Source organism: Mytilus edulis, chromosome 6 (genome assembly GCF_963676685.1).
Source record: "Mytilus edulis chromosome 6, xbMytEdul2.2, whole genome shotgun sequence".
Taxonomy (NCBI): Eukaryota; Metazoa; Mollusca; class Bivalvia; order Mytilida; family Mytilidae; genus Mytilus; species Mytilus edulis.
Genome location: NC_092349.1, coordinates 14,823,492 through 14,895,580, shown reverse-complemented (window position 1 = coordinate 14,895,580; position 72,089 = coordinate 14,823,492). Strand labels below are relative to the sequence as shown.

The 72,089-nt window shown below is 32.3% G+C and overlaps 1 protein-coding gene and 1 long non-coding RNA gene across 2 annotated transcripts; both read left to right on the top strand.

Annotated features, from left to right (window-relative positions):
- Positions 1-30,225: 30,225 nt before the first annotated feature.
- LOC139525991 (uncharacterized) lies at positions 30,226-32,969 on the top strand. Its single transcript, XM_071321177.1, has 2 exons — positions 30,226-31,132; positions 32,259-32,969. The coding sequence occupies exons 1-2, from the start codon at positions 30,250-30,252 to the stop codon at positions 32,645-32,647; spliced, it is 1,272 nt and encodes a 423-aa protein (XP_071177278.1). The 5' UTR covers positions 30,226-30,249; the 3' UTR covers positions 32,648-32,969.
- Positions 32,970-49,621: 16,652 nt separating this feature from the next.
- On the top strand, positions 49,622-55,358 carry LOC139527211 (uncharacterized). Its single transcript, XR_011665298.1, has 2 exons — positions 49,622-50,859; positions 54,845-55,358. It is a non-coding gene; the product is annotated as an uncharacterized lncRNA (long non-coding RNA).
- Positions 55,359-72,089: the final 16,731 nt, after the last annotated feature.

Here is a 72,089-nt window from a genome sequence, read left to right as displayed (position 1 = left end):
CCTGTTATGGCTAAAGTAGAAGCCGTTTCCAAATTTCCTCCTCCTACAAATAGAAAACAACTTATGAGATATTTAGGCATGATTGGATTTTACAGAAAATTTTGTTCAAATTTTGCTACTGTGGTTCAGCCATTGACTCATCTTTTACAAAAAGATTCTAAATTTATCTGGAGTGAAAATTGTCAAAACGCTTTTGAAAATAGCAAATCACTTTTAATTAATAGTCCAGTTCTGATTACTCCAGACTTTGAAAAACAATTTAAACTTGCCGTTGATGCAAGCGATGTAGGAATTGGAGCTATTTTATATCAAGAGACAGATGATAATGTTTTGAAACCTATATCATATTTTCCAAGAAATTAGATAAACATCAGAAAAATTATTCAACTATTGAAAAAGAGTGTTTTGCAATGTTGTCAGCACTTCGACATTTTGATGTATATTTGAATCCCACTGTATATCCTATTCTTGTTTGTACTGATCATAATCCTCTCACCTTCATACATAAAATGAGAAATAAGAATCAGAGATTGACTAGGTGGAGTTTATTGTTACAGGAATATGATGTAATTGTAAAACATATTAAGGGTAAAGATAATGTAATAGCAGATGCTTTATCTAGAGCTTATTAAAACACTTTGTATATACTATGTATTTTTGTTCATTTTATTCATGAAAAGTTTTTGTTACACTAAAACTTCTTTTAAGGGGGGAGGTGTTATGATGTTGTAATTATTGTATTTATTTATGTTGGCCTGATTTGTATTGTGTGGCCTGATAGTTGTTTACAGAATAATTTTAGAACTGTGCAGTTTAGAAATCTCTGGAACAATTACAGAATGATTGGAACTTTCCAGAATGATCCTAATAAAAGATAGTTTATATAAACTTCTACATTTTACTAGAAACTTCTGTTGTAACTTTCTAGGATGTTCCATTATAGACTGTTCTAGAATCTTCCATGAACACTATATATATATATATAGACACTAAAGTTAAACTCTTACTCTTGGACTTGAACTTAGACATCGATAGACATTAATATTCATAGCATTTGGATTGACACTTTTATTCTACAAACAACATCATACTGGAATGTGACCGTAATATTCAGATTGGATTCCGAAAGATAACTGGATACAGATAAAGATAAAAGATTGAACTCATATTTTGACAGTTAAGTTGACAGTTATATTTGTGATATACTTCTTGTAAACTTTTGTATAATAAATATTGTTAAATTTTATTATTGATTTGTGTCTTTTGTTGGCTACAATTTAAAGGTAATTTCTGGCCGTAACAATATCCGCTTCTGTAATGTCATTAAGCAGTGGTGCTCAATTCTATATGTATATGAATGGGAATATTATTTCAGATACATACATCGCCCAAAATAATAATAATAATGAAAAACATACTGGTGCAGTGACTATCACACGGGAGTTAAATCAGAATGATAAAGTCTGGTTGTTGCTACTAGCTCTTTCTATCTTTATGGTGGGTTGCAGTCAACATTAACGATAATTAAAATAAAATGACTACATATCAGCAAACACTGAAGACACTGCTGTCAAGTATTTTTAGAAATAAAGCTAACGACATTTTTCAAAATCGTATCTATAATAACTGAACAGATTATTTAAATTTCTGATAATTTTTACCGTATTTATTTCATTCTGCATACTGCACTGCATCTTTGCTGTTTCATTGCTTGTCTGCGACCGAGCAGTGCAACAATTGAACAATTTTCTAAAAACAGTTTCACATATCGGTGTTGTATGATTCCTTGTTAATACCGAGTATTTTATATAACAGTAGACAACTGTTACTGCTCATCTCATTCAATCGTGTTAAGGATATTTCATAATGTTTGTACTGACTTAATTGTTCAATAGTAAAGGTTCCGTGACAAATATTGCCAATATTTTCAAGACAGGATCATAAAAAAAATTGAAATGATCTGTAAAGTAGATCGACCGGAATGAAGAGCGAATTTTTTTAACTACAAAAGGACAAATAGAGAGGTCATACATGTAGGTCATACATCTAAGCGTAAAACAGGCAACATATCAGCTCATTAGATATTTTTCTGATATGCAGATAGCTATACATTCATTTTTATACGAAATATTTATTTCAACGGTCTTATTTCGTCTGAACATGGCTGTGTATTTATATAACCAACATAGATGAACCAAAGCTCAAGATTAGAAATTGCGGAAACCGGTAGGACTGCAAAGTAAATTATGCAGATTAGCAAAAGTGAGCACATCCTCTAATACATTCAGCAAAGTCAATAAACAAGCAAATTATAGGAATAAAAAAACGGTTTTAACAGCTATCGTTATGGAAACAGTATTTATAGTTGAATAATAAACTGAGTGTTTTTTTTTTTTTGCTTTTTTACGGTAATTTTGGTTCCAGAGTTGAAATCGGAAAGAAAAACGTATGTTTCAGGAAACTCTGCGATTAATAAAAATGGAAATATATTGTTGTGTTTCTTGTCACAATAGAGCCTGTGGTAAATGTCCAGTTATAAAGTCGAAGCTGAATGACATCATATTATTAATTTTACTGCAAGTAGCATAATTAAATAAGTCAATAGTAATAAGTGGGAATTTAAGTAAACTTTATATTTTTTTTATAAGTAAATAATCAGTTGTGTTGTGTGTCTGTTATGTATGTTTCCCTTTTCATTGGCTGCTCAATCCCAATTATTAGGAGAACGTCTCGACTTCGTCATAAACCATAATGTATTAGAATAGTATCCAATTAATTACTGAATATGACCTACCTTAGTTAAACATTTCACAAGAAAAAAAATATAGTACGTGCTTAACCTTATCAAATTGGAATTATGCAAGTAGTAAACTTTAATGTATTGAAAAACAAATTCCATATAAACAAAGATGCTCTCTAAATCAAATTATATCACACACATATTTTACGTTTATAACAAAGATAATATTTGTAAGTTGATGAGTATGCATCGATTAAACATGTTAAACATATTTAATTCGGTCGACATGTTGAACTTAGTACACAACCTTGACGAAATCATGTTATCTTGGTATCATGTGTACTGCATGTGACTTGCTGTTTATGTATTGTTGTTCTAAGCTTCTCACTTGTGTGAGAGTGCCTCTCTTCAAAATCCGTTATATTGATAATTGGCTTGTAAACATAACATTTATTTTCTAACTATATGCTTAGCGTGCATCCTGAAAATGATCAAATTGATTTATAATTATATAAGGAAAGCACTGTCTTAGGCATACATTTATTAACAGAAGGAGGGAACGAGTCAGGAGATTGACTGTTAATTATTCTGAACAGGATCAATTTTGTCAACATTATAATTATTTTCAAGTTTTTGATAGATGTCAATCAACTTCGTCTATTTATCTTTGCTTAATTTTATTTGTCGAACTTATTTCATTTATTTTTCAACCCGGACCAGTCGTTGCCATCTTCAATATTAGAAATGGATTAAAAGGGGGGCGATCCATGTCAACTCTTTTAAAGGATATGGGTAATGCAGACTTTTTATCTGTTCCACACTAAAGAACTTAGAAACACGAGCCCACCCAAAAACTGAAGGTGGTTTCCCTTTTTAAGAGAGCAACTGGTGCTCATACAAAGGCATACAAATTAAAACGTGAAAAGTCGTATTAGTCTTTATTCATATCAACCTATTAAGTATTTTAGGGGATTTAATCTTGTGACATAAAGTTAGATATTTAAATAAATATTGATAACTTGTTCAAACAATTATGTTAATAAATAGATACAACTTATCATTAAATCAATTAACGATGTGTTACAACTTACTTAGTTCTTTATCAAAACAAGTATGGCGATGAGGTTCTTTTCTTTGTTTGCTGTTTTCGTAGCTGGTCATGGCTTTCTCATGGACAAGTCACCAATTGTAAGTGGTCAATCAAAAACATCAGATCAATATGCTACGGCGGCGGTAATTTTTACGGAGACTAAGGCGAGACACCAGGGTGAAGATCAATTGAGTCAAAGTTAAAGTTAAATCCAAATGAACAAGTCTGGTTGTATGCTCCTGGGTCTTGGTATTTGTATTCTCGGCTGCTTTCAAAATTAACGATTTTCAAAATTAAGTTAATACACATCAGCAAACTCTGAAGACACTAGAAATAAATGTTATGACTTTGTGAAAATAAATATGTATAAAAGCTGAACAGATTATGTAATTTCTGAACCTTTGAAACCAGTTTTATACGTGCAATCTCATTTTATTCGGCATAATGTACTGAATCTTTGATTTTTCATTGTTATTCTGTAACCGAAAAGTGAAACATTTGGACGAATTGATTATAATAATATACAAATTTCTGTGTTTTGTGGTTCCATGGTAACACCGAGTATTTAATATAATAGAAGATAACTGTTACTTTTCATCTTACTCAATCATAATTAGGTAATCACGTAATGTTTATGGTGAATTAAGTGTGTAATGATAAAAGTTAAGCGGCAAAAAAATTCCGATATTTGCAGACAGGATTAAATAACAAATTGAAATAAGAAGACTTTTCTGGAAAGTAGTTCGCCTGGGATGAAGGGCGGAATATTTGATAAACAACGAAAAAAGGGTAGGTCATACATTTTAAGGTAGCACATGCAACTTATGGGTCCCTAACAGAAGAGGTCATAGGTCATACATTGGAAAGTAGAACATGCAACCTATGAGCCCCTTAGAGAGTAGGTCATAGGTCATACATTTAAAGGCAGAACATGCAAGATATGAGCCCTTAAAGTATGAAACGCCAAACATGTCTTGTTATGACCATTTTCATTATATGATGTCGTTTACCTTTAAATGATGTGCACCTGTCATTATATGATGTGCATTTACCTTTATATGATGTTCACTTGCAATTATATGATGTGCAAACACCTTAATATGACGTGCAAATATGCTTATATTATGTGCAAGTATCTTTATATGATGTCTAAACATCTTTATATGATGTGCAAATATACTTATATGATGTGCTTTCATATTTATATGATGTGCAAGCATACTTATATGATGTGCACATGTACTTATATGATGTGCAAACATACTTATAAGATGTGCACACATTCTTATATGATGTGCAAATATCCGTACATGATTTGTAAATATTCTTATATGATGTGCAAATGTACTTATATGATGTGCAAATGTACTTATATGATGTGCAAAGATCCTTATATTATGTGCATTTTACTTTATATTATGTGCAAACAACTTTATAATGATGCGGTATTGTCATTGTATTATGTTCATGTAATCTTATATCAGGTGGTGTGGTAAACTTCATTATTTGATGTCGAAACGTTATTATATTATGTGCTTTCATCGTCGTTATGGTCAATGAACATGATTACGATTAGTATGACAACTGCCTACGTCATAACTGATTCCGATCTGTTTCTGTCCAATTAATATAAACCTGGATCAAATCTGTAGCTATCATTTGGAAAATGGTTGTGGTTTAAAAAAAACCTTGACATGGTTGTTCCTCGATTTAAGATGAAGAAATCGCATCAGATATTTTTGGACAATTATCAAATTATCAATTTCAAAGTTTAGTTTTAATCGATTGGTCTTTAATAATGATCATACGGGGTCTTCAATAATTAGCATACAGATACAGTAATTTTATTAAAGAAATGATTCTGTTATGCCATAGCTCACTTAACTAGGCTGGTATTTGACAATATCTTTATACCTAGCGTTAGCGTTTTTTTTTCAAAGAAGTAAATACATGATTTTCAAGTTGTTTTTTTTTTGTAAAACTGATCATTTTAGCTTTGGTAGTTTCTCTTTATACACCACTTTTCCAAAAAAAGACACAAACATGGACAAAAATCGGACAGTGATAGGGTAATTACATATATAATGGACCGGTCATTTGAAACCTCAATAAAAAGTGGGTAGGAGAAAAAAAGGTAGCCTTTATTTTTGATTTTTTTTTATAGAATAGTGGCAGTTAATTGTTGAAAGTTATAGATTTGCCGCCATATAATGTTTTGGCGATGTGTTCTTTGTCCGTTAAAACTTTGTTGCCAGACAATCACGTTATACAAATAAGGGATTAAAACGAGACCAAAAACAATGCTTAGTGTTCTTTGAAATGCTCAGTCTAGCAATACGTTTAGATTTCGGATATTGGACAGTATAGTACCAGGTAATTGTCCAATTTCAATTTTTGAAAATTTTAGACCTCATTCATTTTGTGTCATAAACCTATGATTGATCCCCCACCCCCAATTATAAATGTAGGCAAATTGTTTTAGTTATTCTATCAAAAATCAAATTTTACAATGTGTAAAGAATTTGTGGCTAATTGTAGTTTGAATAATATTTATGAGGGAGAAATACTCACTCGTTTTACAGAATTTTTTTTTACATAAAGTACAAGATTTACGTTTATATATACATGTATATTATATATATAAATGTAATTATGCAACATCGTAACTTAGAAAAAATTCAAATCCTCAAATGTATTACCTACATCAGATATTAAGGGAATTTACATTTCTTATTTCCGTCAGCAAATTAATACACTATTCTGAACTCGAATTTAAGGTTCAAAACACTTTCAGGCAAACTTAACATTGTCGGGATAAAGCAATAATGGGTTAATTTCTGCAAAATGTATAAAAACATAAGTTCTCTCGATACTGAGGATTTTATAGAGAATTGTGTCGTAAACGTAGGAAGGATTAATTTGACAAATGTGTTATTCTACTTTCATTTAAGTCTCTGAGTAAAGCATGACATGTAGACATTTTAGATAAGCTCCGGATACACATCAATCTTTTAACTAAAATTATTGTAAAAAATCTAACAGGTAATACAATCTGACAGGACCCCTACATTGAATCGAACAAATAGCTTAGTGTAATTGATATATTTTAGGATATAGTTTGTACTATCAATAGAATGTGACTGTAAACGTAGCAACACACATATTTTTATCATATTGATAACCACTGATAAGTTATGCAAACACAGTTTAATTTTATACAATTATTTATCTTAATTTTGATCCATAATAGAGTCGTTTTACAGGCTATGTCACATGTTATTTTATTAACCAGTATGGCGACACAATTCTTTCCTTTATTTTTTGTGTTTCTCACTGTACATGGATTTCTCTTAGATAAGTCACAGAGCGCTAATGGCCAATTAGGAACATCGAATCAATACGTTACGGCATTAGAATTTCTTGACGAAACTAAATCGAGACATCAGGAGGATGAACAAATACGTCACTACGTCGACAAATCACTTGCCGTTCTTTCTTCTCAATTGGAACAAAAATTTCATACTCTTGAGCAGCAACTAATTAAGTGTGAAAATCAAACCGATTCAACCCTAAGTAACGAATCATTAGAGCAAAAGTATCTGGAACTGGAAAACAAATATAATCAGCTACAAACAGAGAACAAAGTTTTACAAACTGAACAGAATTTGATGACAAACGAACTTCGGTTATTACGCAACAGAACTGGAGAAATGAGCAGCGATTTCAAGATCTTGAAACAACTTGGAAACATTAAACCATTGCAGGAAATACAAACTCTGCAACAAGCCGTTCAAACGGTTTCTGCTCAAACACATTCTTTGTCTGTGAACGAGCGCGCACGAGGTCAGGATTTTCTAGCATTGTACAATATGACAATAGATTCAAAACGAGCGTTAAGCGAACTAACCACGAATACAAACAACCATTTAATGAATTTTGAAATGAAAACTAGTACCCAATTATCTAATCTTGAAGTTCGTCAAAATACTACAGCAGCTGATATGAGCAGTAAGTTTCAAGCAGTCATCGCATTGAATACGAACACAAGCAACCGGTTACAGAGTTTAGAAACTAAAACGAATAAACAATTATCAAGAATTGAGCAGAGTCAGAATTCGACAGCAGCTGCTATCATTACTAGGATGGAAGCAAAGGAAATCAGTGATAATTTGACAATGTCAATGGTACAGAAGCAGATAAACAACAATGCAGAAAGAGGTAAGACCAAATAGTGTTTTATTTTTCTTTAATACTAAACAAAACTGCGGTAAAGATACTTAAAGATACATAGATATAAGAAAAAGTGGTATGAGTGCCAATGAGACAACTCCCCATGAATATATATGGTAAAGCGATATGTTGGCCACATTTGATTGCTAGACAAGTTCCCAAATCAACCAGGTAAGAAGTGCGTCTGTAAATCATTGATATCTATAACTTTTTTCTGCGATATATTGAAATATATCGAGGTAAGTTATATTGGAGTATTAAGCAATTGTGGTTCTAATGTTCACTTCAGAGTTTAAAGGAGAGTAGAACATTGTGATACCGAATTTTATAGGACTATTTATTGAAACAAACACAAGTTTAAAGAAAATGTCAGTTGATATCTTATAGTGTGTGTTGACTTGTCGTTTGTGTTTCGTTCACTTAAATGTTTCCTTTGTTTCGTTATTTTCCTTTTAAAGTTGATTTGTTTCCCTTGGTTTTATTTTGTAACCCATATTTGTTTTTGTCTCAATGGATTCATGACTTAAGAACAGCGGTATACTACTGTTACTTTTATTTAAATGTTTTAGTTAATATATGCTAACATTTCCTTTTTTTAATAGATACAACTAAAAGTATAACTTTCCCTGTTTATTTCGATATCGGCCTATTATGTAACTAGAAATACTAATTTCATATGGTTCTTTAATACGAGTATGCCTTAACACATTTTTGAAAGTTCTATAGATTGACCCCTTGTAGTTTCTTCCCTCAACATTGTATCACACACATGTTAATGGCAATGCTCTGTAAATGCCAACTGTGTTACGGTACTCATATTCTTGAAATTATGAAAAATAATGACAATTTAATTCAAGTATTCAGTTTGATTTTTTTAAGGAAAGCAATTTTAATACTAAATCACCATATTTCGTCTTTTGTATCCAACTGTCTATTATACTTTACTTTCAAATTCTTAACTTTCAAATACTCCAACTCTCAAGTTTTAAAATGCTGTAACTTTCTTGATAATGCTTGAACATTTATAAAAGTGGTAGTTTTGGATAGCTAACAGATTATTCTTTCAGATTAATTCAATGTAGGTATTATGCAACAGTTATGTTAACTGTGTCTAAAATATTTATCACCAAATTTCCCCTTTCAAATGAAATTAGCTTCTGCATAGGTATCCCTAGATGATTGATTTTCTTATATGTTGTTCCTATGGCTATTATCTACAAAAGAGTTTCTCAGATTTCAGATAGAATGTATAGAACAAATTTTACACCTAATTAAACTTTATCTTATTTTATGTAGTTAGAATGTTTACACTAATTAGAGATTTATGAGAGAATGGAATACCATAGAGATCATCTGAGACACGCTCTTGAAGCCCATGATGTGTTGATAAAGATTTCGTTAAAATTTTCTGTATAGTTAAAGAGATGATAGAGCTAAATTCATTCAAGTGAACTTACCCAGATTTTGCAACTAATTACATAACAATTGATTACATAATGATTGCATAATAAAAATATTGCATTCATTTCAAAGATTATTCTTTTATCTATCTATATATACCTCTTTTATTATTTTCTATGCATTCATTAAAAAGTTACAGCATTTCAGAGGTAATTAGTGATTGGAAGTAAAAGAATCTTTGTATTGTGCTACCTTAATAACAGATAACATGTTCAATACTAATTGCAGTCATTTTCTGAATGATTTCAGTTGCCATGACTGCTCATCCATCAATTAGCGAAGGAGTAGCTAATACCATAATGAAATTCAACGATGTTAAGTTCAGTGTAGGGATAACTAACCTGGCGTCATACAAGACCACAGGAAAGTTTACATGTGAACATGAAGGACTGTATTTAATATCAGCTTCTGTGCAGTCTTTTACCAATAATGCGGACTTTTACATAAATCTGAATGGGAATCATATTTCAACTACAGACATCGGCCAACATAGCAGTACTTACGTTCATACTGGTGCTGTGACTGTTACCCGGAAGTTAAATCCAAATGATCAAGTCTCGTTGTATGCTTCTGGGTCTTGGTATCTTTATAGTGGGTTAGAATCAAAATTAACCATTATCAAAATAAAGTGAATAAATGTTATTTAAAAGCATTTAAGACACTAAAGTCAATTATGTTTAAAATTGAATGTAACTAAGTTTGCTAAAATCAATGTGTATAATAAACTGAGATGGACAGCTAAATTTCTGATTTGTTTTTCGTTCTGCATACTGAACTGAATTTTTAGAGTTTCGTTGTTTTTCACATTTGTATGTACTTGCACAATTCAATATTTGGACGATATACCTATAACTAGTTGCAAATGTCTATGTTGGCTAATACGAGGAAGGTAATTTACTTTATCATACATTTAGAAGTAAATACAGTAGTTTGATGCGCACCCTTTATCATGCCTTTTATCACACCCCTGCTATCCTTTTTTTTTACATAGACTCCGTTTCAGTTTACAGAATTTTTTCCCCTCAAAATGGGTTCTTAATCAATGATCTTTCGGGCGTGGCGCAATTTTTTGTATGACGTCATTGTTTGGAATGTGACGTCACAAACGTCTAATTTTCATATTTCTGACAAAATGCAACTATAAAAAGAACTCAATGAAATACCATACACAACACACAAAAAAATACAATTAACAAAATATTTGTAAACAACAGCTCGCAAATTGTAAGGTATTCTAGGTGCTTTAGATGAGTAATTGAGCAGTTCGTTTAAAGCTTTTAAAACAAGACAAAAGTAGAACTGAAGGTAACTCAGGTGCTAGGGATCAAAAAGCAGTTCATATGTACTCTTCTGTTGAAATATATGATAAAGCGTATAAAACATAGCAAAATCCGTATCACATGCCGTATCACCCTCGACCAATATCATCCCTCGGGCCTAAAGGCCCTCTGACTGATATTGGTACCTCGGAATGAGACGGCATATGATAAGGATTTTGCCATGTAGTCTCATGTCTGAGCGGAAGGCATTTTTTAAATGTTGCCCTCTAGCAAAGTTCAATAGAAGTGAATAATTCGTAAGACAATGAAATTATGTTTTATCAAATAACCTTTAATTCTTGTTATACATGTACCTGTAATGTTTTTCATGTAATTAAATTTTTATCACATGAAATATACTAAATGTTGTTTGCATTGTTAAAGATTTTAATTTTTTTATAAGTCTGACGGATTGGTGACATGAGTTTGACAGGAACTCGACTGATCGGTGACTAGTGCTTATTTAGGAAGTTCAATGCACCCTAAGAGCACACACCTGGAAATACTTTCAAATGAAAGAACACATGTTGAACTTATATATTACACATGCTGTAGGAAAACCGTATGGTCGAATTTGTGTAAAAAATATTTTTGTTTAGCGTAACGTACTGTGTAAGACAAAAATGACTGACACACTAAAATATTAATATTATTATGATTCACATTATCACAGCATTTGTTTGATATGCAAATGGAAAAGTTTAATATCAATAGTAAAAACAGACAATATTTTTGTTTTGAATGTTGATCATTCAAACCTTTTTATTTCAGTAGTTGTGTTCAACACGACTTCCCTCGGTTTCCGTTAATTAACGGATTATGATCAAAAGCTGCACTTGTGTTTATTTTGCATATGAATACAATGTTATATGAACAAAACAACTTTCTTTAGAATCATATCTTATTCGATTTACAAGAAATGGTGCATTTAAATTGGACACATTATAAGTAAATTTCGGAATTGCGGTCCGAGACGTTTGTCTTGTGTTATCCTCATTCGTTATTGATTTCAAAGGTTTTTGTTATTTCTACCACCCAGAGATTGTTGATTATCTTTCACTGTTTACATGGTTTGCATCGTGTTAAATAATCGTTTAAAAATAATTCGGATCTGTTGTGAACGAAATTCCGAAATATATCGCATTGAGGTAGTCCTTTAAAACTTTCCAAACAAGCGCAGAGAGGGATTTTTCATTGGTAATAGTGCATTATTTGTCAGGACACATGCCCGGAAAATATAGTCTCTCACTCACAAGGACAAAGTCAGTTTTATTGAAGTTTCTTAAGTACGGAAAGATGAAATATTTGAAGATTGTAGAAGAGTCGTCCTCAATGTATATGAATCATATCATTCCACAAAACTATTGAGATACATTACAACAGATTGTTTTGCAATCATACACCAGTAAACACAATATTGCTTGTTATGAACACGAATCTATGAAAACGGAGAGAAAATTCGATAGTGCTGACATAATTTCACCTGCTGAAAGCAGATCTAGAATTACAGCTCGATGAGCTTGGTATAGACATGGCTAGAGCTTTTTTTCCAACAGCAGTCTGAAATTCAAAAGAGCACACTGAGTGTTCACGTCGAGATAATGGCCTTAATTAGTGACATACTATCTTGTTTCGAATTTTGTGCTACATCAGACGTAATTAGCACTGGGATTTGCTGCGAATTCTGATCAGAGAAATTGTTAAATTTCCAATTGAACTTCAAGCACAAAGAAAACAAAAAATCCTTTTTTTGGAATGGGTTGAAAGTCGCACTTTGTAAATATAACTGTTTCACAAACCACACCTTCTTTTGTGAAATATATGAAACTGTTCATAAATAAAACTGATTTGTTTACGTACTGATTCATTGATATGATATCTATTATTCATCTCATAGAGACATAACATGGAAATGTTACCAGACTGTATAAATAAAAAGATATAGCGGCAGCTTTGAATTTCGAAATTAGGCTAACAGTCAAGGTAGGGGTAGATTTAAAGTACACGTTTAAACTCTTAGAAGTTCAGGTCAAATAAATGTTGAAAATATTCCGCACTGCCCTATATTTTGACCGTTAAAAATATCGCATACGAGCTTTCCATTATATGATAAAAAAAATCGAATCTTCAAAGTAACAGTAATACAGTTTTAGCCGTAAAAAGAGAGAAATATTGCATTGTCTATATTAACAGAAATACAACCTGAATGGACAATTTTTTACATCTGTATATGTTGTTGACTCGAAGCTAAGCAAAGTTCATTTTACAATGATGAAAACTAAACCTGAACTTATTTGTAGAAAACCTTTTTTTCTAATAAAATATTCTTTATACTGTAAACCAACTTATTTTCGCAGATACTTTATTTAGCGTTTAGCCTTTCTAGTTTACTTCGCGGCAATTTAATTTCAAGATTTTCTAATATACTTGATGTAGTACAGTGGGCAAACTGGTGACAAAATATTATCTCCCCTGTAATCAGTGCGCTCTTCTGATTAGAGATAATCGGTAAAACAAAAACGGAGGATGCTGTAATTGTTTAGCTTGTTTAAAATGAGCTAGCATAAACGAACTAAGACGTGTCAACATAAAGTGAATATGATAACGAATCAGGTAAATTATTTTTTGTAAAGTTTGTCACCTCATCGTATCATCATATGATAGGTAAATGCGTGAATTTTCGATTTTCAGTGTCGTCAGGGATCAAACATGTAATCATGCCATCCTTTCGTTATTTTTTTTTAAATACTATCCAATGGTCGGAACACCTTGATTTTCTCCCAATTTGTAAAGTTGATTATGTTGCATGATATATATTTTTATCGGGGAAAAAAATTGATATACAGCAAAGATTGGCAGTTTTTAATTTGTGTTGCTATGTGAAATAATGGGAGGTAAATTCAAGTATAAGAAGGCGCGCTTTTTCAAATACTAAACAATTTAATTCAGATGCATGGTATTTTGTCAAATGATAAAGAATATCGTAGAAACTTACTAGAAATTCATTTAATTTATAAAATATATACAACATGACATACTGAAATCTGAAAAGGGGTAAAACCACTATACCTTGAACAAATTCAGTTAAAAAAAGAGGGGTGGTGGTGAAAATGCTACGAAATTTAGATTATATTTATCTGGGGTCTACAACCAAAGGATGATGGGACATGCAACTAAATACTTTTTCAATTTGATTGTAAAGTAAAATGGCTGGGGTTTTGTGGGGGGATTTTTTTTAGCATCTCTGTTTAAACGTACGTGGCATTGAAAGGATATCAAACGGATGTTTTATGGAATGATTCTCACGTACATATGACAATCATATGCATAGGAATGTGGAGCTAGACTCGTTCATGGAACAATTTAATTTCCAATATAAACTCCGAGAAGACAAGAGCATAGAAATGTACATCAATGAGAAACATTATTTGTGAATAAAATCCTTCCAAAACTTAAATGTATCATTAGTGTTGCATTATTTATCAGTAGCGATAATTAGATTCCAGTCAGATTGCCCAACTGAAAGTTTTTGTTGGAAATGTTTTGTAAATCTTGGCTGTTTTGCAAGACAATATAAAAAAGAAGTTGTGGTATGATTGCCAATGAGACAACTATCCACAAAAGACCAAAATGACACAGACATTAACAACTATAGGTCACCGTACGGCCTTCATCAATGAGCAAAGTCCATACCGCATAGTCGGCTATAAAAGGCTTGGCTGTGCAGGTTGCTCGGCCGCCCCTTTCAGTATGAGACAATATTTTGTTTATTACTAGTATATACTAAATCACTGACGCAAGACTGAAGCGGGCCCCCTTTTAGGTAGTTAGTGCGAATCACCTTAGGTTTCAACCATTACATGCTAAATCGGGGGAGGGGGAAGGTTTTTTCATAATAATAATACATTGAGATTTAACATATACTTTCCTATATGTAGTGTTTCTTTAAAAGTATTGCCAACAAAATTCCTCAAATTTGGGATCATAATATTGTTTAAGAAAAACACCTTACCCCCTGTACTTCATAAAAGTGCAAAGTCTTCTTCAATACACGTGCATGGTTAATTCGGATCACATATTTTCTATTCCGATATTATAAGAATTCGAAGGTTCATATCATTTACAATATCAATCAACATTTTTTCTGGGATTTTTTTTTACTACCAACGTTTAACCTCGAGGTAACATTGTAGTAAAAAAAATCCAATAAAAACGTTGAAAGCAAATGATATGAACCTTTAAAGTCTATATTATAGGACTCATGTTTTTCAAATATAATGTGTTGTTCAATTATGTTATGATGATATGTAATAACATAGGAAACACTATGGGTGCCATATGTGGAGCAGGATCTGTTTACCCTTCCTGAGTACCTGAGATCACCCCCAGTTTTAGTTGGGTTTGTGCAGTTTAGTCCAGTTTTTATGTTTTGTCTTTTCTACTATTATTTGTCTATTTGTCTTTTTAGCTTTAGCCGTGGCGTTGTCAGTTTATTTTCAATATATGAGTTTGACTCTGCCTCTGGTATCATTTGTCCCTCTACATTAATATGACTTCACGTGCTGTCCATAAAAATGGTACTTGTAAAAAAGTCCAATTACTTTATTCTCGAAATTTCAAAATGTGCCTTGGTCAACGCTTTTTACATTCCCGTCGCATTTAAAACAGCTTTCAATTCTTTAATACAATATCAGACCAACATTTATAATGAAATGTCAGAAAATATAATGTCGAGTAATATAATCGTAAATCTTTCTTGAACTATTACATCGTTATTAACAACACAACATAGAATAAATGTACTTTATACAGTTTAAACATATTGATTTATTTGTATTATCTTAAAAACATTGGCGATGTAGGTATGTTGTCAATAGCAGATTTAAAAAAAAAACAAATGTTGAATTTTCTAGTCAAGATTTGACCGATCAATAGTTTATCAAACACATGAAACAATTATTATTTCTGGTTTAAGTTGTATGTCGAGAATTAACAGTACTACGTATCTTATTTGAAAACAATATATTATGCTGTGCCTTTTTCTACCGCTATGTTTGCCGATCATTAGATGTTGTCTAATAGATAAGCCACACAGGTACAGTGGCAATCCACTATCCACAAGTCAATATGTTACAGAGGCGGAGTTCTTGAAGGAGACAACCTTTATTCACCAAGAGGCGAGACAAATATGAACATTCGTAGACAAATCCCTTGCCGTGTTGACTTTACAACTGCAACCAAAATTTGACATTCTGGACCAATTGCAAAAAAACAAAATGAAAATCTAGAGCAAAATCAAAATGCGAAAATCACAGTGAATCAACATTCTCTTTAAGACAGAAATATACAGGTCTAGACAGAAATATTCAGATATCGAACAGCAATATACAGATCTCGAACAGAAATATAACAGAATTAAGCCAGGAGTATCTTCTGGTTCATCTCTGTAGGAACATGATTGTAAATGTCTACACCCTTTACAGCAGCAAAACTCCAAACATGTAAGGTTTTGTTGTGAACAAACATGCATTTTGACATCGATATTTTCCCTTACACAAAAACACAAGATACTACAAGAATTTGCTGACATATGCCCTTTAAAATACACGGGGTGTAAGGAATCATTTTACTCTCGGCAACTGTATTGTAAAGATGACAAAATAAGAGGTAAGCAATGTGTAATGCGGTCCAAATTTAAGTTTGAAACAAAGTACATAAAACATTTTGTTTCAGTGCAGCTTCACATGGAGGTTACATGACTAAAATTACATATTTTTACTGGTGGTAAACTTGTAGCCAGTTTGCTAGCCAACTCCAAACAGAGATGAAGTTGTGTTGCATCAAGTAATAGCACGACAGCAGGAAATATTTTACAAATTGTTTAGGAAAGACATGCACATAGGTGGTGAATGGGTCTTCGCCCATCCTTTATACTGCTAATGTTCCCAATCTGAACCAACAACTCACTTGTATTTGTCATATGCTTGTAGAAGTAAACATACAAAACAATCACCTTCGTATTAGAGGTCCGTATAATTGTTCTTCCGTTTTTCTATTCTAAGCTTCCTCGACAGCTGTGAGCAAATAGTCGAACATCTCTTGTAGCATGTATTTCAGACGAGATATTGATAAGACATGGAGGATAAGTTCCACATCAAAGGGATCAGTCATGATACATTTAGATGCTTCACAATGGCAATAACATGTTCTGCATCTCTTTTCATTGAAGTTGTGTTTCCTCATGTGAATTTGCATTATTTGCAGCAATTTCAGCCCTTTCCAGCATTACAAGACTAATGAACTCTGGGAAATGTCTAAAGTAGGGGCCGATCTAACAAGCGCAGACTTTTGATTTGCTATGCCGATAAAGTGACCCCTAATCCCTTTTAGGCTTTTTAGCGGTTTTTTCTGTTGCCATGTAGGTCAAAATACCGTTAAAATGTTCAGGAGTCTGTCTTATAGCAAAGTCGTCGTCTATAAAAGGTGATCGAATATTCTCAGAAGCATATCCAATATGTAAACTGGCAATCACCTTCATTACTTGGTACGGTTGGCTACAAAAAAGATAAGGTTATATTTGAGATGACGATCTCAAAGAAGTTACAAATTACCCACTCGTTCTGCTCTAACATTTGACATCAAAATGTCTACTGCTTCGAAAAATATCCAAGAATTTGAATGTAAGTGATTCAGAACATCAAATGGCCATTGCTTGTGTGTATCTATAAGAGGCTTAGCGTTAGGACTTGTGTTCTGGCTTGAATTGCTGAATCAATGCTTCTGAGTTAAATATCATATGAATGTTGATTATTTTACATTTTGCGTAAAAACAAATGATGAAAATAAATTGAAACTTACTCTATCGCATGCAAAGTGTTAATCTTTTGCAAAAACTCTTTAATAACGGATTTATTTTGCTAAACTTTAAAATTGTTAAAATAAGGTGTAACAACTATGTATATAATAACAGAAATCATATCATGGATATCCTTTTACAAGTTAGACCTCAAAACTGGTCAAAGTCGATTTTTCTTTCAAGTAAACTAACGTACTTCAAAGCCCATTTCACAAACATTTCACCGTACGATTTTTTGACGACAAGTCAACATGTTAAGTTAAACCTTTGAACTTCCAATACTGTGATTTTTAGCCATATAGTCCAATTAAACTCCTTAAATAAGCGACTTTTTCTTACTCGGTCACCGTACTATTTGGAGGCAATTAGTTTTGGGGTTATTCGTTTCTCTCGGTCCAAGCTTAAACTGGGTCGATTTCTGTATAAAAGAAATCATTACAGACAGCCTTTGCTTTTAACTACATGAACAACGAACACTGAAAATGCCGGCTGTAATTGAATTTTTATTCCCTTTTATATAGACATCTTTTTTCCTGAGATTCTTTACTGCCTTTATAAATTTTTGAAGTACCCTTGTTTTACCCTGTGCACAATCTTCTCTCAATATATATGAACAATTTGAACAACAATTAGCTTGAAAATAATCTTGTCTACCAATACTTGTTATCTGCTTTGAAAGCTGGTTCATATTAATCTAATTCTGTTTGAAAGGCTGATTCTAACTGACAGATACTTATCATGTGAGTGGTGTGACACTTGGATATTCAAAACGTTGGAATTCACAGGTTAGAATTTTTGAAACACGGGAAAGTTTACATGAGAACAGAAAGGACTGTACATCATATCATCATCTGTAATGTCAGCTACAACTGGTGCGCGTTACTACATAAGTCTGAACGGGGATGATATTTCAGAATCATACATCGGCGGTGATAGGCCAATCGTCACCATATAGGAGCAGAGACTATCACCCGGAATTTAAATCCAAAAGATCAAGTCTGGTTGTATGCTTCTGGGGCTTTCTATCATCTCACTGGGGGCTTGTATTAAAAATAAACAATTATCAAAATAAAGTAAATGAATATCATTATAATTTGAGGGTAATGTAGTCAATTTTTTTTTTGAAATCAACATAATGAATTATGCTAATTAAATTATTTCCATAGGGGTGACATAATAATACATATTCAAACTTCCAAAGCTTGATTACACATGCAACCAAATATAAAGCACTAAAGGCTTATACTGATATGAAGCTCTCATCTATTGATTGTCAAGATTACAGAGCACACCGTGATATATTAAAAAAATATAAGAAGACGGGTGACAACATGTTAAAGAAAATTATTTGCATTTAATATTTTATCATTCCAAATCCCATTACCACAAAGCACCTTTTTCCAGTATAACTACATCTGGCAATTAGTAATAACATTACTTTTAAAATATGTACAGTCAAAACTAATTGCTTCTTCTATGACAAAAGTCGGATAAGATATTAATCACTTCTATACGTATCAGATGTAACATTGTCTAATTTGAAAGGCCTTCTATAGTAGTCCATTCTGTCAAGTAGTATTCCTCAAAAGTACATGTAGGTTATATGCTTTTTTATCAAGTTGATTATAGACACAGTATGCATTTCATTATAATATAATTCCCCAATCCCATTCTCAATTTTACTAAGTCTTCCAATATAACCCTGGTCCACCAATAAAAGAACTAAAATAAAAAATTAGTAGAAAAAAAGTGCTACGTATTCAAAATTACATATTGATTGGAGTGCAATATTCCAACAAAAAAACCTTTACTCACAAACCACTGTTCTCAATATTATCAGCTAAAATACAATAAGCTTTTAAAAAAAGCTATTACAGGTGTTTTATAATATTCCAATATTTTGTTATATATAGTACTGAGTCATGTACGGAAGATTGCCTCTTATAAGAACCATTTAAACATCAAACTAAAGCCATTTATATTTCTTTTGGTAAATAACGCACCCAACGATTGTTATTTTTAGAAACCATTTCGCTCCAGCTAAAACCATTTATAATGTTTAAGAAAGAACGCACCACTATGACCATTTAAATCGACAAAACCATAGCCAGATTGTTTCTTTCAAGAACCATTGTAAATTCAGCTAATACCACTTATTTATAATGTTTTAGAAATAACGCACCACAACGACCTTTTAAATTCCAATAACTATTGCCAGATTATTTCTTATAAGAACCATTTTAAATTACAACTAATACCATTAATAAATTTCTAAAAATAACGCACCACAACAACCTTTTTAAATCAAATGTACTGCACAACAGAATACAGAATCATAAACGCTAATGATAAGGAACAAAACACAGGGTGAAAATAATAATGACGCATCATACAACATGAAGTGAATTTCTCGTTGGTATATGCAAGCAAGTATCATGAGTATGTTACAGTAAAAAAGTATATGGTGGCATACAGCTGCCATCGAAATGACAAGTTGGTACCTCAGAACACAACTGCCAACATAACCATAAAGTTTCATCCAGCTAGGTTTTACAATGAAAGATTTAGAGTTTGTAATTTTTTTTCACATTTTATCAGTTTCCATGGCAACAGCAGCCATCTTGATTATTCCATATCCCGATTGCACAATTTCATATAGTGTTGTACATTATGGTATAGTGACATCAATTTTGTTCAAGCCAATTCTGAGAAATAGCATGGACAAAAAAGTGTGGGAGAATAAATATAAGAACAAAAGAAACGAACAATAACAATATGTCACCCATAATAATAAGAAACGGGACAAAAACATAAACTCCGTTTTGGTGACTTAATTACAGGAAAGAGACAACGAGTTTGAAGGCTGAATGTGAATTAATCTGAACAATTGTATTTTGGGGACTTCATAATTACTTTAAAATGTTTAACAGATGTCACTCAGCTTTGGTCTCTTTACTTTCGCTAACCCCGACCAGAATTAAATATTGATGGCACTGTGGTAACGGTAAATTTCAGAACCGAATTAAATGGAAGGTGACACGGGTCACTTCTTAAGACATCTATGGTTAATATGCAGACTTTTACTTGTTCCACATCACACCTTGTTTAATTTGGGTATGTCAGTATCTGCGAGTACTCTCTGTACTTGGTGTCTTTCTGTTATTGTGATGTACCCGGCCACGTCCACTTGTAATTGTAGTATTTGTATGTATATTCATTTGATGAGTTATGCTTTTCTAACTGAAAATATACTTCGAGCATATGTTGTACTGTAACATCACTATCCCAGTTTAGGGAGATGGTTGAGATTACGCTAAAATGTGTTTAACCCCGACACATTCTGTATGTATGTGATTGTCAGGAGTCATGTTATCAGAAAAAGATAACTGGTTAAAATAGTGAGAATTTGTTTTTATATTAAACTTTAAAAATAAAATTCTTTTTTGGGGAAACAAGTAATAAAAAACATATACTTACATATAATATTGTTGATATGTTTATCGTTTTTTAAAAGATGTGTTTAAAAAAAAACTGTAATCGATTAAAATGTTTAATGGTCAGTTATTCAATAACAAAATGCCTTTCTTTGTTGCCCAATTCATGGTTTTGGCTCTTTGGTTTTAATCTATCATTTGTCCATTTTAATATTTTTGTAATATTTATTTTATGAGTTTAAAAGATCCAATATTGAGTTTTCAACTGTTGAAAATTCTTCAAAATCAATGCACGATGTTCACAGGTGACACGGGGTGTAAGGACACGAACTTTGAACTGAAATGAAATATTATAGGTATTGGAAAAAATTTATTACTTACTTCTTAATTTCAATTGAAAATCTAGTTACAAAAATATGATCTTACTTGTAATCTTTGATAACTAATGCAAACACAGACGATTTTATATTAATAATAACCAAGTCTTTGAAAATGATTTAAGAGCCTACTCTATTCGTTATCAAAATCATATGGACGATGCAGTTCATAGCGTTATTTCTCTTTTTCATACATGCAAGTGGCTTTCTCTTAGATAATTCTGGAAGTACAAGAGGTCAATCAGTTATATCAAATCAATATGTGACAGCGTCAGAATTTATAAACGAGACTGTGACGAGACACCAAGAAAATGAACAATTAAGACAGTTTGTAAACAAGGCTCTTGCTGTTCTGACTTCACAACTGCAACAAAACTTTGATTCCCTCGATCAGAAATTACAAAAGTGTGAAAATCAAAGCAGTTCAAGTCAAGATTATTTAGAACAAAAGTTAAATGATCTTGAACACAAATATATGGAATTAGAACGCAAATATACCCAATTACAGCAAGTGAGTAATGAGTTCAATATGATGAAAAGTCAACTTGTGTCATTGGAAAACAAAACGAATCAAATTAACAACGATGTTTTAATCTTGAAACAACATGGAAACATTAAACCGTTACAGGAAATTCAAGCTTTGCAACAAGCAATTCAGACTGTTTCTGCTCAAACACATTCTTTGTCTATAAACGAGAGCGCACTAAGTCAGGATTTTCTAACGCTGCATAATATGACAATAGATTTGAAACTGGCGCTAGACGAAATTACCACGAACACAAGCAACCATTTAAATGAATTTGAAACAAAAACTAGTAGCCTACTATTTTATCTTGAGCATCGTCAAAATACCACAGCAGCTGGTATAAGGAACCAGTTAAAAGAAGTAGAAACCAAAACTAACACATAATTTTTAAGAATTGAGCAGAGTAAAAATTCGACCGTAGCTGATATAATCACTAGAATAGACGCAAAGGAAACCAGTCATAATTTGACATTACTGATGGTAGAAAAACAGATAAACAATAATGCAGAAAGAGGTTAGTCTAAACAGTCAGTTCTTTGTTTTCATTTACCACATTTAAAATTTAACATCACTGCAAGAACAGTAGCCTAAAATTGTATGTGTAGAGTTAATAGCGAAATACTGGCTGTTTAAATCTAGTGATCGCTTCTGTATTTTTTTTTTAAAAGAACACATTTTTATAACAAAATTTTATTGAAAATAAAACAATTTTAAATGCTTTACTTGATAGTGAATAACTATTAATTTTTTTAATAGATAAGTAGAAAAAAATCCCTTTTTATACATCATTTGTACATATATCTGCATAGTATGTATCAAGAAATAAATTAAAACTTTCCATTGTTCCTGAGATTATTTGAGCTTGCCTCAATACATGTTGTCGAACTTCTTTTTTATACATTGTATTATCTTCTCCAAATATGACCAATTTGCGCAACTTTTAGTGTGAAGATAAACTTGTTTAGCATCACGTTTCAAGTGCTTTGGAAACTTGACCACATAACTATTTGGATTCGATAGTCCGACCCTCATTAAACGACAACTGTGTCGTAAGTGTAGTGACTCGTAGGGCGACTTCGATTTGATTAACACAGGTTAATCAGGTAAAATGTTTTACTTACTGCGCAATCGTGCTAGACAGTTAAATAAAAAACATTAACTTGCAAATCGAGTAAACGCTTCAAACCCTTCATAGAAAGTAGAGAAATATTTTTAAACGATTGTATGATCTCAAACATGATTCATTGTTATTATTGTTGTTTTTTTAATTCGAATTGTTATGGTATGTTTTATTTGTGTTAATAATGTACGTTTTAGTAGTACTTTTTAAAAGTAAATATTTTCTCTTTATAAAGAAAGCGGCAAAATAAGAATTCACGATATTGCGAGTGCTGACTGAAAATAGAAATTGCTATAGAATATGCCTTTTTGGCGGATTTAACTAAGTAATTTTTATCACAGGTGGCAAAAAAGCTTGTTTTTCTATTTAATCAGTTCGAAGTCGACCCTAGAATACAAAAAAAAATGCCAACCGTGGAAATCACCATCAAAAGAGGATCAGTCAATTCTTATTTCTTCACAATGATGTTAATATAAATGCTCTATAACTGTCACCTAAATCGCAGTATGTATGTTCTCGAACTTTCTTGAAATGTTTGTTCATTGAATTGGATAAACATATCAAGAATGTAATGTCAAAATGTGTTACGCGCAATTCTGATAGTTAGATTATACATCAGGTTTGTAACATGAGCAGCACGACGAGTGTCACATGTGGAGAAGGATCTGCTTACCCTTACAGAGACATGAGACCATTTGTCTGCTTGTCTTTCCTTTTTTCGCTATGGCGTTGTCAGTTTATTTTTCGATCTTTGAGTTTGAATGTCCCTCTGGTATATTTCTAAATTCTTCTTTACCAAAAAAAAACATTTTCAACGCTAAATTAACATGTTCCGACTTTTGTATTCAACTATTCAATTTATTTCACTTTCAAAGGATAAACTAGATATATAATATATAGTTCGAAAAAAGTGTTTAGAAATAGTTCACATTTCAATACTAGATGTAATTGCATTAATTTTCCAAATATAATTTCAGTTGCCATGACCGCTCATCCCTCGTCGTCAGGATCAGTAAGCAGAAACATAATGAAGTTCAGCGATGTGCAGTACAGTGTCGGTATAACCAACCTTGCAGCCTACAGGAACACGGGAAAGTTTACATATGAACAGGAAGGACTGTACATTATATCCGCTTCTGTAATGTCATTAAGCAGTGGTGCTCAATTCTATATTTATATGAATGGGACTATTATTTCAGATACATACATCGCCCAAAATAATAATAATAATGAAAAACATACTGGTGCAGTGACTATTACACGGGAGTTAAATCAGAATGATAAAGTCTGGTTGTATGCTACTGGCTCTTTCTATCTTTATGGTGGATTGCAGTCAACACTAACGATAATTAAAATAAAATGATTACATATCAGCAAACACTGAAGACACTGCTGTCAAGTATTTTTAGACTTCAAAATCGTATCTATAATAACTAAACAGATTATTTAAATTTCTGATAATTTTTAACATATTTATTTCATTCTGCATACTGTACTGCATCTTTGATGGTGCATTTCTCTTCTACGACCGAGCAGTGCAACAATTGAACAATTTTCTAAAAACAGTTTCACATATCGGTGTTGTATGGTTCCTTGTTAATACTGAGTATTTTATATAACATTAGACAACTGTTACTGCTCATCTCATTCAATCGTGTTAAGGATATTACATACCGTTTGTACTGACTTAATTGTTCAATAGTAAAGGTTCCGTGACAAATATTGCCAATATTTTCAAGACAGGATCATATAAAAATTGAAATGTCCTGTAAAGTAGATCGAAAGGAACGAAGGGCGAAATTTTATAACAACAAAAGGTAAAATAGATAGGTCATACATGTAGGTCATACATCTAAGCGTAGAACAGGCAACATATGAGCTCATTAGATATTTTTCTGATATGCAGATAGCGATACATTCATTTTTAAACGAAATATTTATTTCAACGGTCTTATTTCGACTGAACACATCTGTGTATTTATATATCCAACATAGATGAACCAAAGCTCAAGATTAGAAATTGTGGAAACCGCTAGGACTGCAAAGTAAAGTATGCAGATTAGCAAAAGTGAGCACATCCTTTAATACATTCAGCAAAGTCAATGAACAAGCAAATTATAGAAATAAAAAAAAAAAGGTGTTAACAGCTATCGTTATGGAAACAGTATTTATGGTTGAATAATAAACTAAGTGTTTTTCTGCTTTTTTACGGTAATTTTGGTCCGGAGTTGATATCGGAAAGAAAAAAGTATATGTTTCAAGAAAATATGCGATTAATAAAAATAGAAATATATTGTTGTGTTTCTTGTCAAAATAGAGCCTGTGGTAAATGTCCAGTTATAAAGTCGAAGCTAAATGACATCATATTATTAATTTTACTGCAGGTAGCATAATTAAATAAGTCAATAGTAATAAGTGGGAATTCAAGTAAACTTTCTATTTATTTTAATAAGTAAATAATCAGTTGTGTTGTGTGTCTGTTATGTATGTTTCCCTTTTCATTGGCTGCTCAATCCAAATTATTAGGAGAACGTCTTGACTTCGTTATAAACAATAATGTATTAGAATGGTATCAAAATAATAACTGAATATGACCTACCTTTGGTAAACATTTCACAAGAAAAAAAAAATAATACGTGCTTAACTTTATCACATTGGAATTATGAAAATAGTAACTTTTGATGTAGTGAAAAACAAATTTTGGAAAATTCTGTTATTCAAAGTATATCACACACAAATTTTCCGTTTATAACAGAGATAATATTTGCAAGTATATCAGTATACATCGATTAAACATGTTAAACATATTTAAATCGGTCGACATGTTGAACTTAGTACACAACCTTGACGAAATTATGTTATCTGGGTGTCATGTGTACTGCATGTGACTTGCTGTTTATGTATTGTTGTTCTAAAATTCTCACTTGTTTGAGAGTCTCTTCAAAATCCATTATATTGACAAAAGTTCGAGTAAAATATTTCACTTAGTTGGATGGATGATTTGCTTGTAAACATAACATTTATCTTGTAACTATATGCTCAGCATGCATTCTGAAAATGATCACATTGATTTCAAATTATATAAGAAAAGCACCGTCTTAGGCATACATTTATTAACAGGAAGGAGGGAACGAGTCAGAAGATTGACTGTTAATTATTCTCAACAAGCTCAATTTTGTCTACGTTAAAATTATTTAAAAGTTTTTAATACATGTCAATCAACTTTGGTCTATTTGTCTTTGCTTAATTTTATTTTTCGAAGTAATTTCATTTATTTTTCAACCCGGACCAGTCGTTGCTATCTTCAATATTAGGAATGGATTAAAAGGGGGGCGATGCATGTCAACCCTTTAAAAGGTTATGGTTAATGTAGACTTTTTATCTGTTCCACACTACAGAACTTAGAAACACGAGCCCACCCAAACACTGAAGGTGGTTTCCCTTTTTAAGAGAGCAACTGGTGCCCATACAAAGGCATACAAATTAAAATGTGAAAAGTCGTATAAGTCTTTATTCATATCAACCTATTAAGTATTTAACGGGATTTAATCTTGTGACTTAAAATTATACATATAAATAAATATTGATAACTTGTTCAAACAATTATGTTAATAAATAGATACAATTTATATTTATCATTAAACCAATAAACGATGTGTTACAACTTACTTAGTTCTTTATCAAAACAAGTATGGCGATGCAGTTCTTTTCTTTGTTTGCTGTTTTCGTAGCTGGTCATGGCTTTCTCATGGATAAGTCACCAATGCATAAATAATGAGGCGGGGTTAAACATGTTAGCGGGATCCAACCCTCCCCTAACCTGGGACAGTGGTATAACAGCACAACATAAGAACGAACTATAAAAGTTCTTTTTGTTTGTTTGCTGTTTTCGTAGCTGGTCATGGCTTTCTCATGGATAAGTCACCAATGGTTAGTGGTCAATCAGGAACACCAGATCAATATGCTACGGCGGCGGAAATTTTTACGGAGACTAAGGCGAGACACCAGGGTGAAGATCAATTGCGTCAAAATTAAAGTTAAATCCAAATGACCAAGTCTGGTTGTATGCTCCTGGGTCTTGGTATTTGTATTCTAGGCTGCTTTCAAATTTAACGATTTTCAAAATTAAGGGAATACACATAAGCAAACTCTGAAGACACTAGAAATAAATGTAAAGCATTTGTGAAAATCAATATGTATAAAAGCTGAACAGATTATTTAATTTCTGAACCTTTGAAACCCGTTTTATACGTACAATCTCATTTTATTCTGCATAATGTACTGAATCTTTGGTGTTTCATTGTTATTCAGTAACCGAAAAGTAAAACATTTGGACGATTTGATTACAATAATATACAAATTTCTGTGTTTTGTGGTTCCATGGTAACACCGAGTATTTGATATAACAGAAGATAATTGTTACTTTTCATCTTACTCAATCATAATTAGGTAATCACGTAATGTTTATAGTGAATTAATTGTGAATAGTGAAAAAGGGTAGGTCATACATTTTAAGGTAGCACATGCAACTTATGTGCCTCTAAGAGAAGAGGTGCTAGGTCATGCATTGGAAAGTAGAACATGCAACCTATGAGCTCCTTATAGAGAAGGTCATATGTCATACATTTAAAGGAAGAACATGCAACCTATGAGCCCTTAGAGTATGGAACGCCAAACATGTCTTGTAATGACCATTTTTATTATATAATGTGCATCTACCTTTATATGATGTACACCTGTCATTATATGATGTGCATTTACCTTTATATGATGTGCACTTGCAATTATATGATGTGCAAACACCTAAATATGACGTGAAAATATGCTTATATTATGTGCAAGTATCTTTATATGATGTCTAAACATCTTTATATGATGTGCAAATATACTTATATGATGTGCTTTCGTATTTATATGATGTGCAAGCATACTTTTTTGATGTGCAAATGTACTTATATGATGTGCAAACATACTTATATGATGTGCACACATTCTTAAATGATGTGCAAATATCCGTATATGATTTGTAAATATTCTTCTATGATGTGCAAAGATCATTATATTATGTACAAACATCCTTATATTATGTGCATTTTACTTTATATTACGTGCACAAAACTTTATAATGATTCGGTATTGTCATTGTATTATGATCATGTAATATAATCTTATATCATGTGGTGTGGTTAACTTCATTATATGATGTCGAAATGTTATTAGACGATGTGCTTTCATCGTCATTATGGTCAATGAACATTATTACGATTAGTATGATTACTGTCTACGTCATAATTGATTCCGATCTGTTTCTGTCCAATTGATATCAACCTGGATCAATTCTGTAGCTATCATTTGGAAAATGGTTGTGGTTTAAAAAGAGAAAAACCTTGACATGGTTGTTCCTCGATTTAAAATGAAGAAATCGCATCAGATATTGTTGAACAATTATTAAATAATCAATTGCAAAGTTTAGTTTTAATCGATTGGTCTTTAATAATGAGCATGCGGGTAAATTAATTTTGAAAATTGATGCCTTTATGCCATAGATCACTGAACAATATCTTTATACCTAGCGTTAGCGGTTTTTTTTAAAGAAGTAAATACATGAATTTCCAGTTTGTTTATTTTATTGTAAAGTTTTCTTTACTGATCATTTTAGCTTTGAAAGTCTGTCTTTATACACTATTTTCCCCAAGAAACATACAAAAATGGACAAAAATCGGACAGTGATTGGATAATTACATATATAATGGACCGGTCATTTGAAACCCCCATAAAGAAGGGATAGGAGAAATAAAGGTAGCCTTTATTTTGTTTTATTTAGAATGGTGGCATTCAATTGTTGAAAGTTATAGATTTGCCGCGGTATAATGTTTTAGCGATGTGTCCTTTGTCTGTTAATACTTTGTTGCAAGACATTCACGTTATAGAAATAAGGGGTCAAAACGGAACCAAAAACAATTCTTGGTGTTCTTTGAAATACTAAATCTAGCAATACATTTAGATTTCGGATATTGGACAGTATAATACTAGGTAATTGTCCAATTTCAATTTTTGAAAATTTTAGACCTCATTTTTTTTGTGTTATAAACCTATGATTGCCCTACCTGTTAAAGGTTTGGCCCCCATCGTATTTTCCCCACACAAATTGTTTTGGTTATTTTATCAACAATAGGCATACAGTCATCAAATTTTACAATGTTTGAATAATTGGTGGCTAATTGTAGTTAGAATAATATTTATAAGAGGGAAATACTCACTCGTTTTACAGAAAAAAAGATTCACATAAAGTATACGATTTACGTTTATATAAATAAATTGAATTATGCAACTTAGTAACTTAGAAATAATTCAAATCCTCATATGTATTACCTTAATCGGATATTTAGGGAAATTACGTTCTTATTTCCGTCAGCAAATTAATACATTATTCTGAACTCGAATTTAAGGTTCAAACAGTTATCAGGCAAACTAAACATTGTCAGGATTTAGTAACAATGTATTAGTTTCCGCCTTAGTCATATAACTCCTGGCATCTTCCAGTATGTATACTTCATTAGGTTATAAATGTTTGAGATGAGCCTTCCAGATGAAGGAAAATCCAAGAATAACGCTTTGAATGTACAAAATGTAAAAAAAACATGAGTTGTCTCGATACTGAGGATTTTATAATGAACTGTGTCATAAATGTGGGAAGGATTATTTTGACAAATGTGTAATTCCATTTTCATGTTAGTCTATGAGTAAAGCATGAAATTTAGACATGTAAAATAAAATCCGAATAAACCTATCAATCCTTTAAGTAAACTCATTTTAAAAGAGCCAGAACTAACAGGTAATAAAATCTGACAGAACCCATACGTTGAATCGAACAAATAGCTTAGTGTTATTGATATATTTTAGGATATAGTTTGTACTATCAATAGAATGTGATTGTATACATAGCAACACACATATTTTTATCATATAAATAACCATCGATAAGTTATGCAAACACAGTTTGATTTAAGACAATTATTTATCTTAATTTAGATCCATAAAAGAGTCGTTTTACAAGCTCTGTAACATTTTTTTTATTTTTTTTTTATTAACCAGTATGGCGACAAAACTGTTTCCTTTTTTTCTTGTATTTCTCACTGTACATGGATTTCTCTTAGATAAGTCACAAAACGCTAATGGTCAATTAGGAACATCGAATCAATACGTTACCGCATTAGAATTTTTGGACGAGACTAAATCGAGACATCAGGAAGATGAACAAATACGTCACTACGTCGACAAATCACTTGCCGTTCTGTCTTCACAATTGGAACACAAATTTAATATTCTTGAGATGAAATTAGTTAAATGTGCAAATCAAAGCGATTCCAATTCAAGTTTCGAATCCATGGAGCTAAAATATGTAGAACTGGAACGTAAGTATAATCAGCTACAAACAGAGAACAAAGTTTTACAAACTGAACAGAATTTAATGGAAAACGAACTTCGGTTATTACGCAACAAAATTGGAGAAATGAGCAGCGATTTTAAGATCTTTAAACAACTTGGCAGCATTAAACCATTGCAGGAAATACAAAGTTTGCAACAAGCCGTTCAGACAGTTTCTGCTCAAACACATTCTTTATCTGTAAACGAACGTGCACGAAGTCAGGATTTTGTAGCCTTGTATAATATGACAATTGATTCAAAAAGAGTCATGAACGAGTTGAATACCAGCACAAGCAGCCTTTTAAGAAATTTAGAAACGAAAACAAGTAACCAATTATCCAATCTTGAATATCGTCAAAATACGACAGCAGCTGATATAAGCAGTAAGTTAAAGAATTTAGAAACCAAAACTTACAAACAATTAATAAGAATTGAGCAGAGTCAAAATTCGACAGCAGCTGACATAATCACAAGGATGGAAGCAAAGGAAACCAGTGATATTTTGACAATGACAATGGTACAGAAGCAGATAAACAACAATGCAGAAAGAGGTAAGACCAAATAATGTGTCATTTTTCATATACAATATTTGGTACTAAATAACACTCATGAAAATGTGCTTAAAGTTGCTAAGATATAAAAGATGTGGTATGAGTGCCAATGATACAACTCTCCATGTATATATGGTATAGCAATTTGTTAGCAATAGTCATATTTGAATTGCTTGGCAAGAAAGGTTCCATTCAGTTAAGTATCCAGTCTTAATAAATGATTGATCTTAATAACTTTCCTCTTCGATTTATTTCGAGATGATTTAAACTGGAGTATTCAGAAATCGTGGATTGATTGATCGCTCTAGAGTTTCACAGAAAGTAACAAATTTTGATATAGAAATTTAGGACTTTACATTTAAAGGAAAACAAAATAAATTATGCATCTAAAAGTTAGGAACGATTCTTTTTTCAAAATATACACAAAAACAATTAAAACTCTCCATATCCATATAGATATCTGCCTAGTATGTAACAAGAAATAAATATAACTACTCATTTTTCCTGTGATTATTTCATACGGGTATGCCTAAAAAGAAAATCAAAGTTCTACTTTTTCTTGTATCTTTTGCTCTCAATATAAACAATTTGCACAACCTTTAGTGTGAAAAACAGCTTGTTTACACTTTTATTTGTCTGAAAACTTGACCACATAGCTCTATTTGGAATCGATAACCTTGACCAAATAAAAAGACAACTGTATCGTAAGTTATGTGACACCTAAACATCAAGAACGTTTCCTGTGGACAAAGAATGATGTTTATTTTTGCTAGATAAAACAAGCAGTCAATTATATGTGCATCACACATATGTGAATAGTATTGCTCTGTAACCATCAACTCAGTCACGGTACACATAAATTTCAAACTTTCTTGAAACTATGTTTGTTCATTTATTTTCATGAACACATTAGAAATGTGATGACACAACTTGTTTTTTAAGTGCAATTCTAATAAGAAATGCAATTTCAACACTCAATCACAATATTCCGTCTTTTGTATCCAACTATTCATTTTACTACACCTTCAAAGGATAAAATAGTTAGATAGTTTTAACTTCGCAAAAGGTACTCAAATTCAGTTCACTTTTTCAATAATGCATGCTTTTATTTTCTGAATTATTTCAGTTGCCATGACTGCTCATCCATCGACAAGCGGAACAGTAGCTGGTACCATAATAAAGTTCGACGATGTAAAGTTCAGTTTAGGGGTCACTAACCTGGCGTCATACAATAACATAGGAAAGTTTACGTGTGAACATGATCATGAAGGACTGTACCTAATATCAGCTTCTGTGATGTCTTATACCAATCATGCGTTCTTCTATATTTATTTGAACGGAAATTCTATTTCTGAAACATACATCGGCGATCATAGCGCTACTTACATACATACTGGTGCAGTTACTGTCACCCAGAAGTTAAAACTAAATGACCAAGTCTGGTTGTATGCTCCTGGGTCTTGGTATCTTTTTGGTGGGTTGTATTCAACATTAACAATAATCAAAATTAAATGAATACATACCATTAAAAATTTAAGGATTACGTTTGTTAAAATAAATATGTAATATGAGGTAGGCATAACCTGTGAATGGGGACGAAGTCTGTATGATTTTTTTTTATAAATCAAACATGTTAAAAGAAAAACGGAAATACCGTAACGTTTCCGATTTGGTTCTGTAGTAAGGGATTTAGTTGTGACGTTATGACGTCATATTCAATGTAAACAAAGAACGTAACGTTTCCAATTTTGGTTGTGTCGTTATGGATTTTAGTTGTGACGTTAAATAAGTTATGACGTCATATTCAATGTCAACAAGAACGCTGTCATCAGGTAACTTTTTTTTTTATAACAAACAATTTTTAGAAATAATGAGTATTGAGTTTCTTTCTTAGTCTGATAAATATACATTTTATCCAAAGTCTCATGCAAATAAGACCAGAAACGGAAGTAGATTTCTGCGCAGATCGGGAAATTCAAAAACGCGACCAAAAAAATGAACGATTTTGAGTTCATAAGTACAATGAAAATATCGGGAAAATTTTCCCGATTTTTTTTTTTTTTTTTTTTTTTTTTTTTTATTGAATTTTCTACTGTTATTGGGGACTTCGTCCCCATATACTAGCTAAACAGTTAATTTTACTTTCGGGTAAGTTTTACCATTTGTTATATGTGTAATATAATATCATTCTGAATGATGTACTGAATCTTTGGTGTTTCATTTTTATTCTATAACTGAACATTGGCACGATTTGGTTATTAAATGTTAGAAATTATTATAAATTAAGGAATGTATCTCCGTCATGCAAAGCTCTGATTCCTTTCACGGATTTGGCTTTAGTTTTTTTACCTTTTGGATTATAGCTCTTCATCTTTTATATAAGTTTTGAATTTCAAATATTTTGGTCACGAGCATCACTGAAGAGACATGTATTGTCGAAATGCGCATCTGGTGCAGGAAAATTGGTACCGTTAATGTTATTGATTGTAATAAGTTACAAATGTCTTTGTTTTTGGTTCAATGTTAATATCAAGTATTTTATATAAAACTAGACAACTGTTACTGTACATCTCACACAATCATATTAAGACAATTACATTATGCTTATACTGTATTTATTGTGTAATTGAGATCTTGAAACAACTAAGCAGCATTAAAACCTTGCAGGAAATGCAACAAGCCGTCCAAGCAGATTCTGCTCAAACACATTCTTTATCTGTAAACGAGCGCACACGAAGCCGATTTTTGTAGCCTTGTATAATATGACAATTGATTCAAAACGAGTTATGAACGAGTTGAATACCAGCACAAACAGCTAATTAAGGAATTAGAAACGAAAACAAGTAACCAATTATCCAATCTTGAATATCGTCAAAATACGAAAGCAGCTGATACATGTGATATAAGCAGTCAGTTAAAGAAATTAGAAACCAAAACTTACAAACAATTAATGAGAATTTAGCAGAGTCAAAATTCGATAGCAGCTGACATAAATGCTAGGATGGAAGCAAAGGAAACCAGTGATAATTTGACAATGACAATGGTACAGAAGCAGATAAACAACAATGCAGAAAAAGGTAAGGCCATTTAATGAGTCCTTTTTCATATACAATATTTGGTACTAAATAACACTGCGGGAAATAATGGTTAACGTTACATGTATATATTGCATAGCTATATGTTTGCTGTAGTCATATTTTGATTGCTTTACAAGAAAGTTTCCCAAACATCCAGTTGAGTATCCTGTCAAAATAAACGATTAATTTTAATCACTTTCCTTTTCGATATATCGAAGTATATGAAGGTTATATTTAACGACCATTCTGTTAAAGAACAAATTCCGGGATATTTTGACAATACTGAGCTACCTCTTATTTGTTATATTTACAAGAAATCTACCCGGAACTTTGTGTTTAATTATAGTCAACTGTGTAAAGATGTTAATATCAGTGAAAATACACCTACTTCATGTAATTGTAGTACCTCCGAATATATTTATGGACCCATTTCCCATGTTATAACAGGAGATCTTAACATTGTTCAAGACCGAGAGTTAAAATCATTCCTCAGTAAAGGACCTAAATATCGTCACCCGTCAATTATTAATTGGAATGAGTGTCGTAATATCATCCACGACTCACTCCATACTTAATGTATGAAATGGATAAAACGGGAAAAAGCTGACAAAAAATCTTTGGAGTCTTTTTTTAATTCAGTAATGAAGATAGTTGATATACGTATTCAACATTTTAAAGAACATTTTACTATTGACAATAACCACAATAAACCTATTTCTCGTATCAAACATAAACTAAAAGAACTAGCCATGACATTTGTTGTTGTCCCGGCCGATAAAGCTGCTAATAACATTATTATTGTTTGACGTAAATTTTACATTGAGGTTCTGAAAAAAGAAATCACCAATTCACCAACATTCCAACTGACTCCATTTTCAGAAAACGACATCTGTAACAAACATAAACTTTTAGCTACCGCTTTACAAGCAGAGCCAAATACAATGAAAGTCCCAACTATGTACTGGCTTCCGAATCTACACAAAACAACTTACAAAGATAGATTTATTTCGTCTTCAAGCCATTGTTCCACTACTACATTATCTATTCTGTTGACCAGTACACTTGGTACAATAAAAAGCTGATAATAAATTGTTCAAATAAGGCCTTCGATAATAGTGGAATTAATTACTTTTGGAGTGTCAAAAACTCGTTGGAAGTACTTGATAAATTGCATGCTTATATTGGTGATTTTGAATCTGTTCAAAGTTTTGATTGTTCTACCCTGTATACCACATTGCCTCACATTCTCATTAAGAAAAAATTCACACACCTAATTAAATGGGCATTTAAAAAGTCAGAATGTGAATATATATGTTCAAACTCTTTTAGGTCATTTTTTAGTAGCAATAAACAAAAAAACTATGTCAATTAGACATGCTTTGATACTATATATGCCCTTGGATTTTTACTAGATAACATTTTTGTTCGCTTTGGGAATTCCGTATGTCGTCAGATTATCGGAATTCCAATGGGGACTTAATGTGCACCACTTATTGCGGACCTGTTTTTGTATTGCTATGAATTACAATTTATGACAAAAATAAGCAAAGACCCATCGAAACAACATCTGATCAACAAATTTAATAATACTTTTAGATATTTGAATGATATTTTGGCTTTCAATAATGACGACTTCAGTGTGTCTATTAAAGAAATTTATCCTGCTGAACTTACTTTAAATAAAGCTAATACTAACAATGACCACTGCCCTTTCCTCAATCTTGATATCTATATCACTAACGGAAAGCTGAATACTAAAATTTATGATAAAAGAGATTATTTTTCATTTCCTATCGTTAATTATCCATTTTTAGATGGTGACGTTCCCTTGTCACCATCTTACGGTGTTTATATATCTTAACTTGTACGATTCGCTCGTGTATGTAACAATGTTTTAGATTTTAACGAGAGAAATTTATGTATTACTGAAAAACTATTACACCAGGGTTTTCGATATCACAAACTAGTTAAAACATTTACTAAATTTTATCATCGGTATAAGGACATCATTCGTAAATATAGCTCAACATGCAGACTTCTTATACGTTCAGGTATTTCACATCCAATTTTTTATGGAAATATTCTTTATAAAGCACAAAGGTGTCAGTATTCACCTCAAAAACTAACAAAACCTTTGAATAGACTTATTAAGAAGAGATATAGTACGATACTGTTGTCAGGTCATTAAAGATTGCATATTTTGGCGTTAATATTGATTCACTTATAGGGTTTTTGCATCGGAACTAAACACATTTATTCAAAAACTAGTTGTTGGCATGACACGGGTTATGTTCTTTTCATATATGTTATGATGGTATGCTACTAAACCCCTAACGGGAAGGATTGTGCCTGATAAGATGAAATCATAATCTTTCAGTCAGTTTAATTGAAGTCTGGAGCTGGCATGTCAGTTAACTGCTAGTAGTCTGTTGCTATTTATGTATTATTGTCATTTTGTTTATTTTCTTTGGTTACATCTTCTGACATCAGACTCGGAATTTTCTTGGACTGAATTTTAATGTGCGTATTGTTATGCGTTTACCTTTCTACATTGGCTAGTGGTATAGGTGGAGGGTTGAGATCTCACAATTATGTTTAACTCCGCCGCATTTTTGCGCCTGCCCCGAGTCAGGAGCCTCTGACCGTTGTTAGTCTTGTATTATTTTAATTTTAGTTTCTTGTGTACCATTTGGAAATTAGTATGGCGTTCATTATCACTGAACTAGTATATATTTGTTTAGGGGTCAGCTGAAGGACGCCTCTGGATGCGGGAATTTCTCGCTACATTGAAGACCTGTTGGTTACCTTCTGCTGTTGTTTTTTTCAATTGTCGGGTTGTTGTCTCTTTGGCACATTCTTCATTTCCATTCTCAATTTTAGTTATATTGAAAGATTCAGAAATCGTGGATCTAATGATCGCTCCAGTGTTTTATGGAGAGTTACACATTCGGATACAAAATTTTAGGACTTTCCATTTAAAGGAAAACAAACTAAACGATTTATCTACTAGTGACTATCGATTTTTTTTAATAGATACACAAAAACAAAATTAAAACTGTCCCTATTTATATAGATATATACTTGATATTAAGAAATAAAATACAACTACCAATTGTTTCTGAAATTCTTTAATACGAATATGCCTTAATACATTTTTCAAAGTTATATTTTCCTCTTGAATATACTTCTTATAAAATGAACAATTTGCGCAACCTTTCGTGTGAAAATAAGCTTGTTTTAAAGCACTTTTTATTTGCTTTGAAAACTAGAACACATAACACTTTTTTGGATTCGATAGTCAAGCCCTATCTAAAAGACAAGTGGCTCGTCCGTTATGTGACACCTTAATATCAAAAACATTGCCGTGGAAATCACCACCGAGAGAGGATTCTGTTTATTTTATTTTTTGTTTTGAATAAAAACAATGAGTCAATTCTATTTGCATCACAAACATGTTAATAACAATGCTCTGTAACTGCCAACTAAGTCACGGTACGCATATTCTCGAACTTTTTTGAAACTATGGAATTTGGTGACAAAATGTGTCTTAAAAATGTTAAGTGAAATTCTAATAAGAAAAGCAAGTACAATGCTAAATCACCATATTCCGTCTTTTGTATCCAACTATTCATTTTACTTCACCTTCAAATAGTCTATAGTTTGCAAAAGGTGTTAAAAAACAGTTTACTTAAGTCTTTTCCAATACTAATTGCATTCATTTTCTGAATTTTTTCAGTTGACATGACCGCTCATCCATCGTCAAGGCTGACAAATCACCGACCTTTCGGCTTACAAGAACACGGGAAAGTTTACATGTGAACTTGAAGGACTGTACTTGATATCAGCTTATGTGATGTCACATACTAGTACTGCGCACTACTATATTAGTCTAAACGGGAATTATATTTCAGAAACATACATCAGCCAAAATAGCAAAATCTACGTACATACTGGTGCAGTGACTGTCACTCGGGAGTTAAATTCAAATGATAAAGTCAAACATTATCAAACATTGAAGACATTGCTGTCAATTGTTTATTTTTTTCGAAATAAAGCTAACGATGTTTGCTAAAATAAATATGTATAATAGTATCGATATCTACGCAGGGCTTAGATTGTCACTTTTCAGCCAAAAATTTTCAAAATTTTAGGACAAAAGGCACAGGGCAATAGTGAGAGCCCCCTGATCTCTCAATCTTTCTAATACTATGCAGACATTTAGTTAGTAGGTAGATACAAACATGACCGAAAGGAATTAGTGTAGACTTCCTGTCTTCTATGTTTACAGAGGGCAAAAAGTGCCACTTTTATGTTCAAAATTAATTGTAAAATCCTACGGGCCTTACATGTAACCATCAGTCAGGGGCGTTACTTTTACAAGTAATTATTTTAAGTTACTTAAAGCTTATATATTAGTAATTTTTGGTTTATATAAGTAACGCCCCTGATTGATGGTTACTTCTTCTTCTGTGTATTAGCCTCCTTTAAGTAGGAGCACCTCCGAATGGAGTATATACCCTTAATGTCTTTTTTTCTTTGTAAACACATTAAAAATATGTACAGCACATGCATATAAAAGAAAGAAAGTTGTTGGTTTTTTTTTTACATGGCATATATACAGGGACTTGGGTGTTTTTTTAAAACTATATTATCTCATGTTTATGTTAAAAATCTGTTATTATTGCTTTATATAAGTCTAGAATAAAAGTAAACCATTTATTGTTGAGCGATAAAATTAAGTAAAATATGATCAAATGTGCTAAAAACTGGTTAAATCCATTGTAATATATTAAGTAGCAATTTCATACTTATGTAAAATACCTAATGGATTTGGTGATTTAAAACTATAAACGATAATTTTTTTTTTAGATAAGGTGGTTAGGGATGTTAACTGTGAAGATGTTTCCTTTAAAATATATATGTCTTATATTCATTTTATTCAAATATTGCAGTAATTATAAAATAAAATAAAATAATTTGGCATCAGTAGTGATTTTTAAATGAGATTAAAATAGATTTTAAAATATATGTACTTAATACTATTTCTTTTCTTTGTTTGTACATTATGTACATTTATATATTTTTTTCATTATATACTTTATTTTTCATATTTCAGACTCGGTGCCAGGCTTAATGTCTATATGTATCATATTAAGGCACTATAATCTGTTGACTGAATTTCCTCATATTGTCCTGATCCATGAATACTGTTTATTATGGAATTATTCCTACACATATCATTCTGTCTATTCTTATTCATTCTTTTTTTTCCAGAACTTTCAATCTGTCCATATGTAGCTGAAAGATCAAGTTTCTTGTTTTGTTCTCAATCACGTTCACTAATTTATTAGAGTTGTTGAGTACTTCTTTATATTTTGAACAGTCTATTATTAACTGAGAGATTGCTGCCTTGTTTTTAAAGACATTGTTCCAATTTTCTGCAGTAATCTCATAGGTGATGATTTCTCTTATTTCTGAGAAGTACTTTTCTCTTGTTGTACTTAGTATTGGACAAGTTGTTAGGAAATGTGTCACATCCTCATTACCACTGTAACAAAGTTGACAAGTTCCTTCCACATTGTAGTGTGTGAATTTGTGTTTATCCACTTGCAGTATATATGTCCCAGTCATTACTCTTGCTTTAATGATTGCCTTTCGTAGTTCGATTCGTGGGAGTTGTTTAATATTCCAGACACGATGTGGTTTGTTTGGTTCTAGATTGCTTGTATTAAGGAATGCTAGGCTTGATTTGTTTTCTACATCAGCTAAGATCTTTTCATTCCAAAATTTATCCACTTTTGTCTTGATAGAATTTTTCCAATGCTCTTTCTTTGGTATGTTATTTTGTAATTGGGTGATGCTTGGTAGCCCATACATTTCTAGTATATTCCTTATTCTTGTAAAAAAGCTCTTATTGTTGTCAAAATTTGTAGTTATTTGTCTGGTTAGTATTTGATGTATTTTATCATTTCCAGAGTTTAACAGAGATAAAAGGAGAGATAGACATCTTTTGTGTATTTCTGCCTCTATCGGTAAGGCTCCTATTAAAAGTAAGACTGCTGCGTTAGATGTTCTTTCTGGTAGGGATTGTATATGCCTGAGATTTTTCCTGTGGAATTTTTCAAGTTGCTCAATATTAGCCTTTGTCATGGGTAATACTTCAAGTCCATATATAAGCCTTGGTACAACATATGTTTTATAGATGCTGTATGATGTTGGAGGATCTAAACCATTTGTTCCATGGACTCCTGACCCCATTAGAGCATATTTCGTCCTTCTCGCAATTTGTATTCGTTCTTGTATATTGACTTGGCATTCATTCTTTTCAGCTCTTATAATACCTAAATGTACACCTGATTCTGCGATATTTATTTCATTTCCACCTAGATTCCACTTAAAGTTGCTTTTTGTCTTTGAGCAATCAATAATTTGTGTTTTCATTGGATGTATGGTATAATGATGTTCATTGGCATATCTGCTGAGTACATTTAACATTATCTGAAGCTCATTCTCATTGTTAGAGATAAATGCTATGTCATCAGCACATGTTGGAGTGCCTGCATATATATTTCCTAGGTGATATCCAAGAGCATTTTCTTCTAATTCCACAAGTAAGTCCTGGACAAAAACTTTGTAAAGATGAGTGGACAGTATTCCTCCTTGTCTTACACCTTGTTTGATGTTGAATGGGGTACTGATACCATCTAGCCATTTCACTTTTGATGTCAAGTCATTATAGAGTTCTGTAAGTATCTTCCAATATACTGGATGTATATCCTGATCTATCATCTTGTCCATAAGAATGTAATGCTGAACAACATCAAATGCAGATTTCACGTCCAAAATATTAATAAAGAAATTTTTCGGATCCTTTTTTTTCCTCATACCTGGCTTCTGATATAATTAGACTTGCCATTTTTTGCCATTTAAACCTTTTGTGAAGCCAAACTGGAGGTCTGTTTTAGATTCTAAATTCAGCTTGGTTAGGAATGAGTACTCAAATGTTTTTCCTGTAACTGGTGTAACTGTTATGCCTCTATAATTGCCTAATTCAGTGGAATCTTTATCTTTTTTAAGCACTGGAGTGAGTATACCAGATTTGAATGAGGTTGGAACTTTCCTATATAATAAGATGTTGTTAAATATTGATTTTAAAGCTGGTGTTATAGTTTCTTTTGCATTTTTTAGATGTTCTGTTGTGAGTCCATATTCATCCGGACTCTTGTTGGTGTTGAGACAATCTATCGCTTTCTCTATTTCTGATTCTGTAAACATTTCTGGGATATCTGTACATTCCTGCAGGGCTTCTTGTATGCAGCTTTGTCTAACTTTGCATAGATTCAGATAGTTACAGTCGTACTGTTCTTCTTTTGGTATTCTTAGGTCTTCATAGTACTGTGCAAAACCTTTTCTTTGCTCTTCTGGTAGGAACATGTATTCACCATTGATTTTGAGGCAATTTGTTGTTGTACGGTTGTTATTTCTACCTCTGTTTATTAGCCTATAAAATAGCTGTGTTTTGGGATTGTCTATTATTTGCTGATAAAGTTTTTGTCTGTCCACTGCTTGCTCTGCTCTAAGTTTGCTTCTTAACTTCTTTTTTTCCTTCTTTAACTCAATTGCTAAGACATGATCTTTTGTTTTTCCAACACTCTGCCATTTCTTGTATATTTCTCTACATGCATTTAAAATTATAAGCACTTCAGGAGAGGCTTTCCATTTTGGACCCTTTGTTTGCAACAATTTAGTTGGAATTGTTTTTTTCCCTGCTTTAGTCATTGCTTCCACTAACATGTCTAACTGTATGTTTACATCCTTTTCAGTCTCTATGGAGGTTATACTGTTTTGAATGATACTATTATAACCCTTTTTGTCAATTTTTTCCCATTGCATTTTGTACTTTGCTTTATTGTTCTGTTGGTTTGATTTTCTGATTTTTGTCATTTGAGAGGCTATTTCTATTTTAACAATTGTGTGTGCCGAGGTGTTTGCACAAGATTTTTCTTCTATTTTATAGTCCATTACCAAATTTTCATCTTGAACCAGAATGTAATCGATTTGGGATGAGGAGTTGCCTGCATGATGGAAGAATGTGTGAGTGTTTACTAATTCTACTCCAGCCCGTAGCCAGGAATTTCCGAGGGGGGTTATTTGGACTCACGAAATCAATGCATTCATTTGTTTGATAAAGATGTACTAACACTTACACGTTACAAACAAGTATCGTTCATTCTTATACAACCGCAAAAATTTTAATTTGTCGTCGTATATTGCTATCACGTTGGCGTCGTCATCTGCGTCGTCGTCGTCGTCGTCGTCCGAATACTTTTAGTTTTCGCACTCTAACTTTAGTAAAAGTGAATAGAAATCTATGAAATAACACAAGGTTTATGACCACAAAAGGAAGGTTGGGATTGATTTTGGCAGTTTTGATTCCAACATTTTAGGAATTAGGGGCCAAAAAGGGCCCAAATAAGCATTTTCTTGGTTTTCGCACAATAACTTAAGTTTAAGTAAATAGAAATCCATGAAATTTGACACAAGGTATGACCACAAAAGGAAGGTTTGGATTGATTTTGGGAGTTTTGGTTCTAACAGTTTAGGAATTAGGGGCCAAAAAGGGCCCAAATAAGCATTATTCTTGGTTTTCGCACCATAACTTAAGTTTAAGTAAATAGAAATCTATGAAATTTAAACACAAGGTTTATGACCACTAAAGGAAGGTTGGGTTTGATTTTGGAAGTTTTGGTCCCAACAGTTTAGGAAAAAGGGGCCCAAAGGATCCAAAATTGAACTTTGTTTGATTTCATCAAAAATTGAATAATTGGGGTTCTTTGATATGCCAAATCTTACTGTGTATGTAGATTAAGTCCTGTTTTCAAATTGGTCTACATTAAAGTTCAAAGGGTCCAAAATTAAACTAAGTTTGATTTTAACAAAAATTGAATTCTTGAGCTTTTTTGATATGCTGAATCTAAACATGTACTTAGATTTTGGATTATGGACCCAGTTTTCAAGTTGGTTCAAATCAGGATCCAAAATTTTAATATTAAGTATTGTGTAATAGCAAGAAATTTTCAATTGCACAGTATTCAGCAATAGCAAGAAATCTTCAATTGCACAGTATTGTGCAATAGCAAGACATTTTCAATTGCACAGTATTGTGCAATAGCAAGAAATCTTCAATTGCACAGTATTGTGCAATAGCAAATATTTTCAATTGCACAGTATTGCGCAATAGCAAGAAATATCTAATTGCACAGTATTGCGCAATAGCAAGAAATATCTAATTGCACAATATTGTGCAATGGCAAGAAATTTTCAATTGATTGGAGTTATCTTTATTTGTCCAGAATAGTAGTTGAATCAACTTAAATCATTGTGTTATACAATATACAATGTATATTCACTTTTACTTCCAACTGATAAATTAAAACAATCTTTACCATTCAGTGATAACAAGCACCTTTTGTTACATTTTAATATTTTATGATGTATTTAAATGAGTAGTTATTGTTGCAAACTCCATTAGAAATTTGAATTGAGATCAGTTTTGGAAAAAGGGAAAGGGGGATGTGAAAAAAAATTTGGGGGGGATTAAATTTTTCTCATTTCAGATAAAAAAGTAAAAAGAAAATTTCTTCAAAGATTTTTTTAAGAGGATTAATATTCAACAGCATAGTGAATTGCTCAAAGGAAAAAAAAAGTATTTTAAGTTCATTAGACCACATTCATTCTGTGTCAGAAACCTATGTTGTGTCAACTATTTAATCACAATCCAAATTTAGAACTGAATCCAGTTTGAATGTTGTGTCCATACTTGCCCCAACCGTTCAGGGTTCAACCTCTGTGGTCGTATAAAACTGCGCCTTGCGGAGCATCTGGTTGTATGTTGTTTCTTGTCACATCTTATAAATTACATGTACAGTATATATTCATGGTGTCAACAATCTGATGTAAGCATAGACAATTTGGATTGAGACGTACCTACAAAAAGTGATTTAAGCTGATGAATTATTCATTTCATTGTTTAACAACTTGTGAGAAAGGGATATCGCTTGATATTTACTCCTGTAATTTAATTCAAATAAGTAAGTAAGGAAGTAATTTCCTCTCGTTATTTTATTCAAATAGTAATAATAAACTCGCTGGAGGCTCGTTTATTAACATATTGAAATTAAATAACTCGAGTAGATATTAAGCGATATCCTTTCTCCCTCGTTATGGAACCTATGAATATGTTTTCAATGTCATGTCAAAAATTTGTAAAAAAAATAAATAAAGGGGAGATCACCTTAACCTATTTGATGCAATGACCAAAGTTTCATTATTTTTTGTCTCCCCTGTCACCAAAGGATTAAGTGAACTTTTCTCATCACTCGGCATCCGTCGTGGACCGTCGTCGTTGTCGTCAGTTAACGTTTTCATTGTGTTGTCGGATGATGCTCGGATATATACGTCTAGAGTTCTAATTGCAGTTTAACAGATCTCAATCTGAGCAGTTTAATAACTGTATTTTAATGTTAAGGACAGGAATTTTTCTTTTCTTTAATGTAGAAGAGTGTCTTTGTTCAATATGCACTTCAGCTCATAGACCAAGGTGAGCAACTCATGCTCTTTAGGTCCTCTAGTTTGTTTTATAAAATCCTATAATTCGGAAACGTAAAATCTACAATTTTTAAAATTCTAAAGGAAGGATGCTTCAATTTATATAAACAATTCCCTGAATTTTATGAAAATTGGTTACCGCGTTTTTGAATTATTGTCCGACATGCTGACGACGCACGGACGGACAGACGGACGAACGGACGGACGGACGGTATAACATAATACGTCCTGTTTAAAAACTCCGGGGTTCACCAAGAAAAATATTATTCACTGTGACAACAAAAGTATCATAAAGTGAAGTTGAAAAGATTATTAGTCCCCTGCACGAATTCAAAAGTTTCTAATTTAATGCTGGAAAGTTGTGGTAGAATGATTTCCGAACAGAAAATTTGCATTAAATTGAAAATGGTTAATTTTAATTAACGTAGTAATATGGTTTGGTAATTTATTGAGAATATATTATATTTTATTAAATTACATTTATGCTGACATGAATTATCATTGATATGGTTATATTTATAAATTAACTGTTTACAAAATTTCGAATTTTTGAAATACTAAGGCTTTTCTACCTCAGGCATGGATTACCTTAGCTGGATTTGGCAAAACTTTTAAGAATTTTGGTCTTCAATGTTCTTCAACTTCGTACTTTATTAGGCTTTTTAACTTTTTTGAATTCGAGCGTCACTTTTGAGTCTTTTGTAGATGAAACGCGCGTCTGGCGTATATACAAAATTAAGTCTTGTTATATATGATGGGTTTATTTATAAACTAGAAAAGTCATTTTTTAAAGTCAAGAATACATTTTTTTCTTATTGAAATTTTTGATAAAAAACCCAGATCATTTGTTTAAAATCCTAGACGGTCTCACAGTTCCTCTCGAAAAATAAACAGACAAAAACAAACACTAAATTTAATGGTTAAGTACAAGGAAATTGTGCTTCTTTGTTACTCAAAACATGTATAGTATTCAAAAAAAGATAGGTACTTATGTAAAAGACCATTTTGATTACGAATTAGCAGTTAATTGACCTGATCGCAAGTTTTATTACTCGAAAAAGCCCAATCTACACTCGAAAACAATGGAAAAATTCACTCGAAAAACACGATCCTAGCCGGACACTATTGCTACCATGGAACATATTATTTTAGTTTCCGATAATTTGAACATGTTTTATATGTGCAATCTAATCTCATTCTGTATCATGCACTGAATCTTTTGTGTTTCATTGTTATTCTGTAACCGAACAGTGAAACATTTGGACTATTTTATATAAACAGTTATTAAATAATACGAAATAATACGACTAAAACAGTCCTAATACTACCAAAACGACATGTGTCATACTAGTGACGTTGTCAAGGTCATATAAATCACGTGATCTATATTGCCTTTCGGCCCGGTCCAATATTTCCAATACGGACTGGCAATGAATCCTGAATTACATGTAAACATATATTGTGCATGTAATTAAGGATTCATAGCCAGTCCGTATTGGAAATATTGGCCCTATATTCACATCATTGCCTGTCCGTATTGGAAATACTGGCCCTTTATTCACACTTGATGTATGTAATACAGCATTCAGAACACGTCTGTATTTAAAAAATCTCGAGGCCAATACAGCAAACCTTGAATATAAACCAGTGCCAATACAGAACCAGCCAGTTAATAACACTATATTACAAATACCGGTATATTGTATGGTTCCTAGTTTATACCGAATATTTTATGTACCAGTAGAAAATTTTTACTGATTATCTATCTCAATCGTATTTAGGCTATAACATAAAGTTTATACTGAATTAATTATTTAATGGTCAAAGTTCAGTGGCAAAAATTTCGGATATTTTCCTTACAGGGTAAAAAAAATTGAAAAGATCGTTGTCTAAAATATGTTGAAACGTGGAATGTTTAATCTTCCATAGGAAAAATGATTGTAGATCATACATCTTAGCGTAGCACAGGCAACTTATGAAGCCCTACAAGAGTTCTCTGATATGTAGTAATATGTTTTGGTGATTTATTGAGAAAAATAAGCCCGTCTTTGATTGCTGATAAAATAGATGTTAATAATTTAGAAAGAGGTTTCGTGGAGCACTTGGAAGACCCAGCAATATACCGTTGTTTGTGAGGACAATTATGTAGTTTAAATATCCAATACAGTGATGGCAGATCCAGTTCTTCATCTTTGGTTGAAATTACAAAGAAACACAGAACAGACCTGTGATTATCCAGTATTTCCTCTTTGGTAAGTGTCGTGAGGGTATATGTCGAGTTTCCAAGTGAATTGTCAATACCTAATTCGTTTATCAAGCAGTTAATGTAATGAGTTTTACACACAAAAACGATGTTGTTTGGGGCTTTATCTGCGGGACAGCAACATATTTGTCGTGGAGGTAGTATAGGTGTCTTGCAACATTTGGGTCTTTAAAGATTGACTTAGCATGGGCATTGATAGACATATTCATTTTCTTGATTCTGATTTGTATCAACGACCTCACTGCCTTAATCCATTCGGAAAGAGTGTCTACATCTTCCTTCTCGCGCTTAGCCCATTGCCTGGCATAATCCTCAACTGAAAAATTTTAAAGTTGTATTTCCAATTGATGTATTTAGGCTCATGATATTTCAGATCTTTAGATAACACATTTCGTACAGAAGTGATATTAACTATGTTGAGGTCATCGGTAATAACGTGGCCAGTAAGATTATATGTGAATTGGGACCTAGCACAAGTGCAATCAGGAGGTTTAGACTTGAAGTCGTCAATATCGAGATCCTACAAAACGTGTTTGTAATTGAAAATTTTAGTTGCAATAGGTTTTTTATAGGTATAAGAAATGATTGGTACAGACTGGTCTTTGAAATAAGGTGGTATTTTCGATTGAACTAATTTATGATGAAGGACATTGCCTAAGTTGACGCCATCGATACCTTTGTTGTAGCACACTTTATCAAACTCGGAGAGTTATATGTTGACTTGGTCATTAGAACATTTGCTTCATGGTTAACTCCTATATTCTTAGTAGTGTTTCTTGAAAAAAATTGAGATAATTTTTTTATATTCCAATGTATCATTTCCATTTGGTCCGTTGCTGGTATGAAACAACTCGTCACAAAAGAAAATGACACAGAAGTTAACAATATAGGTCACCGTACGGTCTTAAACAATGATCAATATCCATACCATCTATTCAGCTATAAATGGCCCCGAAGAAATTGTAAAACAATTCAACTACTTCAACGGGTAAATTGCGTATCTACTGTGTGAATGATAGTTCATTTTAACTATTCGTGAAAATAGAGGGTATTTTAGATCAGTTTTTTGTTGTTGGTTTTTTTTTTTTTTTTGTTATTTTCATTTTTCTTTTCCGAATTCATTAAGAAGTTTTGAACATCGACCAACTACTGTTGCCCTTATTTAAACATCAAAATACAGTTGTCGTTTCTTATCCAGAGTACACCTTTTTGTCAACTTAATGTTTGGCATTTCGGTAAAATTCAATAGAGAAATGTTATCCTTAAAAAAATCATAAAGGAAACCAAACTGTCTTTTTGTAGAAGAAAATGGCAAGTAAACATCAACAAGATACAGATGTGACTGCTTTATAAACCTGTGTACTCCTTATTATTAGAAATGATCGCCCTTGTTCAATTTCAAGGTCGACAAGTGTCGAATGTCAATGTCAAATCAACCACTATTGGTCATCTTACAGCCTTCAAGAATGAGCAAAGTCCATACTGCATAGTCAGTTATAAAAGGACCTGAACTCACAAATGTAAAACAATTCAAACTAAAATACTAACGGCCTAGTTAATGTACAAAAAATGTATAATCAAATACTAAAGGTCAACACTAAAGTATTCCTATTTGAAGAAAATTGGATACATCAATGAATCTGCGTTCAAAACCCATGTCAATGGTCAGCTCTTCCCGATTTTTTTGTATAAACGAACACACCCACAGTTGTGACGATAGATATTTTGAACCAATGTCTGAAAGATTTGTGCTACAAAACCTTTTCTGAAGGGAATGAAGAACACAATGATGAAATCATACCGAACGTTATTTTAGACATTAGATCAAGACAGGTAATACTTAATTGATGAATTGGATATTTTACAAGGGATGAACATGAACTCAATTAAGTATTCAAAATATATTTTGATGAAATGAGATCCTGTTGAAATGTACCACAAGGAAGTGTCACTCAATAAATTATGATTTATTGTTAAAAAAATACTTTTCACGATTTATACTTTGAAATTTATTTAAAAGTAATACAAAACTGTTTTCTACAAACAACACAGAAGGTGGTAAAAATTGTTTGTTTTTAATATGTTCAAATCGCAAAACGTTATCAAGGCTCATTGATATTATGATTTATAACAAACAATCAGGACTATAGTTCACAACTGAAAAAGAATTTGTACTTTTAAATTTCTGTGATATTTGAAGCAACAATTTTAACAAACGTGACAGTACGGGTGTCACATCTAAACCAGATTATGTTGATCTGAGTTTACCCTTATTGTTTGGTAAGATTATTAAATCATAAATTTTCGTAGTAAGATTTAGTCATTGTAGCCAGTCTTTTCGTCGGTATTTGGTTTTTTTCTGTTTCTATTGGACTTTATTGCGTTGTCGTATGTTGTTTTTTTTTTCGACTGCTACTGATTTCGAAATGAGATAACAAATGAAGAAAAAAACAAACAACGCACAACAACGTTCCTCCTTAAATTAAACAATATATAAATCTTTCTTAAACGTGGAACATTACATTTGTGCCTTTAATTCGATTTAAAGGGCTTGACCGTTAAATCGCGTTATCAGAGGAAGGCAAGACTCGCGACAGTTCATGCACAGGTCAATGTTACGCGCATGTCTTAATTCGATTACACGGCATATCAATTTTAACAGCTAAAGCACTCCTCACAATATTTTGAATGCACGGTCTGCTAGGAAGTAACTGAATTTATCTAAGGTCAGATTGTTGAGTTTATTGTACGCATAATTAATGTAAATACTTATCTTATTACTTTTTCAATTTCAACATATTATTGATTAATTAATTTAAAATCGGTCACATTCAACTTGATAATATATACATTAGTGGACAATTTACTAAAGCAATGATTTATATATAGTATACAAATCTTTGACTAAAGTTATTATAATACGAGCGAATTTATTTTAATTTATGCTGGATTGTATAATAAATGTTTGATTCACATAGTTTTTAATTCCAGTTACATTAATATGTTTGTATCTTTTTATCGAGGTATTAAAATTGAAAACTAGATTCCAGGTATTTCTGTTCAATTTACATTTCGTAATGCAGATTAAAATGGTATTGTTCCATTATCAGGTATGTTAACTATTATTTAATAATGGGGTTGCCTTGTGAGACATTAACACCATCAAATGCAATTAATTAATTTATGGTACCATTAATTGTTCTTTAGCGTGTTTAGGACAGCAGTAAATCGTAATATACTTCAAAGTTGAGCCTCCGTTAAAAGAAATTAGTTGATAAAATTTTTGATATGGCAGCTACAGTGATGTCTTTATAACCGATTATTTTTAGGTCAACCAAATTGCGTTGCATATATACAGAGACATATAATACAATATGTCTCTGATATATATTATAATATTTATTTTCAAATAATATTCATTCATATTTTGAAGTAATGTCTTTATAACCGATTGTTTTTTCGGTTATCCAAATTGCATTGCACACATTTTGATATTTATTTAGTGTATAAAATTATATATTATTTTAATTATATTTGTTCATAATGACATTTATTGGAAGGTTTATGATGTCTGAGTAGAAAAGGCGTTGAAAGAGGTGTTATAATTGGGGTAAAGAAAACTGCTTTAGCCACATGTGATGTCAAAATAGCTACGCATCTGAAACAGAAACTGAAAATTTGTTATGCAGGATTATTTCATTCATCAGCAGGACCATCTATATGTATATGTTAGTCAGAGAAGTGGCAGTGTGCCTTATCTAAATACAGTAATAAAACAGGTACATCTTTTATTCTTTAATTTTAATGTAGCTAATTCAGTACATGACATATTTAGCTTTAACAATGATTTCAGTAGTAGCATGTCGAGCATAATAAGGAAAACGATTTAAAATGGCGAATACTATATTGATCCGGATTGGTTTTACTATGAAAGAACATACCACGAATAAGAATAAGAATAAGATTGATTTATTTATAATTGGTTTCTTATCTATTTATCTCATCCCGATTAGAAAACATTTCAATACTGATTTATTTTATAATTACACTGCGAAGGTATAGTCCCGCAAGTAATTTTATATTCAGAGCATTTTTAGTATGTGTACATATCACGAAGGAATTTTTACAGTAATTCTAATTATATCATTCTCATTACAAGTTTACCAAAATTTGATTTATTTTCATGTGTCATCTTTATAAAAGAGAGAACCATTTCAGTAATTTCAGAAACTAGTTCTGCACTATTTGTGCGAAGTATATATACATGTATATAAAAAAATTTAAAAAAAATGGTATCTCGCTGCTTTATAAAAATTCATCAACGGTAAATATCGCTGATATCAGTAAGTAAACTGATGCATTTTTATATTAGATATTTATTTAACAACCAATTTGAAGCAGGCAAGAGAGCTCATCCAGTATATGAGCAAATAAGACTTGGAGCTAGCAGGGTTCAGGTCATAAGTTGGAAACGAGCTGTTTCGGTTAAAGAAAGCAATTTCACAGTCTTGTAATTGGGGACCAGTTGATTTAGATCTATGGCTATTATTCATGTTCCATGATCACAACAAATCATTCATACCCTGTCTGTATTATGTATAAATAATGTGATCAAACTAAGGTCTTGCACTAGGATAAATCGTCATTACTCACACAGTTTTTTTGCGCACGTTTTAATCGTGCCCAGAAAAATAAAATGCTACATGTAATGGACAAGATAATCAAATTTTGATTTTCAAGATTGCTATAACTATCAAATATTTACATAAACTGAAAATATTATTGCCATCTGTTTGCCGTTCAAGTAACGAATCTTTAGTTTTCGGGGTTTGTTTAAACTAGCTTTATTGGATTTTTCATATGAGTGGAACTAGTAGCTATCAATCCACTTGCGCATTCAAATGATATTAGTTTTACGGATAACAATGTTTCAATTAGTCCCAAATTTTAGAAAATTGATCAGCAAGGCAAGATAGTTTTACTACTATACTTGGGAAAAGGCATCGTTGGTTTATGTCTGTCATATTTCTTTTCCGTAAACTGTTTTGTTATAAATTAGGCCGTTAGTTTTCTCAATTGAATTGTTTTATATATTTCATGTCGGGGCCTCTAATAGCAGACTATACGGTATGGGTTTTTCTCATTGTTGAAAGCCGTACGGTTGCATATATTTGCTTACATTTACTTCATTTGTACTTTAGTGGATAGTTGTCTTACTGGCAATTATAATCTTTTAATTACCATTAATAACGAATAGAGAAGAAATAGTATACACTTCTACAAGTTACGTTTACAAACTTTATTACCAGATGTGTAGATCTTTGATAAATTTATCGTCTGAAAATTGCTGATATAAAATTATTGTCTGGGTTAAAGGTTTTCTTAAATCTTATTTATATCATTACAGAGGTCAAGAAAAGTTCAAATAAGTTAGGCGATGAATTAATGTTATTGCTTTTGTGGTTTAGATTTAATAGTAGCGTATATCTCAGACTATAAAACTGCTAATTAGTACGATTTTGTTATCTGAAAGAGAAACAACGCAATTGGGTTAAAAACTGTGAACAGTTATACATGGAATTTTATGTATATACGTATATTAGAGAATATTCGTTTTTTGAAGCAAAAACAAAATTAAACAAACACAAAAAATGTTACACGATACCAGTTTTAATGCCGTATTGACGAGCGCCCTAAAGACGGCAAATATTCCATCGGCTATTTTTAGAGTCAAATTTTGGGGGGTCTTAACTGCACCTCAGTTTAAAAAGTTTTTGTCTGGGAAACACGATTCATTTACTAGTTTCAATTGGCTTTGAATAAGCTTTCAGTAACTGCGAGTTCTCTTAGGTGGGTTCTTGATGTCTTTAGTCTATTCGTTAGTTGTGTCTTGTGTTTTGTGTCGATCTGATGAGTCAAACCTACCTCAACTTTGTTTTATTTTGTGTTGTTAACCACTGTCCCCGGTTACGGGAGGGCTTAGTTCTCACAAACTTGTTGTTTGTCGCAGTCTATTATACTTGTTTTACGTTTAAATTTATTTATATTTAAATATGGCCTTGTTTTCTTGTTTGAATTGTTGCTGGGGCCTTTTATTGCTATTATACTGTACGGACTATGTTCATGCTGAAGGCTGTATGGTGGCCTATAGATGTTTACGCCCACGCTATTAAATTTTAGGCAAATAGTTGCCTCATTGACATTCATGTCAGATCTTTTAGTTTTTATATTTTCTGATGGTAAAAATAGAATTCAGACATTGGTAATATAAAAAGTATTAACCATATATCTGATTACAAACATAACAGTTGGCAAGTCAAATATCTTCATCTGTTATCATATCAATTTTAATTATTTTTCTATATTGTATATTACCAATCTGGAGCTGATTTTGATTGATTGTCAATTTAAGATATTTCATGTTTCCAAAAGCGTGCTTGGATAGTGGGTTTTTCAATCACCAATGACTTCGTTCGTGCTCGGAAGATTGTAGTTACTTATGGTTGTGTTCTCTTATACATTTTCGTATCACAATTTGTTAGCAAGGTCAAAGTGTTATGAGGCACTTTAAGTAAAGAGATAAACTAATCGTATGCTCATTCTCGAAGGGCCCCGCAATATTAAGTAATCCACTAAAATGGACATGACATCGGACAAAGCGCTCAATACGATAGGACTTAACTTATAAGCGATATTGATTTTCTCCAAGATTTGTTACCTTAGTCAAATTTGCTTGGTTCCAATATTACCACGATTGCAATACAAGAACAAGATTCCAAATAAGTGATTGAACCAAACTACAGTGAGAAGGAATATTTATTTGTCAGATATTGAAAGTTATCTAATTTTATACAAGTTACAATTTCAGTTATGCTGTATCTATTTTTATCTATTTATTATCCAGTTATGCTATTATCAATTTGCATCCATTTATTTACCATCAAACGGCGAAGTAGGTCATTGGCTTCGGGAATCTGTTAGCTAGTAGTTACTGCGGTCAGATTCTTGTTATTACACAATATTACAATCAGAGTTATCTGTTATATCGACTCTCAATGTATGGTACTGGTTGGCGGTAACAAGTTCCAAAACATTCTTTATGAAATGAATGTTTTTGAACTTGTTTAGTGGCGGACTTTATAGGCTGCACCAGTACCGATGAACTTGATTTATCACTGTATTATTATTTAATTTAGAACATTAATCCATGTAATCTTCATTTCCACCTCAAACGTAGTTTCTCATGTTGATTTTGGACATCTGTTGCCAGGGTTCAAGTCAGCACCCCATTATTTCAAAATTTTATTTCATTTTAGTTTTTATTTGAATTTTTAATTTTATTTATCTATTTTATTTGCATCTAATTTACGGTTGCCCAAAGACCCTTTGTTTGTGGGTTGGTAACCGACAGAAGCCATGATCTTACTTCGCCAATAAAATATATTTTGATTTTAATAACGTCTTCTCTCTTATAATTCGATTTAAAGGGCTTGACCGTTAAATCGCGTTATCAGAGGAAGGCAAGACTCGCGACAGTTCATGCACAGGTCAATGTTACGCGCATGTCTTAATTCGATTACACGGCATATCAATTTTAACAGCTAAAGCACTCCTCACAATATTTTGAATGCACGGTCTGCTAGGAAGTAACTGAATTTATCTAAGGTCAGATTGTTGAGTTTATTGTACGCATAATTAATGTAAACCCACCCATCCCTCCTCTTTTATTTTTTCGATACTGCTGTTTTATGTCTTATTTTACAGATTTCTGCTTGTTTTTAACCTCAACATAGAACTCCTGTCACGGCTTCTGGATTTACAAGTCTTCACCAGTTTATAAACACAATTAACCACAGTATGACGTCCATCTGATGAGTGATAACGGATTAACAGTCATAGTGTACCGATAAATAATGTTATGACAGTCTTTTAGCAGAGTTCATCACTAGGTCGGACTTTATAGGCTGCACCAGTACCGATGAACTTGATTTATCACTGTATTATTATTTAATTTAGAACATTAATCCATGTAATCTTCATTTCCACCTCAAACGTAGTTTCTCATGTTGATTTTGGACATCTGTTGCCAGGGTTCAAGTCAGCACCCCATTATTTCAAAATTTTATTTCATTTTAGTTTTTATTTGAATTTTTAATTTTATTTATCTATTTTATTTGCATCTAATTTACGGTTGCCCAAAGACCCTTTGTTTGTGGGTTGGTAACCGACAGAAGCCATGATCTTACTTCGCCAATAAAATATATTTTGATTTTAATAACGTCTTCTCTCTTATAACGTTACATTTGTGCGTAAAATCATTAATTGATTCATTACGACTAACAAACTTAAGTCCGTGCTTAATCCATGAGGCAAATATAAACTTATTAGAATAGTTCACTTAAATCTCTGAACAATAGTAATTAGCTAATTTTGAAAATACATAAATGTTCAGTATACGGGTCTGAAATTTAGCCGAGATTTATTCTTGTGATTGTAATTCTAATGCATCAATGTATAGAACAAAATATAAAGGATTATTAGCCCATTTGTTGCATATAACAATTACTTATTAAATAAAACCAAGCAAGTAGTTTTACAGGTAGACGATTTAATTGTCTATGTATCAAATTTCATTAACAACGCTGATTGATTAAAAAACATTGATAGTTATCATTTTTAAGTTATGTATGAAAGTGATGCTTAAATATGGACGAAACTTATTGATCCGCCAATGGAAAGTCTAATTGTAATGTATTTGTCTTTTCTGTTAGATGCCTCCGATTTCCATCGCAATAAATATTGTATGTGTGTGGACTAAACACATTTTATCTAAGCGCGCATGATTAATACAATTCCATTAAGATGTGTCATGTAAAAGAATTTGTTATATCTACACACCTAATGTCAACATGATAGAACATCTACTAAACAAGATTGATTAAATTTTTTGCTTCCTTACAAAAATGCCTCCACAGTTACTCTTTAAATTTTTTTAACAAGATTATTTTTAAACGTACATGTACGAAACAATGATTTCGAATTGACCAACCATTCAAACAAAAAACCCGTATAGTCTGTATCATACAAGCCAAATTGATTAAAGTTGTATCAAGTAATTGAATGAAATAGATAGTGATCACGACATGACAATATTAAAACACCCGTATGTAATTGTGATATTTGCGAATATTTCCTTTTTCGCAAATTCAAACGATAAACTGTTTGCGCGGAAAAATCTTCAAGTTAATGAAATTCTGAGATATTTCATAATTTTTAAACACAAGACTGAGAATAGATTGATGCTATATAAAAAACTTAAAACCAAATCAGTTACTCCAAATAGAATGAACAGAAAAACATAAATTGCTAGAATAGACAAATGTCAGTAAAAAATACCTGTATATTTAAGCTTTATATTATACATTGATTATGACTTTTGACTTTTGGCTCCTTGGCTCTAAAATGTTAAGGTTCAGGCGTTCCTGATGACATTTAATCAATAAATGCGCTTCGGATACATGAAATTGAATGCGGTATTTTCATTTTATGACTGGTTAAAACAAATTCTTAATTCTGTTTTTAAAATTCGCCGGAAAAATAACTTAGGACTATAAATGCTACTTTTCTAATGTCCATTATATGCATTCACTCCTCGTGTATTTCTAAATCGTTTCTGGTTTGTTTGTTCGTTCCTGAAATAATAATAATTTCAAGGACCGTTTCCTACAGACCAAATTCGATATCTTTAAATATCTCGATGCAATGTCTTGAAAACATAGAAAAAAAACTATCGTTCATGTTCCATGAAGTACGTTGCTCCTAGCGTAGCAGGAATGAGAATCCATTCCAGAGCACATACGATGACTTTATGTGAGTTTTGTTGCGGGGGTTAATTTTTCTCCGTCTTCAGTGGTCTCTCTGTAATGTTTTGTATATTGTGTTTATCGTTTGGTCTTTCAAAAAAAATATTATCAGTCATTCTTTCGCCTATAATTTTGTTGTCAGTTTTAAATGTAAACATTTTCTTATTGAAAATTTACTTACCGTCAACTACGGTGTGATTTGGGTCCAAACATTCAAAATCCTGACAAGAAAATACCGATTCTAGATTAACAAGGAAACCATTAATATACAATTGAGTTTCTCCTGTTTTGACCATCTTTCTGATCACTTTTATTGCGGTTTCCACACTTGCATTGAAGGAGGTAAAAAATGTCGTTGAGGGATCACGAATTGCAAATAGAATTGAAATACATGTATCTTCGTTAAGGTCTGCATACCACATAATTCCATTGTCCTTTAACTGCAATACTTCTGCAAGTTGAGACAAATATTTCTCGGCAATAGTTATATCTATGTATGGTCGGACCGAAGCTTTGAAATATAATTTAATCTTTTTCATAACACTAATGAAGCCTAATCTGTAAGTGTAGTTTTGTGCACACCTTTGTACTTCTTTTGAGAATGAGTGAAGGCCTGGAATGAATGTTGTTGCATATTCATTTCTGAAACTCCAAAACATAGTCCATATGTCATTTATACCCAGCTCACACAAGCTGATCCCTCCGAAAGGCTTAGAAAGACAGGTTTTTCGAACTTCGTCAGCTATATTTTCAATAGCAGTACAACTGTGGTGCAATTTCAATACAGGAGCCATGAAAAATGGAAAACATTTTTTAACAGCAGCTACAAAGTCTAAACCTTTTGTTGACAATTTCAATATAGGCGTGTTGGCATGACATAATCTTAGAGATAATTCCTTTATTTCTGTTACAGATGTTCCATTGCATGAGTACATTTTGTCAAAACAGTTATCAAACCACGAACAATTTTTGCCAGATGGATAGTTACAGTTGTTAGGTATAAGTGGGGTCGTAACAGTGGTAGCTGGTACACATTGGCAATCTTTGTAGACAGGACCACTAGATATATTGTATCTTTCCGTCATGCATTGGGCCCAGCAATACTTGGCATGGTCTCTGCAATGATGGTAGTTATTCCACTTTGCTTTTAAATACGCGTTGGATACACAGGTTGCTGATTGATATTCATGGTAATAATGTAAGCGAACGCAGCCATGAGATCCACTTGGTCCAAGATGTCTGCTGCAGGTTCCGTCCACTGATGTATGTAAACTAGAAAAAAGTACAAGAACAATAGTTTGCAGAATTTTCATTTTCAATTCGAGATGCTTTTGTTTTTTCCTGCCAAATATAAATCGTCGTTCTTTTATTTTAGACTGCTTCTCAAATACAAATCAACCTTGACATGTATGTATCCTAACACTGAAATAAAGATTTTACAAATGAAAAAGCAATCTTCCTTTTGAATTCTAGTTTATAGAAATAACAAACACATGTATCTAACGAAATATGTTGTTTACAAAATGTATATCCGTGTACTTTAACAGTCACTTATTTTAAACTTATTCTGAAATTTAGATATAAAACCAGTCAAGAGGTTATAAGGTGAAGGGTGTTTTATATCCGTGTACCCGAACAAAGCGAAATATGCATATTATAATTGGTAATGTTATTACAACAGATAATATCTAAAAGGACTTCTATATTTACAACATCTTGGTTCCCCTGAATGTTGTTATATTAAAATGTACAATATCTTGTACGCAATGCTTTTTGAATTTTAAAAGAGAAATAATATCATTTATGATGTAAGATACATGGACGATGGTTTTATAATATTCAAGCAAGAGTTGGTTGTAATTATTGAGTTGGTTAATATCCACAACATATTCTAATCTAATACAACCCATGCAAATTAAGCTTCAAACTTACACAATAAATCATTGGTATATCATACAGCAAGATGTGATTGCAATAAGATATTCATTGTGAAACCAACTTTAGCAGGCAAAAGGCATAAAATTCAGCGGATTTGATAACGTCGACTAAAATAAGAAATTAGGAAATAAAGGACAATCCCTGAAGGTGGTGGGCATATAATTAAACTTAAAGTAAAGTATTTATAAACTTGCCATCAATAAGCTTCAAACTTACACAATCAATCATTGGTATATCATACAGCAAGATGTGATTGCAATAAGATATTCATTGTGAAACCAACTTTAGCAGGCAAAAGGCATAAAATTCAGCGGATTTGATAACGTCGACTAAAATAAGAAATTAGGAAATAAAGGACGATCCCTGAAGGTGGTGGGCCTATAATTAAACTTAAAGTAAAGTATCTATAAACTTGCCATCAAAACACTATATAAGTGAAGGAGTGATACAAGCATTTATATAACTTTATCCAGTCAGGTACAGTAATTTGCCAGAATATATTAATACCCTCGTGAACGAAATATTTTCAATTTATTAAAATAAAATTTGAGACAAATTATATCATGTATATCAAGAAGTTCGATGTGGCGGTCGGGACTTTGTGGAATAGCCTTCCATCAAATCTGCGGAATGAACAATCACTTGAGCTATTTATGAAAGGACTAAAGCCGCATTTATTCAAATTTGCATTTGTGGATCGTTTATAGTATAGACTTTGAACCGTGATTAATTGTATTTGACTAATGATGATTTGCTGTAGTAATATTATGTACATTGTAGTTTGATTTGTTGTGTTTCTGTATATTTTGCTTAGCATTTTATTATGAACCGATGTCTTTAAGTAACATATCTTATAAATACAAAATAGTAGTAGCATTCAGCAATTAAACTAATTAAAGTTATTTATTGTCGATAAGATTTATTGACATTTTTACTTATTCATTAATAATTCTTTTAATCCATTTTAAACCAATTTGGCGAATTTTTTATAGTTGGTTTGATGTCGTATGTTTTTAAACGTATTTTTAACTATGTAGTTTCGTGTATGTATGAATTTGTGTATATCTTTAACATATAAAGCGCTTAGAGTAAGAATGTCGAGTGAAAATTTATGTTAATTCAGACAAAAACTGGTCTTTTCAGATTTTTTTACTTTTGTAGTGGTTAGAGTACATACAATCTAATTTAAAGACTTTCATCTTACAATATTGTAAAACATTTGACTATTCAATACTTTACACAAGTATTACTCATTACAAAGTATAAGACAAATTGAGAGATTTGGTCCAGCTTTGTTTTATAAAAAAATGGCCAACGTAGATACACGTATGTTGTCATAGAGGGGAAAATAATACTTTGTAAAAAGTATTCTGATTAAAATAAAAATATTCTGAAACTGACATTTTAAGACGCTTGATTTCTTGAGTGACGAAATATTTGTCACGTTTGGAGGACATTTTATTTCAACTAAAAATCGACATGCCCATAGCTACCAGGTGTGCTTTTCTTATTGTCGACTTGTTCCTATGTTTATATATTCCAGACTTACTTAATACAGGAGCTTATTTGGAGGAATGAAAATAAGCTAGCATTATACTTTAACTTCAATTTCCGCTATAAACATGATGTCCTTTTACTACATGATTCAGAGTTTTGAGACTATGTTAAACGTAATATTTCCATCGCACTTTAAGTAACGGTACAACTGATACAGTAAAGTATGCCTCACACCTGACATCTATAAGTTGACAATGATGACCAGATGGGAACAAAACAACAAAAGAGATGATTGCAGCTTTCAAATTATGAACTGTCAATTTCTATTAAGGAATATTCCAACAGCGCTTGCATATGTAGTATATATCTTTCAATTGAACCAATGTTCCAGGGCATCCGTTTCCTAACCTTATTTCTTTGATACAGATTTGATGTTAAAAAAGCTATTGAACCATGAGTTAAGAATTGTTCAGTTGCAATCGTCCTTTCGAAAATTTTATGGACCCCATCATGAGATGGTTCACCGTTATAGATGACGACAGATATGTTCAAATTGTTGTTACCACAATCCTGTCTATTCATGTCTTGTTTTAGCAATGTTCAGAACCAAACTTTTTGGAAAAAAAAATCAAATCAATTACAATCGTAAAAAAGTAAATTAGAAAAGATTATAAGTTAACACAAATGCGAACAGGAATCATAGCTATGCTTGAGGAAATACCTAAATTTAAATGATTTTCGAAATTTAAACCAATAAATTATTGTATTTCGATTTCTTTATCAGTTATAACATTACCGGATTTCATATAAAATGGAACCATACTCTTACGTATTCCATCATCATTATATGATTTATATCAATATTTTGTTGCACTTCAGTGTGTCTGTTGTTCCGTTGTTTTCCTATCATAGTTTATGTGTTTCCTTCGGTTTTAGTTTGTAATCTGGATTTGTTTTCTATCAATCGATTAAAGACTATTGAATAGCGGTATGCTACTGTTATCTTTTTTTTAAATAAGACGGAACAAAACTTCAACGTATTCAAACATCTTATATAATTTATGCATTTTTTTTAAGATCAAATGGAACCCAATATCCACATACTCCATTGTCTTTACATGATTTATGTCAATCTTTTAACGTGTTTTAGTTCAATTGGAACCCTATATCAAAGTATTCCAACACTTCCATATAATTTTTGTCAATCTTTTAAATTCAACTGGATCCCACCATTCAGGTATTCCAACTTATTATTTTTATTATTATTACAAGAAATGTTTAAAGCGCATTATATAACACTTCAATTACTCTAAGCGCTTTATATGTTAAAAGATATACACAAATTCATACATACACGAAACTACATAGTTAAAAATACGTTTAAAAGCATACGACATCAAACCAACTATAAAAAAATTGCCAAATTGGTTTAAAATGGATTAAAAGAATTATTAATGAATAAGTAAAAATGTCAATAAATCTTATCGACAATAAATAACTTTAATTAGTTTAATTGCTGAATGCTACTACTATTTTGTATTTATAAGATATGTTACTTAAAGACATCGGTTCATAATAAAATGCTAAGCAAAATATACAGAAACACAACAAATCAAACTACAATGTACATAATATTACTACAGCAAATCATCATTAGTCAAATACAATTAATCACGGTTCAAAGTCTATACTATAAACGATCCACAAATGCAAATTTGAATAAATGCGGCTTTAGTCCTTTCATAAATAGCTCAAGTGATTGTTCATTCCGCAGATTTGATGGAAGGCTATTCCACAAAGTCCCGACCGCCACATCGAACTTCTTGATATACATGATATAATTTGTCTCTTTTTATAAATTGAAAATATTTCGTTTACGAGGGGTGACAAAAGGTCATTTAGGTTATCTACCATTACTGAGTGCTCAACCGCTTATTGTATCTCTTGTATATTTTTGTTCTACAACAAATAGAAATGACGATGTTTATTTGACGTATGCTTTACCATCCCTAGCTATCGCTATCTTTTTCTCTCCGTTTAACTCTTTTACTTGAAGGGAACAAAGCTCATTTCTGCATTCGACCAGTCTTAATTCGAATATTTATATATCAAGCATTTTATTCTTCTCTATAGTTATTGACGTATTTGTTTATCGACTCTAGCTATTGCTATATTTTTCTGTCTCTTTTACGTCTGCTTCTTGCTGGGAAGGAAAGGAAACGTCTTCATTCGATCAATCTTCATCCCACTATAATCTATGATCAATACGTGAGGACTTATTTTCTTCTTTCTTCTCATTGATGTATGTGTTATCCTCCCAAACGTTCTTCTTCTCTCTTTCTTTTAACTCTGATACTTATGGCAAAGTTAAAGAAAATATCTTCATTCGACTAATCTGCATTTAGTTATCAATACTTTTGGCATTTTGTTATCACTTTGCGTTATAATATAACGTAAGAGATTGTGAGATGGTGTCAAACTTATATGCACATTGTGCGCTATCATTTAGCTAATTGAAGAGAGCAATCTCCCAAAGTTCATTTGTATATACTTTGTTTCTAAATGGATGATGTACGAAGTTGTAATTTTCTCTGAATTTGATTTTTAGAATTTGCACATGAATGCTTTGCGATACTCTTTTATGCGAAGGACATACAAGACAGGTTCTATAATCGGATTCATCAACGTGACAATGATTGAAAAATATTTAAATTGCGGTAGATTTATGTTGCCGTTACTAGTCAATATAATATTCGTCACACCATGCGGTAAAACAAGTAATGTAAGTATCGATATCAGTATACCTAGCGTGATAATTGATCGCTTGTATTGTTTCGTGTGATTTGACACTCTTTGAAGTTCAGCTGCGGCATCTTGATAGTGTACCTTGGTTAGCTGTTTTCTCAATATTAATATCACTATACCATAGACAACAACGATAATTACATATGTTATAAGTCTACATATGGTTATTGAGAGTTTATATATCCAGTAGTTATCTGTGAAAATAGATTCAACTATGCAAGATGTTGTTTCTGTTTTGCCATATAAACCAAAAATTATACCATTGTAAGCAGCAACCAATACAAAAGAGCATATATATGATAACGTCAGTCTTTTCCTCCAATTTCTTGTATCTTGTGTGGAACGGAGGGCTAGGAATCGCTCAATACAGATGAAAAATACTTGCACCAGAGAGAATGTATGTGCTATTGATATGATTAAAACGAAAACGAAACAAATACATTGAGTATATCTATTTAGGGAACTCAGAACTGTATAAACTACAGCCACAATAACGGATATACTTGTTATGATGTTACTAATACTTACATGTAGACATAATATGAGGCACTTAAATTTCTGCTTCCGTGTTTCTTTTGATTTTATGAGGATGACAAGAGCAAGTATATTTAAACCTAATGACACTGTGGAAACTGAGACATACAAAACTGTAGCAGTTGGTGTTAGTGTTTTTTCTTCAGTTGCGTTCAGTTGACTAATATTCATGGCAAGAAATCTACAAAACAAAAATACAATACGTATAAGACGACTTGCAAAATATCATTGACACCAATCTATAATAAAATAAAGTGTATCTAAGAAATTATAGGCAATTGTACGGCATCAAACATATAAACGAACCCATACCGTATAGTCGGCAATAACCGACATGAAAAATGTCAAACCATTCATTTGATGAAAATAACAGCATATTTATAAATCCAAATTACGAAATATAAATATATTAGACTTGCACCAACTACAGCCACTAAACTACAGCCACTAAACTACAGGTTCCTGACGGAATGTGGCTGGTTTAAATATGTTAATTAGTGGTCAACCTTCCCTTAACCTAAGACAATTGTTACAGCACAACAAAAGAACAAACGGAACAAAGCAATTACAATGGAAATTCATTGTACTCAATTGCCTAGAAAGAATTGGTGCGTATTAGATTGAATGAATAAATGAATGTATGAATGAATGAATGAACGAACGAACGAATGAATGAATGAATGAATGAATGAATGAATGAATGAATGAATATAAAAAAATGAATGAATGAAAAAAATGAATGAATGAATAAATGAGTAAAAAAAATGAATAAATGAAAAAAATGAACGAATGAATGAATCAATCAATCAATCAATCAATCAATTAATGAATTAATGATAGAAGGAAGGAAGGAAAGAAGGAAGGAAGGAATATATGATATGCTACCACATATATAAAAATGAAAAAAATTAATATTGAGCATTCTTTCCAATTTTTAATTTTTAAATATAATAATATTGTTCATCTTCATATAAATGACAGAATGCTGACAAGCAAATCCTGTTGTCATATACGTTGCTAGTGGGGCGGCTAAGTACCGAAATTTGACAAAATCATGCAAACTGTGATACAAGCAAGGGGTTTGGCATAGACTTTCATTAGGAAGTACTTTATCATATTAGAGGGGTAGCCAACATGTTTTCGATTTTTTTCACGGCGGTCATCTTGAATTCAAAATTGACATCATTTTGCTCAATCTTAGAGACTGAAAAACTGTCCTAACCATTTTCAACGCTATATTTGTTATGCAAACTATTTGAAAAACAATAAAATGATATAAAAATATGTCAAACAGACAACAATTGTAAAAAACAAATCACCACTTTCGGTTTGGGTCGAAAAATTCGTGTGAAATAATAGTGGTATAGATATACGATAAAATGTCCATTTGATACATCGGTAATTATGTAAGACATGCTGGAGGATTGATCAGTGTAATAATCTACGATATTTTCCGATGTATTACGTTTTAACAGCTACATGAACACAATGCTGTACAGTTCATTCAGCTTTGTAACACTTACATCTACCAGAACAAGTTTTTTTTGCAGCCACATTTGTGTAACTCCTGGCAAGATGCAGCAATTGCTGCTAATTGTGTCTAATGAGGAATCCACGTTCCATCTGCGTTCTCCTTAACCCATCCCCAATCACCAGGACTAGGTAGATGTTGATTATGTATGACTGCCTGTGCCCATACATGGCCACCTTGGTATGTAGCTCGTTTGGTATGCTCAAGCAGTGCAGCTCTAGTTGGTGGAATGGTGTCATTCTGTCTTTGTTTGCGTGCAACAAGTTCAAGTCTGGATTCGTTGATGTCAAATATTGTTCTAGTTCTGTCGTACATAACCACAACACATGCCTCTATCAACTCCATATCAACGTCACTGACCAATACAGGTTTCTTCCTTCATCGTTCAAAAACCTCGGTTACATCATCAAACATTTCCCAAGTCTGTCATGCCGATTTCTTCCCTTTCCATGAAAAGCGGAGACCGTGTCACATGCAGTAAAAGCATGAAAAAATTGCAAAGCTTCTGATTTAGGACCAAGAGCATGAATAATTTCGTGAATCGGAAGCCATCTCAGGTCTTTTCTTTTTCCAAAGGCAACCCAAAGTTTTTCTACTTGGAATGTTTTGAAAAGAGACACCGCCAAAACCACTACATCAGTGTCTGAGCTGATGATCAGTGAAGACTTACACTCTTTTTCAGCTGCACTTTTGATATGAACAAATATCCTTGTGTCTGCTTCCTCGTGATTACACGGACTGAGATCATCATGGTCATCATCAGAATTTGTCAAAACAATTTCGCCTTTTGTCACAAAAATAATTTTGTCAGGTTGAATCGAGCAAATTTTGTCGGCAAGGAAATAAAACAATTCCGTTTTGTTTTCGTCCACTCGACGGAAGCTTGACCAAGCTTTTGGAGTCTTACTGGCGCCGACAACTTTCCTTCTCAATCCAGCAACCCTCGCTTTACGTGTTTGTGCTTTTATATTGTTTTCTATGTAAATATCATAGATAACATCTACTCTGGTAGGTTTTGAAGTAAGGTGGATAATGTACGGCAAAATCACATCTTTTGCGTATTCATCAAAAGTGTATGTTCTACGCAGTGGTCTTGAATTGACCATAGCCGCACCATCAACAACTACCATGTCTGTCTGAGGTTCTTCACTTGGTAAATCTCCGTTACCTTCTAGGATTTTATTAGCTGTGATTTGACGCCAATATTGATTTTTCCACTTTGAGAAAATGGAGGAAATTTCTGATTTTACTGGCTGAAAAGCTCTTCCAAGTCGCATTGTCTGCTTTGACAGGATATGAAAAGCCTTGAAAACAAACTGCAATCTTCTCGGGCGAGGTCAACCTTGCTTTTTGTTTCACCTGAACTTTTCTTTGGTTGTCGACTGAACAACAGAAACTTATTTTTCTTAATATCTTCACTTGTTAACCTCACCGTATTTAACCACTCGTACTCATTTTGCAAACTCATGAATAGATAATCGTGGTTAAGTATATTAGTAATATCGTGAGGCAGAATGAGAGGTTCTGGTTTTGTTTTAAGATATGCCGGATTCATATTCATATAAGCAGTAGGGAGTTCAGGTACCTTTTTAGAATTTGGTTTATGTGTAGGTAATATTAACTCATACCTTCTAACGCCGATATTATCTTTCATTGGATGTTGAAAAATAGAGATTCCGGTCCCATGAAAAGATGTTTTCGATGTTGTTGAGCTTGGGTTGTGATCTATGTTGTCGACTGCAGCTGTGGTAAACACTTTGCCCTTTAAACAAGGCGAGCATACCACACCTTCATTTAAATAACGTTCAACAACAGCTTCACTTAGTTGAGTTGATATTTCCAGTACCCGATCGTAAAAGATACATAACCCATGTTGAAATAATGTTTCTATTAGCTGTCTTTTCCTGGTTTTGCAAAGAGTGTTGTCTTCGTTATAGCTAATTGGCAGCGAATTCTTTTCGCCATTTCAAAAAACTAAGTAGCTATTACATAAACAAAAGTAATCAACAATGAACTTATAGAACAATAACGCAAATCTTATCTGAGCAATACATAAATGCAACAGCAAAAAAGAACCGAGTGAAACTAATCAACTATTAGACAAGTGCACGAAGAGTGTGTGTCTGTAACATGACTAAATTTACGCAACATAGAGAAACGTCACATGTAAAATTCTAGAAATTGTATAAAATCCAAGATTACTTTTTTTAACAATAACAATTATGTTATTTGATGTATTAACAACATTATTAATAAAGAATTGTGTTAGTGATAGTGATAGAATTCCTTCAAATCAATATCCTATCAGAATTGCAAATAAAACTTCGTAACTAAAAATATAAACGGTAGATAGACAAGTACCGAGCCACGTCTTATAACAATGAGAACACACACTCTCATAAAGGTTAACTAGAATAAAATTGCGCCCTCTATTGGCATATAACCTATCGAACCTAATGTATCAATCGAAGATTAGTCGAAGATTTGTGGAATATTACGACTGACATTATTCGGGTTATAAAACAGTCTTATTCGGAATATTAAAAAAACCAGGAGTGAGTTATCGACCGATATTTGACCGAAAGTGATACTTTATCTTATATAACAATGATTTACTCTATTTTGTAACATTTTGGATACAATACAAGCAAAACGGGTCATAAATATGATGCCTTTTTCCTGTGAAGACGTCATTTTGAAAATCCAAGATGGCCGCCATGATTGGATGATTTTTTTTTTCGTGACTACCCCCCTAATATGATTACATACACCTAAAGGCATGTTCTTACAAAGTTTCATGCTTGTATCACCATTTGCATGATTTGTGTGGTAAGCTGCTTAACTACTAAATGTTTTCGAAAATTTATTGACTTGAACTGAATTTTACTGTGCGTATTGATATTCGTTTACTTTTCTACATTGGCTAGAGGTATAGGAAGGTTGAGATCACAAACAAATATGTTTAACCCCGCCGCATTTTTGCGCCTGTCCCAAGTCCGGAACCTCTGGCCTTTGTTGATCTTGTATAATTTTCAATTCTAGTTTCTTGTGTATAATTCGGAGTTTAGTATGCCGTCCATTGTCACTGAACTTGTATATACATTGTTTTAGGGGCCAGCTTAACATGTTGAAGGACGCCTCCGCTAGCGGAAGTTTATCGCTGCATTGAAGACCTATTGGTGACCTTCTGGTGTTGTCTGTTCTATGGTCGGGTTGTTGTCTCTTTGACACATTCCCCATTTGCATTTTCAAATTTAATTAAACATATATATATATATATCATTTTTGAAGATCATGGGGAACATTTTAGAGCAATTTTATGTCTTAATCGACACATCGATTGGTGATTGACATTATACTGACAGATAGAGATTAAGATAGAACACAAGACAACTGAAAATTCATGGTTCTTAATATAATTAAATAACAAGACATGAAATAGTTTACAAAAAGCTAATTTTCATAACTTACGTTTTATAAGCAGATCAGAACTCCAATAATCTAACAAATGTTAACTTGATTCGCCCTCATCAACGAGCAGATTATGTCTCCAATAAGCGGACTAATGCTGACTATAATTGTCCTCACCAACGAGCAGATTGTGTCTCCAATAAGCTGACCAAAGCTGACTTGAATCGTCCTCACCAACGAGCAGATTATGTTTTCAATAAGCTGACCAATACTGACTTCAATCGTCCTCACCAATGAGCAGATTATGTCTCCAATAAGCTAACCAATGATAATTTGAATCGCTCTCACCAACGAGCAGATTATGTCTACAATAAGCTGACCAATGCTGACTTGAATCGCCCTCACCAACGAGCAGATTATGTCTTCAATAAGCTGACCAATGCTGATTTGAATCGTCCTCACCAACGAGCAGATTATGTCTCCAATAAGCTAACCAATTGTAACTTGAATCTCCCTCACCAATGAGCAGATTATGTCTCCAATAAGCTAGCCAATGCTTACTTGAATCACCCTCACCAACGAGCAAATTATATCTCATAAAAAGCTGACCAATGTTAAAGAGAATGCCCCTTAAGAACGAACAGATTTTATCTCCAAAAAGAAGCTAACCAATGCTAAATAGAATCGCCCTCAACAACAAAATATTATATATCTGGTGAATACGGTTTCAAATGAACTTTTATATACTTCTAATATAGCATGGCCACACCTTGTTTCCTCTCATTTTTCTGGTGATATAACAAGAAAGTTAATTTGCTGATACAGTTAATCACTGGTGTCAAACTGATCATCTTAATTGCACTTACGGTGATTTCAACATGGCGGAGCCTAAAACGAGCAGATTATGTCTCCAATAAGCGGACTAATGCTGACTATAATCGTCCTCACCAACGAGCAGATTGTGTCTCCAATAAGCTGACCAAAGCTGACTTGAATCGACCTCACCAACGAGCAGATTATGTTTTCAATAAGCTGACCAATACTGACTTCAATCGTCCTCACCAATACTGACTTCAATCGTCCTCACCAATGAGCAGATTATGTCTCCAATAAGCTAACCAATGATAACTTGAATCGCTCTCACCAACGAGCAGATTATGTCTACAATAAGCTGACCAATGCTGACTTGAATCGCCCTCACCAATGAGCAGATTATGTCTACAATAAGCTGACCAATGCTGACTTGAATCGCCCTCACCAACGAGCAGATTATGTCTTCAATAAGCTGACCAATGCTGATATGAATCGTCCTCACCAACGAGCAGATTATGTCTCCAATAAGCTAACCAATTGTAACACTTGAATCTCCCTCACCAATGAGCAGATTATGTCTCCAATAAGCTAGCCAATGCTTACCTGAATCACCCTCACCAACGAGCAAATTATATCTCATAAAAAGCTGACCAATGTTAAAGAGAATCGCCCTTAAGAACGAACAGATTATATCTCCAAAAAGAAGCTAACCAATGCTAAATAGAATCGCCCTCAACAACAAAATATTATATATCTGGTGAATACGGTTTCAAATGAACTTTTATATACTTCTAATATAGCATGGCCATACCTTGTTTCCTCACATTTTTCTGGTGATATAACAAGAAAGTTAATTTGCTGATACAGTTAGTCACTGGTGTCAAACTGATCATCTTAATTGCACTTACGGTGATCTCAACATGGCGGAGCCTAAAACAGGTAACATTGTCTTTTTATAATTTATCCGTGTACATGCAAAGTATTGATAGAAACTATAATGTTTCAATTGCGTTCGTTTTCAAGTAAAAAAAAATATGCATTAGGCCACGGTACCTTATTTTCCTGTGAATTTCAATCTTTCTTGTCCATGATTCACTTGAATGAATTGCCATATGACTATGCATTTTATACTGTGTAAATAGATATATATAAGTACCTATCATTAATGTTAACTTTTGATATATGTCGATTCGTTAGCAGTCATGGAACCTGAAGAAAGTTGGGAAACAATTGTGATAACTTAAAAAGAAAGACATATTGTTGAATGATTATATTTCAGCAGATAAACATAAGCATAAATAAATTATCTGGTATTAGAAGGCTTATACTTATTAATACATATTTATCTTAATTTTGACGATTTAAAAATATCTTCATCAGGTATTCCGAAACGTGTATGGGGTACAAAAAAAATCGTCGTTAAATTTATAAAATCCTCATGCTCCTTCTGCCCCACCCTTTTTTCAGTTTTACCAAAGTCAGATGTTGTTCTTTATTCTCCTCGATTCCAGGTCGAAATGGTGTGACCTAAAGTAAAATGAAGACTTGGCACATAAAAAAGTCAAGTTAGTCTCTTCATTTAAGGGTGTACTTACGTGAAATTTAAAAAAATCAAGAATTAAAATTGATACTTAAAGTCGGAAAAGCATTTGTTAAGGAATACAATAAGCTAAATATACTGATAGGTCATGGAGCTTCTGTTCGATATATTTCATTTTTAAAATATGGCGGAAAAAGGCTGACGCGGACTTTTACCTTATATTTGCATTGCTATTATTTGGGTTTCAAATAAAAAAAAAAAATCTGCCTAATTTTGTCAAATGGCCTTTTATGAGCTATTAAGTCTGATATACAAAGATAAATGGTTGTTAGGGGGAAACTATTTTACATTCAATCGTATGGCAAAAAAACAAGGATTTCAAACATCTAACACAAAATCCTAAACCTCACCTTAGTACATCCTTAATAGAACAAAAATCTATCAATAAATTATCAAGGGAATATAAGATGAGTATACTCTTGTAAAAAAATATTCAGTGAGTGCAATGTCGATAGCTAAACAAATTTGCAGATCATAGATGTTACATAGCAATAATAATGTGGTTCTTTGTAGAAGAAAATTATTGCTGCAATGTGGAAGAAATATATACCTTTAGCTGACAGTTCCCAAATATTTAATCAAAAGAACGTGGCAGAGAATTGATTGAGACTCGTTTGTCAGTGTACACAATATTTTGAAGTGACGCTAAGATCAAAATATACCATGCAATAAAAGACGATTGAATGATACCAGAGGGACAGTCAAACTCATAGATTGAAAATAAACTTACAACGTCATGTAAAATTACCAGAATAACCTGAGAACAGCATTAGTAAGTTGATAATGATTACTTGATAATACAGTATCAATTTTCATACACAAGAGGTGCATATCAATGTCATTTGAACATGTTGAAAACCGAAACTATGGAGAGCAAAAATGTTTTGAAATGACAAACACATGGTAATACCGGAATCATTCAAGGACATATATTAGGTCCAACGCGATACTTCTTATTTTTTCATATTTTATAACAGTAGATATTGCAATGTAGAAAAGAAAGGATAATCGAGTAAT

Coding starts and splice junctions, on each gene's coding strand:
- LOC139525991 (XM_071321177.1), top strand. CDS start 30,250: ATGGCGACAAAACTGTTTCCTTTTTTTCTTGTATTTCTCACTGTACAT. Junction 31,133..32,258: donor AAACAACAATGCAGAAAGAG/GTAAGACCAAAT, acceptor GAATTATTTCAG/TTGCCATGACTGCTCATCCA.